This window comes from Esox lucius, chromosome 24 (genome assembly GCF_011004845.1).
Source record: "Esox lucius isolate fEsoLuc1 chromosome 24, fEsoLuc1.pri, whole genome shotgun sequence".
Taxonomy (NCBI): Eukaryota; Metazoa; Chordata; class Actinopteri; order Esociformes; family Esocidae; genus Esox; species Esox lucius.
In genome coordinates, this window is record NC_047592.1 from 18,596,194 (window position 1) to 18,663,186 (window position 66,993).

Consider the following 66,993-nt stretch of genomic DNA (forward strand, 5'->3'; position numbering starts at 1 on the left):
CACTCCCCGCGTTCTCATTGCTGCGACTTGTTGGCATGTTGAGAGTACAGTTTATGTCTACACATTTCACTGATCTTCATAGCAAAAAGCTTTAATTTAATTGTGTACATCAAGGCAGCAATCGATTACCATGTTAGGCTGCGTTTCATTAGATTTTTTAAGCCAGGTTGATCGCATGGGAAGGCTGTCTGCAGTTTTGGGTTGGCTATTTGTTTCAAGTGTATTACTATAAACAAATCATTGGCAAATTCGAGTCAAATTAGGATAAGACTATATTCTTGCCTGCCAAACCTAAAGTAGTGCCATAAAAGTATTTTACTCTAGTCAATTTTAGTTTACAGGATTATCTGTTTTAATATTATTACACATACAGACTAATCAATATTAGCAAAATGTTTTGCCATCTGATGGCAAATAAGCCACCGGTGGCAGAGAAGGAGAAATACAGCTTTAAAAAATCTAATGAGAATGGCAGATACCCCATCTGGCAGAGATATGGGCAAAATAGCTTTACATTTTTCTGTGTTTTTTTTACATAAAAAAATACTGTGAGCTGAAGCATGCATTTCAAGGAGAATTCCTAAAAGGAGCTTCCTGTAAGTTTATAAAGTGCTGCAAAAAAAGTTAAAGTACCTCTGGGTAAAAGTGACATCATCCAATGCTTTTATTGTTAAGCCAAAAAGAAGTAGCTGGGTCACATATTGCCTCCAACACATTCCTGATATATACATGACATTACATTATAATTTCGACTTGATGAAATGATATATGTTAAGATCACCTGTTGGTCAAAGGAGAGACAAGAGTTAGTTGTCTTCTTAGCTATCCTAAAGACATGGACTACTGTTACATGTTGGGTGGTTAAGAGTCAGTGTATGATGTTTCAGTTAGAGGTCTGGATTGAGAGACTGACCATGCAGCAGAGATGTATACCCAGCATCAGGAGACTGAACATGGATAGATCCTTGGTCCTGTTGGGGGTCCTGGTTGGTGCTCTGGGGATGGATGGGCCTACAGAGAGAGAGACACTAATGAAGACACACAGACAACAGGTTACTGTATTAATCAATGTAGGTTAAAGACAGGTGTACTCACCAGAATATTCTGTTACAAATGGAACCTGTGAATATAAATATAAATGTTATATGAGGTCATTCATGCTTTTATCTATTGTTTTTTGATTTTTCAAGTAAATATTACTCAAAAAGGGGAACCTTTTTGGATGACAAAAACAATGGTTAGTAGAAATGCAGCAACAATCAGACCCAAACACACTCCAAAATGCCCTGGTGTAGAGTATCCAGGAACTATCTCAGGAAAGAGAACAGCACAACACAATCAGACTTGATTGCCAAACATTTTCAAATCACAGACTACGACAAATGTAATGGCACTGTGATCATAATACATTGTTAACCTTACATTACAAATCACTGTTTTCCACTGATGTAAAGGCACTGTGATCATAATACCAAGTGAACAATACATTACAAATCACTGACTGCCACTGTTGTAAATGTACTGTGATAAAAATATAATGTTCACATTACATTACAAATCACTGACTATCACTGACAGTATGTGACATCTCTTATACTGCCAGTCATTATGTGACTGGCAGTATAAGAGATGGACAAACTCTCCTGCGAACAACACAGACAACTAACTGAACTGAACATTGGCATGATATTTATTTTGTTAATGTACCCATAGGTCTACACATTACAATAATTCTGTTCATACGAAGCAGCAACTAATTACAACACAACATGCTTGGACTCACCAGTAACCTGAATGTGGACTGGTTCACTATACTGGGTGTAGTAGACAGGGTCTCCTCTCCCAGCTCTACACCTGTACTGTCCTCCATCAGAGACATTGACCTGTCTGAGTGTGTAGGAGGATCCAGAGGTTGTGTTAACTGGTTCAGATTCTTGTCTGTGTCTGTACCAGTAAAATCTCCATCCAGAAGACTCTACAGTGCAGGTCAGTGTCACATTGTCTCCTGTCAATATATCCTTTTGGTCTGAACTCAGGGTGGCCTTTGGCTGATTAGCTGTTTGGAATTTAAATGGTTTGAGCTGAAAGATCTTGTTAACTAACACACACGTCTCAATCTATGATAGCAAACAACAACAAGTTAGTGGTAGATTTTTTTTAATAGTGAACTCACCAGTGACAGTGATGTGGAGGGAAACACTGAGCTGTGATGACTGGGGAAGATCTGTTCTAGTCCCTTGACACTGGTACTGATTCACTTGGTCAGACAGAGCGGTGATGGTTTTAGAAGGTGAACCAGCACTCTGTAATTTTTTTATGTTGTACCATTGGTAGGTCCAGTCTGTGAAGTCTGGTATGTCACACTGCAGAGTAACAGTCTCGCCAGAGTAGAGGAGACCATGAGGAGAGACACTCACTGAGGCCATGGGCAGATCTATAGAAACACACATTTAAATGAGGGAAGAGTCAGAAGACAAATATTTACAAAGTTTGATCATTACTCTGTATAATACTGTTTTAATGACACTTACAACATTAATACTGGCACACAGAGCATGTTTACATGATTGTCTCAAAATGAGTAGTATTTCATAAAAAGAGATACAGATACAAATGTTAGAACCGCCTAAGCGGTCTCTTACTGAGTGAGTGAATGGGTGAGTGATTGACTACCCATTTTTATGTAGTGGTTAGAAACACGGACTGCCACATAGGCGACCGGCGTTCGATCTTCGCCACGGACAAAAAGAAATGATGCATTAGGTTTTGTTCTGGATAGATTAAAACTTCGCTGGCAACAAGCCTCGGTAGCTTCGCTAATGTTAAACAGTTTACAGTTATATTGCAATGGACGAATTGTACCGAAAAGGGACATATAGTTTACGATTTACATAGTGTAGTTCACATGGTGTAATGGATGGCTATTTAACAGTCATTACTTTCTAAAGAAACAAACCAGCTTTAGACTGATTGGAGTCATTGTTTTCATTGGAGGTATTTCATTGGAGGTCTTAATTTCGCAGATTTGATGTACAAATGAAGTCAATCGTTTGAGGTAAGGAAGATGTAAAATTGCTTATTACAATGTTTTTCTAATAAGGTCACTTGATAGATTATTATGTTGTTAAAAAGTATGTTTTCAGCGCAGAATAATTGGCAGCTTGAAGTTAGCTTGACTGAAGTTATTTGGCCTGCCTTAACTAGCTACCCACTTACTCAGTTTCTGAATTAGTATGTGAGTATTTCTCTATATATGACATTGTAAATGAACTAAATGTATTTGTGCACAGCAATGGGTTGATAACAGTTATGTTTTTCACCAGTATTAAGCAAATAAATACACAAAATCTACCTAGTTAGGTACTCCAGCCGCAACCTAAAAACTGAGTCAGAATTGGAGATAATTCACTGTCTGTGCTGGCATGCTTATACCTGTTACATCTAACATTTTGCATATATAATTTATTAAATGAGGTGTATATAATGTGTTCATCTCTATGATGTAAATATTATTTTAGAAAAAGCATGTCTGATTACACCTAACTAGCTACCATCAATGTAAAATAAATCTATAGACTAGGCAAATCTACAAACTAGGTTGTCATCTTCAGTCAGATGTGATTTTCTAACCTGGGATATATATTTCTATGTACTATAGCATGGCTCTCTTACTGTACTTGGATGGTTTATTCATTACTAAATCCAAATTGTGCCTATAAGGATGTCCTATTATGTTTTTATCCACTACTGTATCACTTTCCCTGATGCTTGTGTCCTTGTAATAGACACACCTTTGTAGACACAAGCAACATGTGAAAGATTGTTCAGTAAGCCCTTAGTTTTATATATCCTGTTATGGATGTATTAAACAATGTAACTAACTGCAGTATTTTGTTATATATTGCGTATATGTACAGTATCTCACAAAAGTGAGTACACCCCTCACATTTTTGTAAATATTTGATTACATGTGACAACACTGAAGAAATGACACTTGGCTGGAATGTAAAGTAATGAGTGTACAGCTTGTATAACAGTGTAAATTTGCTGTCCCCGCAAAATAACTCAACACACAGCCATTCATGTCTAAACCGCTGGCAAAAAAAGTGAGTACACCCCTAAGTGAAAATGTCCATATTGGGCCCAATTCTCCCTGGTGTCATTTGACTCCTTAGTGTTTACAAGGTCTCAGGTGTGAATGTGGAGCTAATTACACTAATTAGCATCTGTAAAATCGATTAACGTTTCATAATTTGAAGTGGAGATAGCCTAAACTGGTGAAACAAAGTTGGTTTCCTGTCTGTTGCTGAAATGGTTTCAAAGATACAGCCTAATAGTTTATTAATGCTAACTACACTAATTAGCATGGGCAAAATCGATAACCATTTCATAATATGAGGTGGGGATAGGAGCTATGTTGTCTGGGGCTATATGCCCCTGGTAGGGTCTCCCAAGGCAAACAGGTCTTAGGCGACGGGTCAGACTAAGAGCGGTTCAAACCCCCCTTAATGATGAAAAAAATATTGAGTACCGTGACGTCGCCCGGTATGGTGCAGCCGGGGCCCCACCCTGGAGCCAGGCCCGGGGTTGGGGCTCGTATGCGAGCGCCTGGTGGCCGGGCCTTCCCCCATGGGGCCCGGCCGGGCTCAGCCCGAACGGGCGACGTGGGGCCGCCCTCCCGTGGGCTCACCACCCACAGGAGGGACCATAAGGGGCCGGTGCGAAGAGGATCGGGCGGCAGTCGAAGGCAGGGGCCTAGACAACCCGATCTCTGGACACGGAAACTAGCTCTAGGGACGTGGAATGTCACCTCGCTGGCGGGGAAGGAGCCTGAGCTAGTGCGTGAGGTTGAGAGGTTCCGATTAGAGGTAGTCGGGATCACCTCTACGCACGGCTTGGGCTCTGGAACCACACTCCTTGAGAGAGGATGGACTCTTCACCACTCTGGAGTTGCCCATGGTGAGAGGCGGCGGGCTGGTGTGGGTTTGCTTATAGCTCCCCAGCTCTGCCGCCATGTGTTGGAGTTTACCCCGGTGAACGAGAGGGTCGTTTCCCTGCGCCTACGGGTCGGGGATAGGTCTCTCACTGTTGTTTGTGCCTACGGGCCGAACGGCAGTGCAGAGTACCCGACCTTCTTGGAGTCTCTGGGAGGGGTGCTGGAAAGTGCTCCGACTGGGGACTCTATTGTTCTACTGGGGGACTTCAACGCCCACGTGGGCAACGACAGTGACACCTGGAGGGGCGTGATTGGGAGGAACGGCCCCCCTGATCTGAACCCGAGTGGTGTTCAGTTATTGGACTTCTGTGCTAGTCACAGTTTGTCCATAACGAACACCATGTTCAAGCATAAGGGTGTCCATCAGTGCACGTGGCACCAGGACACCCTAGGCCGCAGGTCGATGATCGACTTTGTTGTCGTCTCATCTGACCTGCGGCCGTATGTCTTGGACACTCGGGTGAAGAGAGGGGCGGAGCTGTCAACTGATCACCACCTGGTGGTGAGTTGGATCCGATGGCGGGGGAGAAAGCTGGACAGACTCGGCAGGCCCAAGCGTACTGTAAGGGTCTGCTGGGAACGTCTGGCCGAGTCTCCTGTCAGAGAGATCTTTAACTCCCACCTCCGGCAGAGCTTCGACTGGATCCCGAGGGAGGTTGGAGATATTGAGTCCGAGTGGACCATGTTCTCCACCGCCATTGTCGAAGCGGCCGCTCGGAGCTGTGGCCGTAAGGTCTCCGGTGCCTGTCGAGGCGGCAATCCCCGAACCCGGTGGTGGACACCGGAAGTAAGGGATGCCGTCAAGCTGAAGAAGGAGTCCTATCAGGCCTGGTTGGCTTGTGGGACTCCTGACGCAGCTGACGGGTACCGACAGGCCAAGCGGGCTGCAGCCCGGGTGGTTGTGGAGGCAAAAACTCGGGCCTGGGAGGAGTTCGGTGAGGCCATGGAGAAGGACTATCGGCTGGCCTCGAAGAGATTCTGGCAAACCATCCGGCGCCTCAGGAGAGGGAAACAGTGCCCTACCAACGCTGTTTACAGTAGAGGTGGGCAGCTGTTGACCTCAACTGAGGATGTCGTCGGGCGGTGGAAGGAATACTTCGAGGATCTCCTCAATCCCGCCGTCACGTCTTCCATTGAGGAAGCAGAGGATGAGGGCTCAGAGGTGGACTCGTCCATCACCCGGGCTGAAGTCACCGAGGTGGTTAAGAAACTCCTCGGTGGCAAGGCACCGGGGGTGGATGAGATCCGCCCTGAGTACCTCAAGTCTCTGGATGTTGTGGGGCTGTCTTGGCTGACACGCCTGTGCAACATCGCGTGGCAGTCGGGGACAGTGCCTCTGGGATGGCAGACCGGGGTGGTGGTCCCTCTTTATAAGAAGGGGGACCGGAGGGTGTGTTCCAACTATAGGGGGATCACACTTCTCAGCCTCCCCGGGAAAGTCTATGCCAGGGTTCTGGAGAGGAGAATACGGCCGATAGTAGAACCTCGGATTCAGGAGGAACAGTGTGGTTTTCGTCCAGGCCGCGGAACACTGGACCAGCTCTATACCCTCTACAGGGTGATGGAGGGTTCATGGGAGTTTGCCCAACCAGTCCACATGTGTTTTGTGGATTTGGAGAAGGCATTCGACTGTGTCCCTCGTGGCATCCTGTGGAGGGTGCTTCGGGAATATGGGGTCCTGGGTCCTTTGCTAAGGGCTGTCAGGTCCCTGTACGACCGAAGCAGGAGCTTGGTCCGCATTGCCGGCAGTAAGTCAGACTTGTTCCCTGTGCATGTTGGACTCCGGCAGGGCTGCCCTTTGTCACCGGTTCTGTTCGTAATTTTTATGGACAGAATTTCTAGGCGCAGCCAGGGGCCGGAGGGTGTCAGGTTTGGGGACCACACGATTTCGTCTCTGCTCTTTGCGGATGATGTTGTCGTGTTGGCCCCTTCAAGCCAGGACCTTCAGCATGCACTTGGACGGTTTGCAGCCGAGTGTGAAGCGGTGGGGATGAAAATCAGTACCTCCAAATCCGAGGCCATGGTCCTCAGTCGGAAAAGGGTGGCTTGCCCACTTCAGGTTGGTGGAGAGTGCCTGCCTCAAGTGGAGGAGTTTAAGTATCTAGGGGTCCTGTTCACGAGTGAGGGAAGGATGGAACGGGAGATTGACAGACGGATCGGTGCAGCTTCTGCAGTAATGCGGTCGATGTATCGGTCTGTCGTGGTGAAGAAAGAGCTGAGCCGCAAGGCGAAGCTCTCGATTTACCGGTCAATCTACGTTCCTACTCTCACCTATGGTCATGAGCTTTGGGTCATGACCGAAAGGACAAGATCCCGGATACAGGCGGCCGAAATGAGCTTTCTCCGCAGGGTGGCTGGGCGATCCCTTAGAGATAGGGTGAGAAGCTCGGTCACCCGGGAGGAGCTCAGAGTAGAGCCGCTGCTCCTCCACATCGAGAGGGGTCAGCTGAGGTGGCTTGGGCATCTGTTTCGGATGCCTCCGGAACGCCTTCCTGGGAAGGTGTTCCGGTCCCGTCCCACCGGGAAGAGACCCCGGGGAAGACCTAGGACACGCTGGAGGGACTATGTCTCCCGGCTGGCCTGGGAACGCCTCGGTGTCCCCCCGGAAGAGCTGGAGGAAGTGTCTGGGGAGAGGGAAGTCTGGGCATCCCTGCTTAGACTGCTGCCCCCGCGACCCGGCCCCGGATTAAGCGGAAGATGATGATGATGATGATGATGATGAGGTGGGGATAGCTTAAATGTGTGACACAATTTTCTTCTCCTGAACCGTACATCGGATTTACTCGCCAGTACATTTCCAGTCCACAGACCATACCTCTGAAGAGGGCGGACAATGAAACTAATTTCTATGTCAAATAAATATTGAACTATGACTTCAGAAAGTTAGCCCTTTATGCTAACTCTAATGACCACTAGCGTTAATTAACTATTTGGTTGTATCTTTAGAACCGTTCGAGCTACAGTTTAAAATGATACAGTTTAAAAAATGTTTTACCAGTTTAAAATGATGAAACGTTTACACATTCCACACATGCAAATTAACGTAATTTGGGTTAATTAACTATTAGGCTGTAGCTTTTGAAGGGTTCGAGCTACAGATATGAAACTAACTTTGTGTCACACGTTTAAGCTATCCCCACATCATATTATTAAATGGTAATCGATTTTGCCCATGCTAATTAGTGTAGTTAGCATTAATAAACTATTAGTCTGTATCTTTGAAACCATTTCAGCAACAGACAGGAAACCAACTTAGCTGTACATACAGTGGGGAGAACAAGTATTTGATACACTGCCGGTTTTGCAGGTTTCCCCACTTTTTTTTATCATATGTACTCTTTAACTGTGAGTGACGGAATCTAAAACAAAAATCCAGAAAATCCCATTGTATGATTTTTAAGTAATTAATTAGCATTTTATTGCATGACACAAGTATTTGATACATCAGAAAAGCAGAACTTAATATTTGGTACAGGAACCTTTGTTTACAATTACAGAGATCATATGTTTCCTGTAGTTCTTGACCAGGTTTGTACACACTGCAGCAGGGATTTTGGCCCACTCCTCCATACAGACCTTCTCCAGATCCTTCAGGTTTCGAGGCTGTTGCTGGGCAATACAGACTTTCAGCTCCCTCCAAAGATTTTCTATTGGGTTCAGGCTTCTTACGGAGTCACTCCTTAGTTGCCCTGGGTGTATGTTTTGGGTTGTTGTCATGCTGGAGGACCCAGCCACAACCCATCTTCAATGCTCTTACTGAGGGAAGGAGGTTGTTGGCCAAGATCTCGTGATACATGGCCCCATCCATCCTCCCCTCAATACGGTGCAGTCGTCCTGTCCCCTTTGCATAAAAGTATCCCCAAAGAATGATGTTTCCACCTCGATGTGTAGATGTATTGATTGTATAAGTTAGTGAACTGTTATAAGCTGTTGTAACCAATGAAGCAGAATATTAATTGTTTGTAATATGAGCTGAAACTGAAGGAGCAAGTAGGAGAATAGGAAACCCTGTTCAAGCAGTTGCCGGGGAGAGAAAGATTTAGTATGTCTGTCTTGTGAGAAACAGGTCACAGGTCAGAGACACACACACATAGTCGGACAGACAAGACAGAAACCAGAAGGGGGGCAAGGGGATACTTGCAGTTATCCTTATAAGGAATAGAACTGGGATTGAGCCAATGGCACACTTGCTTTGTAAGTTAACGCCTCTATCTTTTTGGGCGTAGTAGAAGTATAAAAATGATGTGTTGACTGTTGATCCTTAGACATTGTGCTGCGACACGTGTCTCCAGAAGCTTCTGTAATAAATGGACATATGATACGGTAATTGACCTGACTCCTGGTGTTTTATTCTCCTTTCCTCCTTTCGGGGAAGTGTTAGACTTCAAGAGATGATTCACGGTTAGATGGTGTTCTTGGAGTCTGTTTGATTGAGTGTGTGGACAGGTGTCTTTTATACAGGTAACGAGTTCAAACAGGTGCAGTTAATACAGGTAATGAGTGGAGAACAGGAGGGCTTCTTAAAGAAAAACTAACAGGTCTGTGAGAGCTGGGATTCTTACTGGTTGGTAGGTGATCAAATACTTATGTCATGCAATAAAATGCAAATAAATTATTTAAAAATCATACAATGTGATTTTCTGGAATTTTGTTTTAGATTCAGTCACTCACAGTTGAAGAGTACCTATGATAAAAATGACAGACATGTTTTGTAAGTAGGAAAAACTGCAAAATCGGCAGTGTATCAAATAATTGTTCTCCCCACTGTATTTAGGATATCCCCAGTTCATATGATGAAATATTTCTTGATTTTGCATATGCTATTTAGCGTGAATAGCATTCATTAACTATTGGGCTGTATCTTTTGAACCGGTTTTTAAACCAACTTTTTTCACATGTTTAAGCTATGCACACACATCTTAGCTAGTGGATCTGTTGAGTCAGAGGTCTATATGACTATACAAAGATGTACAGTGTGAGTGTACCGTTCCAGACCATTTTCCTATACCTACCATATTGGAGGACCCTGTCCATTGTTGCTATGCAACTATATTTTATATTGACATTTGGCAATTCATAGGTTGCTGATCGCCACACCTGCATAAATTACAGGTGTATCATATGTAAATAAGGACGGGTGCAGTACGTTCTTGCGTATATCGGAGGACCCTGTCCATTATTACTATGCAACTATATTTTATATTGAAATCTGTCAATTCACAGGTTGCTGATCGCCACACCTGAATAAGTTAGAGGTGTATCACATGTAAATAAGGACAGGTGCAGCACGTTCTCGTGTCCACGGCTAAATCCAATTCATCAATCTGACATCTACGTTCAATTCGACCAATCGCGACAGTTTCATGAACCACACTTAGGGATGATCGTGAGTATCTCCCAACATTTGAATCTGAGATCGTTTCTGAGGTTTCATGAATGAGGGCCAGAGTCTGTCACATAGGAAACCCCGGATTGAATCCAGCCAGGGCAACAGCATTAATCCCTTCTCATTGCAGATCGGCAGAAATAGGCTTGCCTGGTTCCTTTTCTTGTTTAAATGAGTTTGTACCACTGATGGGTTCTATTCATTACTGTAGATTTACAATAGTTGTTATACAGAAGACAACTTATGATATCCTAGATTACGTTATATCCATGTAAAATTATAATAAAACTACTTTAACCTTTTCACCCTTGAGTTTATAATATTCCTTAACGGCCCCCCAGCATGAGTTTTTTTGCGCGTGATTTCAGTACTCACTCAGAGTTCCAGAATTTTTACAGTTACCTTGCCAGGTAAAGAACACCACATACATTGCATTGCAAGCTTCTCTCATTGACTCAATTTCAAAGAGCTGCAAAAGCTGGTTGATGTGTAACTGTAGCTAGCTAGCAAATGTCAGCTAACCGCTAGCAAACAAAGCGTGACCTGTAATTCATGGCAGTGAAAATGAATAAACTATATAAAAAGCATAACGGCGCCCACAACGGGTAACGTAACTTCTAGAAGGTTTTTACAATGGTTTTGATCGGTTGTCAGCTCTTCCAGGAAATGTTAAGATGTTCTATAGAAGTCGCTAATATAATTTGTTTTTGTGTATTAGTGTTGGCTGTTTGTTGGTACGTAAGTAACACTTCTTGTCCCGATTTGAATGCTTTCTACCTGGTTCATATCATAGTGTGGTCTTGAAGCAATAACAATCAGGAAATAAAGTTATAAACACTGTTTGAGCTAAATGTGAGTAAATAACAGTGCGGTCTGACCAACCATTGTTACGTCACTTGTACCTAGGCGTTCTAATGGTGCGTTCTAAACAATATGTTCTAATCACACCGGTGTGATCGTACGTGTCAAAGGATTAAACTCACCAGTAACCTGTATGTAGACTGGTTCACTGTACTGGGTGTAGTAGACAGGGTCTCCTCTCCCAGCTCTACACCTGTACTGTCCTCCATCAGAGACACTGACCTGTCTGAGTGTGTAGGAGGATCCAGAGGTTGTAGCTACTGGTTCAGAGTCTTGTCTGTCTCTGTACCAGTAAAACCTCCATCCAAAAGACTCTACAGTACAGGTCAGTGTAACACTGTCTCCTATAAATACGTCCTGTTGGTCTGAACTCAGTGTGGCCTTTGGCTGATTAGCTGTTGGAATTTAAAGGGTTTGAATTGAAAGATTATTTTAACTTGTACACACTACTGCTAACACTGCTAATCTACAGTATGCTACCAACCAACAACAAGTTAGTGGTAAAGTTTTTATAGTAAACTCACCAGTGACTCTGATGCTGAGGGAAACACTGCGTTGTGACGACTGGGGACGATCTGTTCTAGTCCCTTGACACTGGTACTGACTCACCTGGTCAGACAGAGTGGTGATGGTTTTAGAAGGTGAACCAGCACTCTGTAGTTTTTCATTTTTGTACCACCAGTATGTCCAGTCTGTGTAGTCTGGTATGTCACACTGCAGAGTAACAGTCTCTCCAAAGTAGATGAGACCATGAGGAGAGACCCTCACTGAGGCTGTTGGTGGACCTGTAGAAACACAAATATAAATGAAGACAAAGAGTCAGCAAGCCAGTATTTCAGATGCATGATCTTTCCTCTTTATACTGTAGTACTGTATTAATGACACTTACAACATAAATAGTGGCACACTGATAATGATTACATGATTTCCTCAAATAATAGTGTTCCATGAAAAAGAGACAAGGATATTGTGATAGAATTGCATTTATTTTTAATATAATTTAGTTTACCTGTACCACTGATGGGGTTCTATTCTTGATTAATGATTTACAACAGCTTCATTTGTTGTAATACACATGATATTCAAGAGAATTTACCCAATCCTAGATTCATTTACATCCATGTAAGATAATTAAAACATGTCTTTTATACTCACCAGTAACCTGTATGTGGACTGGTTCACTGTACTGGGTGTAGTAGACAGGGTCTCCTCTCCCAGCTCTACACCTGTACTGTCCTCCATCAGAGACACTGACCTGTCTGAGTGTGTAGGAGGATCCAGAGGTTGTAGCTACTGGTTCAGAGTCTTGTCTGTGTCTGTACCAGTAAAACCTCCATCCAGAAGACTCTACAGTACAGGTCAGTGTCACACTGTCTCCTGTCAATATATCCTTTTGGTCTGAACTCAGTGTGGCCTTTGGCTGATTAGCTGTTTGGATTTAAGTGGTATGAGTTGAAAATCCTCTATACTAACACACAGTACTTCTAACACATCTATGCTACCAACGAACAACAAGTTAGTGATAGAGTTTTTACAGTGAACTCACCAGTGACACGGATTTTGAGGAAAACACTGCGTTGTGACAACTGGGGACGATCTGTTCTTCTCCCCTGACACTGGTACTGACTCACCTGGTCAGACAGAGTGGTGATGGTTTTAGAAGGTGAACCCGGACTCTGTAGTTGTTTATTTTGGTACCACCTGTATGTCCAGTCTGTGTAGCTTGATATGTCACACTGCAGAGTAACAGTCTCTCCAGAGTAGAGGAGACCATGAGGAGAGACACTCACTGAGGCTGTTGGTGGAGCTGTAAAAACACAAATATAAAAGAAGACAAAGAGTCAGCAAGCCAATATTTCAGATGCATGATCTTTCCTCTGTATACTGGAGTACTGTATTAATGACACTTACAACATAAAAAGTGGCACACTGATAATGATTACATGATTTCCTCAAATAATAGTGTTCCATAAAAAAGAAACAAGGATATTGTGATAGAATTGCACTTATTTTTAATATAATTTAGTTTACCTGTACCACTGATGGGGATCTATTCTTGATTAATGATTTACAACAGCTTTATTTGTTGTAATACACATGATATTCAAGAGAATTTACCCAATCTTAGATTCATTTACATCCATGTAAGATAATTAAAACATGCATTTTATACTCACCAGTAACCTGTATGTGGACTGGTTCACTGTACTGGGTGTAGTAGACAGGGTCTCCTCTCCCAGCTCTACATCTGTACTGTCCTCCATCAGAGACACTGACCTGTCTGAGTGTGTAGGAGGATCCAGAGGTTGTAGCTACTGGTTCAGAGTCTTGTCTGTGTCTGTACCAGTAAAACCTCCATCCAGAAGACTCTACAGTACAGGTCAGTGTCACACTGTCTCCTGTCAATATATCCTTTTGGTCTGAACTCAGTGTGGCCTTTGGCTGATTAGCTGTTTGGATTTAAGTGGTATGAGTTGAAAATCCTCTATACTAACACACAGTACTTCTAACACATCTATGCTACCAACGAACAACAAGTTAGTGATAGAGTTTTTACAGTGAACTCACCAGTGACACGGATTTTGAGGAAAACACTGCGTTGTGACAACTGGGGACGATCTGTTCTTCTCCCCTGACACTGGTACTGACTCACCTGGTCAGACAGAGTGGTGATGGTTTTAGAAGGTGAACCCGGACTCTGTAGTTGTTTATTTTGGTACCACCTGTATGTCCAGTCTGTGTAGCTTGATATGTCACACTGCAGAGTAACAGTCTCTCCAGAGTAGAGGAGACCATGAGGAGAGACACTCACTGAGGCTGTTGGTGGAGCTGTAAAAACACAAATATAAAAGAAGACAAAGAGTCAGCAAGCCAATATTTCAGATGCATGATCTTTCCTCTGTATACTGGAGTACTGTATTAATGACACTTACAACATAAAAAGTGGCACACTGATAATGATTACATGATTTCCTCAAATAATAGTGTTCCATAAAAAAGAGACAAGGATATTGTGATAGAATTGCACTTATTTTTAATATAATTTAGTTTACCTGTACCACTGATGGGGATCTATTCTTGATTAATGATTTACAACAGCTTTATTTGTTGTAATACACATGATATTCAAGAGAATTTACCCAATCTTAGATTCATTTACATCCATGTAAGATAATTAAAACATGTATTTTATACTCACCAGTAACCTGTATGTGGACTGGTTCACTGTACTGGGTGTAGTAGACAGGGTCTCCTCTCCCAGCTCTACACCTGTACTGTCCTCCATCAGAGACACTGACCTGTCTGAGTGTGTAGGAGGATCCAGAGGTTGTAGCTACTGGTTCAGAGTCTTGTCTGTGTCTGTACCAGTAAAACCTCCATCCAGAAGACTCTACAGTACAGGTCAGTGTCACACTGTCTCCTGTCAATATATCCTTTTGGTCTGAACTCAGTGTGGCCTTTGGCTGATTAGCTGTTTGGATTTAAGTGGTATGAGTTGAAAATCCTCTATACTAACACACAGTACTTCTAACACATCTATGCTACCAACGAACAACAAGTTAGTGATAGAGTTTTTACAGTGAACTCACCAGTGACACGGATTTTGAGGAAAACACTGCGTTGTGACGACTGGGGACGATCTGTTCTTCTCCCCTGACACTCGTACTGACTCACCTGGTCAGACAGAGTGGTGATGGTTTTAGAAGGTGAACCCGGACTCTGTAGTTGTTTATTTTGGTACCACCTGTATGTCCAGTCTGTGTAGCTTGATATGTCACACTGCAGAGTAACAGTCTCTCCAGAGTAGAGGAGACCATGAGGAGAGACACTCACTGAGGCTGTTGGTGGAGCTGTAAAAACACAAATATAAAAGAAGACAAAGAGTCAGCAAGCCAATATTTCAGAAGCATGATCTTTCCTCTGTATACTGGAGTACTGTATTAATGACACTTACAACATAAATAGTGGCACACTGATAATGATTACATGATTTCCTCAAATAATAGTGTTCCATAAAAAAGAGACAAGGATATTGTGATAGAATTGCACTTATTTTTAATATAATTTAGTTTACCTGTACCACTGATGGGGATCTATTCTTGATTAATGATTTACAACAGCTTAATTTGTTGTAATACACATGATATTCAAGAGAATTTACCCAATCCTAGATTCATTTACATCCATGTAAGATAATTAAAACATGTCTTTTATACTCACCAGTAACCTGTATGTGGACTGGTTCACTGTACTGGGTGTAGTAGACAGGGTCTCCTCTCCCAGCTCTACACCTGTACTGTCCTCCATCAGAGACACTGACCTGGCTGAGTGTGTAGGAGGATCCAGAGGTTGTAGCTACTGGTTCAGAGTCTTGTCTGTGTCTGTACCAGTAAAACCTCCATCCAGAAGACTCTACAGTACAGGTCAGTGTCACACTGTCTCCTGTCAATACTTCATTTTGGTCTGAACTCAGTGTGGCCTTTGGCTTGATATCTGTTGGTTTGAGTAGAATGATCTAGTGTACCAAACAAAACTGCTATTTTCAGCATGATGACAACAAATGAAACAACATTGTCAACACAAACAATGACAAGGTAATAGTATTTTAGTTTAATAGTGAATTTACCAGTGACACTGACATGGAGGGAAACACTTAATGATGTTGACTGGGGACGATCTGTTCTAGTCCCATAACACTGGTACTGATTCACCTGGTCAGCCACAGTGCTGATGGTTTTAGATGGTGAACCAGGACTCTGTTGTTGTCCATCTGGGTACCACCAGTATGTCCAGTCTGTGTAGTCTGATATGTCACACTGCAGAGTAACAGTCTCTCCAGAGTAGAGGAGACCATGAGGAGAGACACTCACTGAGGCACTTGGCAAAGCTGTTGAAACATCAGTATTAATTTACAAAGTATGATTATTCCTCAGCATAATATTGTATTAATGGCACTTACACAATAAATACTGGCACACAGACCATGTTAAGAAGATGGCAACCTGTGAAGTGTCTTCTGTTGCTTCATTTGTTTAATGATTGCAGTGGTACCCAGCACAAGAAACATCGGTACTCTATATACAGTATATAACACAAGTTTTTTTTATTTTGTCTTTTTACCAAAATATATTTAAGTTACAGTTATATAATGAATATGGGCTTAAAGTGCAGTCTCTCAGCTTTTATTTGAGGATATTCACATCCAAACTGGAGGAAAGGTTTAGGAATTACATCTCATTAATATTAAGCCCCCTATTTTTCAAGTGACCAAAAGTATTTGGACAGTTGACCCAAAAGCTGTTTCATGGACAGGATTGGGCTTTTCCTTTGTTATTTTTTCAACAATTAAGCCATTAAAAGATCAGGAGTTGATTCCAGGTGTGGCATTCGCATTTGGAAGCTGTTGCTATGAACCCACAGCATGTGGTCAAAGGAGCTCTCAAAGCAAGTGTAACAGGCCATCCTTAAGCTGCAAAAAAAAGTTATAGAGAGAGATATCAGAAGCATTAGGAGTGGCCGAATCAACAGTTTGGTACATTCTGAGAAAAAAAGAACGCACTAGTAAGCTCTGCAACACAAAAAGGCCCGGACGTCTACAGAAGACAGCCGAGGTGGATGATCGTAGGATCCTTTCCATGGTAAAGAAAAAACCCTTCACCTCATCCAGCCAAGTGAAGAACACTCTCCAGGAGTAAGGCAAATCATTATCCAAGTCTACCATAAAGAGAAGACTTCACGAGAGCAAATACAAATATTCACCACAAGGTCAAAACCATTCATAAGCCTCCTGAATAGAAAGGCAAAATTAGACTTTGCCAAAAAACATCTAAAAAAGCCAGCCCAGTTCTGGAACAGCATTCTTTGGACAGATGAAACTAAGATCAACCTGTACCTGAATGATGCGAAGAAAAAGTAAGGAGAAGGCTTGGAACAGCTCATGACCCGAAGCATACCACATCATCTGTCAAACATGATGATGACACGGCTTCCAGTGGCACTGGGTCACTAGTGTTTATTGATGATGTGACAGAAGACAGAAGCAGCCAGATTCTGAAGTGTATAGGAATATATTGTCTGCTCAGTTTCTGCCAAATTCAGCAAAGTTGATTGGACACTTTATAGATGGACAATGACACAAAACATACTGCAAAAGCAACCCAGTAGTTTTTAAAGGCAAAAAAGTGGAATATTCTGAAATGGCAGAGTCAATCACCGGATCTCAAACTGATCGATAATTTGATGAAGACAAAACTTGAGGCAGAAAGACCCACGAACAAACAACTGAAGACAGCAGCAGTAAAGGCCTGGCAAAACATCACAAAGGAGGAAACCCAGCGTTTGGTGATGCCCATGTGTTCCAGACTTCAAGCACTCATTGCCTGCAAAGGATTCTCAACAAAGTATTAAAAATGAACATTTTATTTATGATGGTTTTAATTTGCCCAATTACATTTGAGCCTCTGAAATAAGAGGACTGTGTATGAAAATGGTTGCAATTCCTAAACGTTTCATGCAATATTTTTGTTCAACCACTTGAATTAAAGCTGAAAGTTTGCATTTCAATTGCATCTCGGTTCTTTCATTTAAAATCCATTGCGGTGGAGTGCAGAGCCAAAATTATGAAAATTGTGTCAATGTCCAAATATTTCTGGACCATCTGTTACTGTAATACTTTTTGGAGTTAAAACGGAAACATTGTCAATGGTAAAGATATGTACCTTCCAAAAACATTATTTTTTGGAGGAAATTTTTTTTGTATATTAATGAACAAATATATTTTTATTTTGGATTGGAGAGGCTCAGTCATTGGCCAAATGGACGGCAAATGTATACCTTCAAAAAAAAAAAAGGAAAACATTTGTTTTATTGTGGAGAATGAAATCAACTATACAACTTCATTATCAGGAGTGGGGAAAACACCTGGGTGCCCCCAGAAGAACAGAATTAAGTGACATTATCAAAAGAATAGGGCATTATATCCAACTTTTTTATTTTTAAATAGAATTGTCTCCATCATGCAGTAATGAAATGAAGACCTCTGAAGCTTTCAAAATTATAGTTGTAAACATAAAAAATTGAATTGTTATATACAATTCTATATAAAAGGTGCAGTGGTCTCTTAATTATTCAGGAGCTGTATGTTGTCTTCCATGAATGGTATATTGGTCGGATTGGAAATGTGAATGACCAGCTACTTTAGGGTAATAACTATACCCCTTTTCCTAATGTATTCTGCAGATCTTTTTCAGGAGGTTATGAAGTGGAGCAATGATTTTTTTGCATGTAGGCAGAAACAATGATTTAGATACTATAAGCACCTCACACCACCTACTGTAATGATTAGACCAAAATTGCACTGTTACAATAGTATTATTGTACAATTATTGTACAATGACTGTAATTGTTTATGTTGAATGTTGTCTTGGTTTGCTTTAGTTTGTTTAAGTATAAAGCATTTAAGTATAAAGCCTCCAACTACTGTCTTTGAGGACCATCAAAGATTCCGAAAAACCAAATAAAAAATGATAAAAATACATTAAAGGTGCATGGTATTGTGGTGTCAAATGGAAAATGGGCACACTCTCTCTCTTCCATTGGCATCATTGCAGTAAGAAATCCTTTGAGAACTGATGGGTCAATTAGTTGTTAAGGTTCGATACAGTTCGCTCAGTTTCTGGCCAAGTTTGTAAAAATGCTCACTATATACAGTCAACTCAAGACATATTGGCACCCTTCATGAAATTGAGCAAAGGTGAATGCAGAAAATAAACAAAACAAAACATTAGCAAATGATTAAAGCCTATGTTGGGCTCAAACATAAAGGGAGAGCTGTAGACTTTAATTTCACACTATAATAAAAAATAGAAATAAATATTGAGTAGCAAAATTTATATTTGAAATGTAACCAAACCAAGTGACATCTGTTATGCTATTCAATGCATTTTAGTTGGTTTCAGTCTCCACCCACACGGAAAACTCATGCAAAGCATATATGCACATATTATGTAGAGGATTTCTTAACATATATTTATGTGACCTGAATATGTTCATGAAATATATAACTTGCCCATAATACAATGCATGTCATATATTTTAATTTTGAATATTATGTGTTAAAATAATAATTAAATATATGAATATGCAGTAGTTTAACAAGATTGTTTCAAAATTAATTGTGTTTCACAAAGGAGATAAAGTGATAATGATAGCATTATGTTGATTATCTTACCATTACCACTGATGAGGAGAGATGAGCTGCAACACTGATAGTACCAACATGTACTCATGCCCTGACACTGGTACTGACCAGCCTGGTCTGGGAGAATGATGGTGATGGTTTCACTGGTCCGACTGGGAAGGCACTGACCGTCTCTATACCAGACATAAGCCTCTGTGTATTCTGGTGTGTAACACTGTAGAGTGACTCTGTCTCCTGTGTACAGTGGCAACTGGGGAGAGACTATTTTCACCCAGGGCAGATCTGTGGAAACAACAAAAATGAATATAACTACATCAGTTCTTGTATATTTATTTCTCAACCCTTCAGAGACAAACATCTGGTATAATTCCCAATCAATAACAATGTTTCAGAAAATTATGATTTAATCAGCTGAATTGCATCTTTAACAAATAGCCATAACCTTATCAATGGCAAGAACTTTCCTTCATTTAAATAACAACTCTTAGACGTTAAGTTTGGAATGTGTGACTGCAAATATTTTTTAGGTGTGTGAAAGTGCCAGTGTTGGGAAGTAGTGAACAACATGTAGCTGATCTTGTTATTTAACTACAATGTGCTGTAACTTAAGTGGTAATGAACTTTCCTGAGTAGTTAACTACTTTTCTGCCATGTAATGGTGTAATTAACTAAAGGAACGACACTACATTTCTAGCATTATTCAAAGTTGTTAAACCTATGCCATTTATTTAAGTGCAATAGGCCAAACAAAATGTGGCTACAGTTGATACAGTATGTCTGTTACTCAGACAAAGAAAAGCAAAACATTATAACAATTCAATGTATTATGTGCTCTTGAGAAACATCTTTCATAGTTGTTGAGCAGTAAAAGCATGAGAAGATGGTTAGACATGACGTTACAATGACAGGAGCAGCTTCAAATGAAGGGGGAATACAGTTATGATCCAGATACAACAATAGCTAACTGTTCAAATGGGAAGTTGAAAGTTACATATTTGTTTCGGATAATTTTATTAAATATTTTTATGTATTATTATACTATTTATTTATTTTTTCTGTTAGAAAATGAAATGGACGAAGACAATTTCAAAATTACTTGCTTCTCACGTGTTCAGTAAAATATACTAATGTAAAAGTAAATAAAAGCTCAGATGTGTTTTGGTAGAATATACTGCCTAAATTGTCAAGTTTTTTTTTAATGAAAATATTATATAATATACATTACAGGGGGGTATAGGCTTATCCGATTATGATTATGGTATGTCAGTTATTTTTCATTTTAAGTACAGTATTCAATTACTGTTATTTACTGTGCAAAAGCCACCTGAGATTCTTTTTAAATTATTGATTTGAACAGTAAGTTATTAATTGTTCAGATGTACTGTAAGAAAAGGGTGTTTTGACTTTTATGACATCATTCCAAGAAGGATTGTAACTGTTCTGAAGACATAGCGTGGTCCTAGTCCATATTATGTCCTTGATATATTGTTAGGTGTTTCCGTTATCTTGTCCACCTCCTGTATGCCACTATGTGTGGAGTTCACAGACATGGCTTTTTCAACCTAGTAGATTTATCAGTGGACATGGTAAACAAATGTATTATCACGGCTGTGCTAAATCATAAAGACTTAGAGGTATTATCAAATGAATGAATGTCTACATTACATTGAGCTTGACCACAGTAGGTGAGGGTACTCAGCACTATAACAAAGATAAAGAAAGTCAGTATAGTACAGTAGCAACACAGTATTGTAAACCATGCAGTAGAAATAGAATAGTAATATTATCCTTAGTGCAGTTTGTGCTTATAATTCACATAAAACACAGATACAATGTCAGTACTCACAGAGTAACTCAAAGTGCCAGGAGTGATCCATTCTTTCTTAGTGAGTAACTCTCTGACCAGCAGTTCTCCTTAAAAAGCCCTCTACTTCTAACATGATGTAATAGAAAAAACTTCATCATGTGACATGGTTAAAAAAATAATTCAGAAGATGCTTTTGACTTAAAGGCAGTCAACGAGAGTCAATGAGAAAGAAAAATATCATACATTTTCAAACATACAATTTTTATCAATTCATTGCAAAGATAAATATCATATAGCAGAATTTCATATCAACAAATTGCAGTCAGGGATAAAAGTTTTTTTTTCAATATATTGTAGTTAGTGGGAAAACATTTCTGTCACAAACTTGACAAGAGTAACAGCTTCAGCCTCTCTCCTTTAGTGGCATAACTAAACGACACAAGCATGTCTCCTCAAGCCCATAGATGAAAATGTCAGATGGGGGGCAAGTCTAGTCCCATGTCTTGATGGGTAAAACTCCGCACAGTTCACTATATTTTCTTTAAATGTAAACAAATATAGATTTTTACAGAGTTTAAACGAGAAACTTGTGTCAGTGTGCTAGAAGGGAATAAATGATTTCAATGTACTCTTGTTGCAGTAATTCAGTTAACCTCCAGAAGGTGGGGGCACATTGGAACATCCCCTTGGAATTGTGATGTGTACATTATAGAATTGTTTTAAGATGGTGTGTTGCAAACACCTCTCTTCCATCAGTGTCGGGCCGATGCCCCAGGAAGAACCGCTGGGCCCAGGTCCAGGTCTTTGAATGCAGCCCAGTTACTAAATGGCTAAAAGGGCCTCTAGGAAGGCTTAAAGCATCCCTATAAAGGCTAAAAGGGACCCTAGGAAGACTTAAAGGTCTCTAGGAAAGCATCTACGGGCAGCTGAGAGTGTCAATGTGTCTGTTCACAAACATAGTAATTTTGTGTTTTGTGTGTTGTAGGGATGCTCAGTTTGCACTGACTTAAATGGAACAGCATGGCAAACATCACATCTTGTTATATATTTCTCCAGAAATCACATGATAACATTTCAAAGGTTATAATGGGCTGCATCTTCCTACATGATGACGTTCTGATTAGATCACAGCTCTTAATTGTCCCACAGACAAAAAGAGAGACATTGCATAGAAATCATTAAAAAACTATGAGTGTTACATCCTCACATCAGTGTTTATTTTCAGACCAACTTCTCCTTTTGATTGGCTACATGGCCACGGAATGGTTGGTTCTGCATTATTTAAAGAATGGAGGATGTAACAAGAATAGAGACCTGAGTCGTGGACATTCCACAGAAGGGGCAAAACAATGTTTATTTAGTAGGTTAGTGTAGTGATTATGAGAAACGCTAGAATGGTCATCATCCATCATCATTCTACCTAGCAAATCGATCGGTACATATTCATGTGCAACGAACAGACAGATCAGAACTTTTCAGAATTGATTTGACCTAGGTTACATCTTGTGCTACAGAGTAATTGGAGGGTAGGCTAATCAATATAGCATCAATTAGGCAAGATCACGTAGCTACAACTGCAGTCCATCCCATAGAAACAACCATGATTTTAATAGGATATTTTCTATCGATTGCTGTGCAACGAGTCATTCTACAGTACATAAAGTGTAGTTGAACAAAATAATAGGAATGAAAAATGTGTTGATTTCCTTCTAGACAAAACTGAACGTGTCATTTAAAAACATTTTACCTTGAATGAGTCAGTTCCCTGTGTCTCTCCCTGTTGGTGTCCACAAGTTTGCTCTTACTGTATTTTGTCAGCTACGGGCAATAAGGGCTGAGAACCTTGTGAAGGGCTTTGGAAATGGTGAGACTTTGGAATAGATTGGTGGATTTAGCCAGAGTAGACAACAATATTTTAATACAGTCTCTCGATCTTGGAGATTTGTGCATCTGAAATGTTTGATAAATTTCAACAGTCTTAATAAGTGCAAAAACCAAACTAAGAGAGACGTAGAGTGGGTATACAATGTCGCCCCCCTTTGAAATTGTTCACCTTTAGTTGCGTTACACAGCCTGATGTGAAAACACATACAATCTGACCGGCTATATGAACACACAGTAAACCAGAATATCCAAGTGAATATAAATATTTTTTAATTCCATCCATGTCTGTGATGGCTCCTTGCACTTCATAACCCTTAAGTTATATAAGGGTCAAATTAAACAGTTTTAAGACTTTGATTTCTCTGAAATACCATAAATTTTTTTACGATATCCTCAGAAATGTGTTAATGAACATATGACCAATTGTTTAACTGTTTAAAAGAACACTAAAAAATGCTTTACATTTGTAATGTTAGGGTCAAAATGACCTGATGGTGGAGAATCGATGAAAATGCTTGTTGAAAATACTGCTGTATATAATAAGTGCAGATATGAAGTGGAATCTGTCTCACTACCCCTCAAAACACACACACACACACATGCACACACATACTGTGAATACAAACTTTGCCTGCCATGGTCAGTGTTTGCTTCAGCACTTCTTTACCAGGTCATATCATGGCAAAGGCTTTGTTGTGTAGTGTGTGGGAAGGGTCAGGAAGTTCTGTTCATATCTTTCCCGGGGTGATATAACTTATCGGGCTTCCTACACCCCCTTTCTATATTTTACTTTGCAGACTACTACTCCAAAAACGAATCAGTGTCTAGCTTGTGGGATACAAAGACAGGATTAGATGTATTCCGAGAATCCATCACTTATTCTCCAGAGAAGTTTGCTTCGATAACTGTGACACAAGACTAGCAAGTTGTGTGAGAGACAAACAGCATATGTAAGAGCCTTCCCAGAAACCTAGCCTCTGAGAACATTATGGCGTATCACGAAGAGATGACCAGCCTTGCTCCATCTGATTCCCTAACTTTTGATCTAGACATATTTCTAAGGAGCACATTGTCTAGAACATTCAAATGTATTGGTTAAATTTGTCAATCATAGCAAATATAGATGCATCTTGCTTTTTGGGATAAAAAAAGTTTATCACAAGGTTAATGTGGTCTAAATGGACTACATAATCAAAAGAAAAAACAGTAAATGTTATAATTTATATGAATAATTGTGACATCTTCACATAGCACAGTGGTTCCCCTTCCTCTCCGGTGCTCCACCTCACCGGTGTACTAACCACATCCACCTCACCGGTGTAGTAACCACATCCACCTCACCGGTGTAGTAACCACATCCACCTCACCGGTGTACTAACCACTTCCACCTCACCGGTGCACTAACCACTTCCACCTCACCGGTGAACTAACCACTTCCACCTCACCGGTGAACTAACCACTTCCACCTCACCGGTGTACTAATCACTTCCACCTCACCGTTGTACCAACCACCGTTAGGAGAGTGATGGCACCAGTACATCCTGAGGACACACCTATTTCCAATCACTGTTTAGTTGTGTTTATATTCTGTTGTTCACTACCTGCACTGCAAGGATTATTTGTCTGTCATGGCCGTGTTTTGTTCAGACTGATTGTTATCGTCCATTTTGTTACTTTTCCCTTTTTGCCTCAGTTTTACGCACGCTCGTTACACTCACGCCATCACAGAATAATCTGTCCACCCAGAGGCACTTTTTTTTGTGTTCTTTTTTGCCACACCACTCATCCCGGGAATAAGCCAGGGCAGGCATTATGGAGAGTACGGGCTCCCTGTGGGGGGCTACGGAGTGAGACGATATACTCCATTCTATGGAGGGACAGATCGCCGGATTGGTAACAGCTCTCGGCGATATGACGTCTCAGCTGGCAACAGGAGAGCCCTGTTGAGCTGGCCAGGGTGGCCGCGCCTCGCCAGATCCACTGTGTGGAGTCTAGTTGCACTCAGGTAAGACAACCCTGGAGAGCTCGGCCTGAGAAATATAACGGCAATCTGGAGGGTTGTGGTGGTTTCCTTCTCCAGTGTGATTTGTATTTCGGTGACAAACCACTCACCGAGAAGGTGACCACGATGAACACTCTCTTAACTGGGCACGCCCTCGAATGGGCAACAGCGCTATGGAACAGTGGGTCTTAGGACTTTCATAGCACAGTTCCGTGCTGTATTTGACCGTCCCGCAGATGGTCGTGATGAGGCGAGCAGCTTATGTGCTTGAGGCAGGGCAATGTGCCCTGTCGTTCTGGACGGTGGCGGTGTCCAGCGGATGAAACCAGCCGGCTCTGAGGACCACCTTCTGCAGGGGCTTGCTGATGGAGGTCCAGAGGGAGCTGGCTTGTGTGAATGGTTCCATGTCGCTGGGTGCCATCATTGCCCGGGCGATTGCCATTGATGGGCAGCTCCGGGACTGTGAATCCACCTCTCCCCATCTCGGATAGAGTTTGGTATTGCCCCTTCATCCTGTCGTCCATACACCTTGTCATCCTGGGTCTTCCATGGCTCCAAAAGCACGACGCCAACATTGCCCAGAGCAAGTGGAAGATCCTGGGATGGTTGACAGGATGCCGGAAGACCTGCCTGAGGGTGACATGTGGAGCCATGTCCGTGGAGAGCCCTGCGGTTGCTCTCCCAGCCAACATCCTGCCAGAGTACACAAATCTGGGCGGGCTGTTCTTCACCGATAAGGCCAGGTGTCTCCCTCCTCACCGCTCCTGGGAGTGACATTGACATCCTGCCAGAGGTCGTGCCCCCCAGGAACAAAAGCTACACAATCTCTGTGGCCAAAATGCACGCAATGGAGACCTACTGTACATCATGGAGACGCTGGAGCAGGGGCACATCGGCCATTCCACCTATGGCCTTGTATATACTACTGGGAACTCAACAACATCAACATTAAATAACTTGAAAACGTCAGGGCAGCACGGTGCCTCTACCCCCGCCAGGCCCGGTGGACCCTCTTCCTCGAGTCTTTCCAGTTCACCCTGACATACCATGCAGGAACCAAGAACGTCAGGGTGGACGCACTCTCCTGTCTACAGGATCGGGGGGACAGAGTTTTCAAAGGACGTACCAATTCTACCACCCTTGTTTGTCCTGGGTCCTGTCTCATGGGACATTGATGAGGACCATTCAATGGGCAGGGAGACGGGACCCACCGTTGGTGACCTGGGTGCACAACACACCAGTTACATTCGAACACTGGAGGCGCTCAGGGTGATGTATTGGTGGTCTGGTATGGGGAGGACTGTGACACTACATCATGTGGTGGGTGATGTATTGGTGGTCTGGTATGGGGAGGACTGTGACACTACATCATGTGGTGGGTGATGTATTGGTGGTCTGGTATGGGGAGGACTGTGACACTACATCATGTGGTGGGTGATGTATTGGTGGTCTGGTATGGGGAGGACTGTGACACTACATCATGTTGTGGGTGATGTATTGGTGGTCTGGTATGGGGAGGACTGTGACACTACATCATGTTGTGGGTGATGTATTGGTGGTCTGGTATGGGGAGGACTGTGACACTACATCATGTTGTGGGTGATGTATTGGTGGTCTGGTATGGGGAGGACTGTGACACTACATCATGTTGTGGGTGATGTATTGGTGGTCTGGTATGGGGAGGACTGTGACACTACATCATGTTGTGGGTGATGTACTGGTGGTCTGGTATGGGGAGGACTGTGACACTACATCATGTCGTGGGTGATGTATTGGTGGTCTGGTATGGGGAGGACTGTGACACTACATCATGTTGTGGGTGATGTATTGGTGGTCTGGTATGGGGAGGACTGTGACACTACATCATGTTGTGGGTGATGTATTGGTGGTCTGGTATGGGGAGGACTGTGACACTACATCATGTTGTGGGTGATGTATTGGTGGTCTGGTATGGGGAGGACTGTGACACTACATCATGTTGTGGGTGATGTATTGGTGGTCTGGTATGGGGAGGACTGTGACACTACATCATGTTGTGGGTGATGTATTGGTGGTCTGGTATGGGGAGGACTGTGACACTACATCATGTTGTGGGTGATGTATTGGTGGTCTGGTATGGGGAGGACTGTGACACTACATCATGTTGTGGGTGATGTATTGGTGGTCTGGTATGGGGAGGACTGTGACACTACATCATGTGGTGGGTGATGTATTGGTGGTCTGGTATGGGGAGGACTGTGACACTACATCATGTGGTGGGTGATGTATTGGTGGTCTGGTATGGGGGGACTGTGACACTACATCATGTGGTGGGTGATGTACTGGTGGTCTGGTATGGGGAGGACTGTGACACTACATCATGTTGTGGGTGATGTATTGGTGGTCTGGTATGGGGAGGACTGTGACACTACATCATGTGGTGGGCGATGTATTGGTGGTCTGGTATGGGGAGGACTGTGACACTACATCATGTGGTGGGTGATGTATTGGTGGTCTGGTATGGGGAGGACTGTGACACTACATCATGTGGTGGGTGATGTATTGGTGGTCTGGTATGGGGAGGACTGTGACACTACATCATGTTGTGGGTGATGTATTGGTGGTCTGGTATGGGGAGGACTGTGACACTACATCATGTCGTGGGTGATGTACTGGTGGTCTGGTATGGGGAGGACTGTGACACTACATCATGTTGTGGGTGATGTATTGGTGGTCTGGTATGGGGAGGACTGTGACACTACATCATGTTGTGGGTGATGTATTGGTGGTCTGGTATGGGGAGGACTGTGACACTACATCATGTGGTGGGTGATGTATTGGTGGTCTGGTATGGGGAGGACTGTGACACTACATCATGGTCTAAGGCACCGTGATGTGTTCAGGTGTGTCTCAGTAATACTGCCCCTGCATATTGAAACAGGTCAATATTGTAGATAAATGCAAAAATAAAATGTTTACAATTACTGAGGTCTTCCAGAAGATTTCCACTTCCCCTCCATTGCCCAGTCCGTCACGACGTCTATCTGTCTAACTGTGAAAAGGCCATTACGTAGGGGACATTATGTGGCTGAGTAATACAACTATTTAAAAATAGGTCACACATCACTCAATGTTTGTACAATGTGTATTTCTATTAACTGAATTATTGTACAATTCCTGGAATATAAGTAAAAGGGACAACTTATAATGAAATACTTATGGAAGTGTGCAGTGACTGGGTTGTAGGCAATTGATTTCTCAATTCTGTCTTGTAATGCTGTTTTATTTAATTTATTTGGAATGTATACATTTACTGATTGATTGTAGACTGTGTTAGGCCCAAACAATGATGCACTAAATGATATTGAATATAATGTGCACTGTGCCTTGGTTTTTGCTTTGTTGATGTGTCAATTAATTCCTTAAGCGATGGGCCACCAAATGGTGATTTGACCAAAAAAATCTGTGTTCATTCATTCAATACCAACATACCCTTCTTCAAAGTGTATTAACAGTTTTTTTTTTTTTAAATGTTGCAGGATCTTGATAACAATCTGTGGGTTAACTTAGTTGTCTTACTTGATTTTCAACTTGATATATCGAAATTCCTCAATTACTTTAATTACTGTCAATCAGGAGTTGAGTTATTTATTTTGTAGATAACTTTAGATGGGTACTGTACAAAGTAAACTATTGGTTTGATTTAGTTTTCAAATCGTAATTTTTGTGTAAATAGAATTTGATGGTATCAGGATCATTTTTAAAGAAATTGTCACGACTCCCTCCCCTGGGGCTCCGGCGGTCGGCGTCACCGGCCTTCTGAAGCCACTGCCCCCCTTCCCTCTGCTACCAGTGCATCTGCTCCTCATTTTGTATCACTTTATGTTAGGTATATGTTTGTCTGACTGTAAGGGGGTTTTGTGGGTTATTGTTTGTTGTAAGAGGCGCTCTGTCAACGGTTACGTTCTTTGGTTTTACTGGACACTATACATTTTGTTCAGTGTATTCCATGCCTGCCTGTTTGGCATCCACTACGCTTGCTTCACAAAAATAAAAGAAAGAAAGCTACCTCCCTGCGCTTGGCTCCTGTTTGACAACAGATCCGTGACATAAATAGATTTTAGAGAAGAGTGTCACTTTAAAAAGTCCCCAGAATTTAGCTTCTGGGGATCTCCATATGCTTTTAAGGAAGTGGCATTTTTTGGTTGGTGTCAGTATACTTATCTTTTTGTTTACGGAGTACAATGTTGCTAGAATTTGTCACAACATCCCTTTAACAAAACAATTATTCCAGTGAGGATGTCTGTCCCATTAAGCAAGTGGACTAGAATTGAGCAAAAGTTCACTTAAGAAAAACCAAATATTAACTGCTTTACTTGGAAATAAGTTTTAGTCAGAGGATATCAGAGTTATAAACCCCTGGGTATACACTGATCAGCCATAACATTATGACCACCCGCCTAATTTTGCATAGGTCCCCATTTTGCAGCCAAAACAGCCCTGACCTGTCGAGGCATGGACTCCACTAGACCTCTGAAGGTGTGCTGTGGTATCTGGCAACAAGAGGTTAGCAGCAGATCCTTTAAGTACTGTAAGTTGCTTGGTGGGGCCTCCATGGATTGGACTTGTTTGTCCAGCACATCACACAGATGCTCAATTTGATTGAGATCTGGGGAATTTGGAAGCATAAGTCAACACCTTGAACTTGTTGTTGTGTTCCTCAAACCATTCCTGAATCATTTTTGCTTTGTGGCAGGGGGCATTATGGTGCTGAAAGAGGCCATGCCATCAGGGAATACCGTTGCCATGAAAGGGTGCACACATGGTCTGTAACAATGCTCAGGTAGGTGGTACGTGTCAAAGTAACATCCACATGAATGGCAGGACCCAAGGTTTCCTATCAGAACATTGCCCAAAGCATCACATCGCCTCCGCTGGCTTGCCTTCTTCCCATAGTGGATCTTGGAGCCATGTGTTCTCCAGGAAAGCAAAGCACACGCACCCAGCCATCCATGTGATGTAAAAATGAGATTCATCAGACCAGGCTACCTTCTTCCATTGCTCCATGGTACAGTTCTGTTTACCGCTTTTCCTTTCTTGGACCACTTTTGATTGGTACTGACCACTGCAGACCGGGAACACCCCACAAGGGCTGCAGTTTTGGAGATGCTCTGACCCAGTCGTCTAGCCATTACAATTTGGCTAGATGACACAGGGTTAAGTGTTAATGATTTTTAATGAGGTTTACGTTTAATTAATGACTGTCTACGTAGAGATCTGTTTGCGGTCTTCCTGTTAACGGTTGTTTTAACAGTTACAATGGTGAAATAGTTTTTTCCTTTTATTAAATACACAAATATATGTGTCAATACTTACACATTATTATATTAATACGAAACACTGTAAATTCATAATTTTTATCGATTCCACTCTGTTAATGATTACAATACAGAAAGCTGTCCAGTCGACTCCACACTGTTAATGAACACAATACAGAAGGTTGTCCAGTCGACTCCACACTGTTAATGAATACAATACAGATGGTTGTCCAGTCGACTCCACTCTGTTAATGAATACAATACAGAAGGTTGTCCAGTCGACTCCACACTGTTAATGAATACAATACAGAAGGTTGTCCAATCGACTCCACTCTGTTAATGAATACAATACAGAAGGTTGTCCAGTCGACTCCACTCTGTTAATGAATACAATACAGAAGGTTGTCCAGTCGACTCCACTCTGTTAATGAATACAATACAGAAGGTTGTCCAGTCGACTCCACACTGTTAATGAATACAATACAGATGGTTGTCCAGTCGACGCCACACTCATAATGAATACAATACAGATGGTTGTACAGTCGACTCCACACTGTTAATGAATACAATACAGATGGTTGTACAGTCGACTCCACACTGTTAATGAATACAATACAGATGGTTGTACTGTCGATTCCACACTGTTAATTAATACAATACAGATGGTTGTACTGTCGATTCCACACTGTTAATGAATACAATACTGATGGTTGTCCAGTCGACTCCACACATCAGGGATGAGCGCTCACTTGTTTATACTTTTTTTGTATTATCCAGGAACATAAACCAATTAATATACCTGAATTAATTCAGAAATGAAATGAATTACACATGATAATTAGTAGGCATAAATTCTATCATGTTATATAAAAAACTAAATAAAGTACATAGATGTCATGGTTTGGAGGCAGGACGCAGGATTCCAAGCAGAAGTATATAGCCTTTCCTTTCATTGTGTACTCACAAAAGTGCAAACCTCAACCATGAACTGAAGACATACAGTATAAATAAGGTGGATCGAAACCTAAAGTTAAATAGAATCCCCAGTTAGAGGTTACACAGTGCAGCTTCCTCTAATTGGGGACAACCAAAACTACAGTGCAGAGATGCCTAAAGGCACCTCTGAGTCAGGCCTTCAATATCACCCCCAGACAGATAGAGATAGAGAATGATGTACTGTAAGTGAAAGCATTTAGACACAAAAACCTGAAAGCAATAACTTAGTCATAAAATTCAGCAGTATGAAAATCCCATTTAATTATATTAACCTCAGTAAATGCTATCATATTCAAAATGTCAAAATCATATTACTGCTTGTTCAGCTTACAGTGATTTAACCCAGTAAGAATCTCAAGGATGATTCAGTCTGTTTGATTATATCATCACATTGTAACGTTTCTTCAGGAGATTTGGCTGTTGAACACAAACTTACAGGAACATAATGGAAGGAGATATGAATTAGAATTAGCCTGACTCCTGGTACCACAATAGTGGGACCAGCTTCTATTTGAAGTTAGGAAGGCAGAGTCATTGCAAATGTTCCCAAAATGTCTAAAACCCTATAATTTTAAGGAAAATCTAAAATGAATATACTAACTGTAAGTCAGTCAGTTGTCTGCTGATTAATGAATAAAATGTAAAAAATAAAAACGTGATGAAAGTTCTCACCTCACGCCCTGCAATATTTAACCATCAGTATGATGGATACCAGTAGAAATGGAGACACCACCAATAGACCACACAGCAGTCTGGACAGAGAGATGGAGACCAGAGAACCTGGAGGGACAATTAAACAAGTTTTACCATCAAGACACACATATTTCCTCTCACCTGTCACAGTAACTAATGTAATATAACATAGTATAACATGATAATATCATAACAGTGTTTCGCAAACCTGTCTTTTTTATACATTGCATTAAACAACATTAAAGTAAAAGTGCACGGAAATAAATCAAAATGATTATGATCATATCTAGGTACCTGTGACTGTACTACACATTACTGTAGTAGAAGCTGATTTCTCACTGACTATGTTGGAGGCCTTGCATGGTAAATTGATGGGTCCTGCTGGTTAGAAATGGAACTGCATCTGCTGGTTGCAGGTATAGTTGAGGATGGAGCTGCCAGATGCGATGCACATCATCTGAACTGAACAGGAGTGGTTGGCCAATAGCTGGACCTTATTAAAAATCACTATGTTGGAGACAGGCTCTGACAGAGATAGGAAGAGACTTCTAAATGAATGATACCATGGCTACACCAACATGAGAAAGAAAACAGAAAACCATTGACATACAGTACATCGGAATTTAATCAATATAGGATCCAAACATGATCATAACCTACCGTGGACCTTCAGAGTGATGGTCTTAGTGGGAATCTGACCTTTGGCCCATTCACCAGTCACAGAAAAGGTCCCTGAGTCTTGCAGTTTGAGATCTTTCACTGTTAAACTGACGTTTTTGGAGTTCATTTCTAGTCTCCCCTCCAATGGGGATCCTGGTAAATATTTAACATCTGAATAGTATTCAGCAACATATCTTTTTCCATATTTCCACACCACTGATGTTACACCAGGCTCTTCTAAGTGTGAAGGACAAGGCAGCTCCACTGAGTCTCCCACTGTCTTGTGGATCAACAGAGACTCACCCACACCTGAAACACACAAAACATGACAGAAAACCATCTATAAAAGGTTACATTTTACACTATAGTGCCCTTGGTACAGTGCAAATATTTCTATAATTTCAGCAAACATGAAGTTATAGATGCTAGAATTATTATTTTTTGTTAGACTTTAATACTTTTTACAATCTACTTCACACATATATCTATACAGTAATAATGCAAAGTGTTATCCAATCAATTAATGTGGGGAAAAAGGAAGATTAACAAGTAATTGAAATGGGATATTTAGGTGATTACTGCTGGTAACCTTTTCCTTCAGTTTCATTGATTAGTTATATTAATGGTGCACCTCCATCACAAACATGCTGTTGTAAAAAGGGGGATTTTAACTTGTCTAAAAGTGGAATTGGGATTAATGATCAGACAGATCTCCAACAATCCCAATTAGAATGAGGTTCAGGTGTGCAGCAGTTGTTTGCTGACAAACTGTTCTCTTTGTTTTAACATGCTAGAAGTAGTTATCGGTTTAAAAACTGGTAAATTTTTGCTGAAAAGAGACATCAGATTAAAGATCATGTGATTGGAGTGCACCTTTAAAAGATACCAGGAAAACCATCCCAATCCCTTATTATCTTTAATTAAATGAATGACATGAACCTAGTAGTCTTTTATCCCACAGGCAATAACCCTTAGGAATCTGTACATGAAAGGAAAGTATCTATATTTATTCAATATCTAAGTTAGTAAACAAGCTTTAAATAGTGTAGGGAATCATACTGTAGGGAAGATTGTAGGGAATCATCTAAAACATTATGGATATTTTTAAATATAAAACGTTTTTACATCTTCTGTAAGCTAGCTGACTTAAAGTGCAAGTTACTAGATCAAGTGTGAAATATTCATTATTAGATTTATAATGGATTTGAAATTTGAACATACAATAAAATAAATGCTATATAATATAGGAGCACAAGAAAAGAATGTGTTGAAATCTTACTGTGGTGGAGGATAAAGAGTAGGAGGACTCCCTGCTTGGAGAAGCAGGAGAAGGGACCAGTAGACATCTCTAAAAGAAGTTTCATGTCATCTGGCTGTCTGTCCACCTCATGTCTCTGTCACTGGTAACTAGCAGTTGAATTTACAACACATACAGTCAGTGGTGTTGTGGTAAAAATGACTAAGGCTTCATTTAGTTAAACAGGAAGTAGCACTCTATTCCCTTTCAGAAACTACCCCTTTGGTCTGCAAAAGAGTAAGACATAGTACCAAGCAAAAGCAACCTGATAAAATATTTACTTTCACACATTTCTGGGCTCTGTATTTAAGCCTAAACAGGCTATTATGATCCCACATGTTTATATACAGCTTAATGTTATAAATATTTTGGCATTAATTATATATTTCTGCTTAACTTTCCACAGAGCCTCATCTTATGGAAATTGACATAATTCACATGTTAGCCAGTTTGTTTAGATGTTTCTAACATTGGCCTCAAAATCCCTTATTCAGATTTGAAACATGATTATGGAATCGAAAGATTGTTGTCTAGTATATAAAATATTAACAATGTTCATTATTTTAAATTTAAATAAAACATCTGGATTTTTATATTGCTTATTTGTCATTATTTCATCAAAATACAATTGTCAGGTCTATTTACCTGACTGTTGCAGTCTAACTTTTATTTATTTGTCAATGCAAATGATTTTAAACATGCCATTTTGAAAACTACACCCTCCATCCATGACTTTTCCTTGTAACATAGATTACATTGTTCCGCTATCAGAATTGTAAACTCTCAACCTGAAAAATATTTAGAGACAAATTACTATTTCTTATATATATATTCAATTGGTTCAACAGTGGCATATTATGCTTCATCAAATACATCTGTTGGAAAAAGTCATTTCTTATGCTGTAGATAAGAACTTTTTAGTGATAGAAACAGATGCAGCCTTCAGGAAATATTTGTGCTGAAAAGTAATGTTTGCTTGGTAATAGTCTGCAAGTAACTTGCATAAATGTTAACTTAATCATTGTAATAAACAACTATATTTACTGTAAAAAATTTTTATTACAGTTTAATTATTACAAACAACGAAAAGGAAGAGATTCATGTATGTAGACCTATAAATATATATTGTCCGAAATAACAGCGCAGCAACATGGTATAATACACAACAACATGGAATCAAACACAGCAACATAGCAATCCAAGAATATTATTATAGTAGACAATATTCCTCCGATTTGAATGTTTTATTCTGGCCATATAAATACAGATGCAGGCTTGAATAACAGCACTTTCATGTGGGTGTCGACGTTCTCACAGACCCCCCCTGGTGGCCATTCCTATTTTTTTCTTTAAGTTTTTGTTCTTGCAGCACGGCACTGCAACCTGCCGCGGTATACCACAGTATAACAAGAACCCTTGTCGCAGCTGATTAGCTGCTGGTGTTAAAATAAATTTGAGTGGATAACTCAATCACCACTATGAATTAAAAAAAAGATTATCAATCTTGGAATAGTGAACTCACCAGTGACACTGATGTGGAGGGAAACACTATGTTGTGACGACTGGGGACGATCTGTTCTACTCCCCTGACACTGGTACTGACTCACCTAGTCAGACAGAGTGCTGATGGTTTTAGAAGGTGAACCAGGAGTCTGCAGTTGTCTATTTTGGTACCACCTGTATGTCCAGTCTGTGTAGTCTGATATGTCACACTGCAGAGTAACAGTCTCTCCAGAGTAGAGGAGACCATGAGGAGAGACACTCACTGAGGCTGTTGGTAGAACTGTAGAAACATTGACATAAATGAAAGGAAATACAGTCACATCAACAATCTTTCCTAACTATGATCTTACCTTTATATAATAATGTAACTGATGCAAAATAAAAATACTGACAATAAATAGACACATTGAGAGATTATGTGGATATTGAATATAAGCTGGCTTCTATGGGGTCTTACCAGTAACACTGATGGGGTGATTAAGACTAATATATGATGACTGGGGCTGATCTGTCCTATTCCCACAACACTGGTCCTGGTATTGACCAGCCTGGTCAGGGAGAAAGATGGTGTTGTTTTTACTGGTCTGACTGGGAAGGTGTTGGTGGTCTCTGTACCAGATATATGTTTTCAAAGAGGTTCCACATATTAATAACAAAAGTTATGTTTGAAATGGCTGAACAGCTTCCTGAAAGACATGTCCACTTTGAAGTCATTATAAAGGCACTGTGATTAAAAATAGAGAGGATCTTACCAAACATGTTCAGTCTGAACAAAAGTACTTGCCATGGAAAACTACCAAAAAGGCTTAGTACAAGGCAAGGAGTGGTTGGAGCACTCAACTAAACAGGCAGGAATCTCTTTGACGATCTTATAATCTATAATAGTGTATGTATAAACAAAAGTTATTGATGTTTTGACGTCTAGGTGGCGTCTTCCTCAGAGTAATGTGGCCATTGTACATGAAGTGCTGTTCATAGCCTAGTGGCCTAATGAGACAACGCATTGAATCAATGTATACATATATATCCATATACATAATATACACACGCATGTAAACAAATACATAACTCTACTGACAAAAAACACAAAAAACATTCAACATTCACACAGTTCAACATTCACACAGAAAAATGTACACAATGAAAAATCATTATTTAGTCCCCTTGGGTTCACAGTGTCTAGAGAGTATTGTCAGAATGCCTCCATCTGTATCAGTTTTCACATCAATGTCAACGCCCCTTTCTGAAATGTGGGCGTGTTCTATACAATAGTTTTGGACACTTTGGTGTCTGCTGATACAATGATATTCATGAATGTGTGATGTGTAGACAACACTGATTCTCTACTTTCCTCTGAATATTGGACTGTTAGGCTTCAGTTTACCTTTTAGGACTGTTAGGCTTCAGGCTTCACCTTTGTGTACTTTGTCCTCATTACAAATATAAAAATAGAAGGTCAGTACTCACAGAGTAGAACACAGAACCAGGAATAAACCATTCTGTCTTGGTGACGAGTAACTTTCTGAACAACGGTTTTCCCTACTAAACTTTCTACTTCCTATATGATGAGAGTCTTGTTTGATCACCATCAGAGACAAAAAGAGAAATTCAATCTAGAGTTGTAAAGACTGTGAGCAAACATTCTGTAGCAGTGGATCCAATGATTATTTTCAAATCAACATCTTATGGTTGGCTAAATGGCCTGACCCTGGTTCCTACCTGATTATTAGAAGAATAAACACAAGGTTCAACACCTATGAGAGTTACAATACACTCCTTACAGAAACATGAATACATGATGAATGAAACCATCAAGATCAAAGTTCAGTTCAAAGTTTAAAGTTTATTCATCAAATGCACTAAAAAACACAGTGTCATCCTGAACAATTAAATTCTTGTGACATGGCACAAAACATCAACATAATAAGAATTAAGGGTAAAACTTTCCGATTAGGGTGCATGAACTACCATTTACGAATACAGTAATTAACATGAACGGATTATGAACAATGACAGGGGCAAACAGTTGATAATGATAACCCTTAAATTATAAATTATTTACAAATGCAATTACTAACAGTGTGTCGTGTTATTTGTTCATGTTGGAACAGGAAATAAACTCATGTCGTTTTTTTGCAGGAACACACAGTTTGTGCTGTAAATGTTTAATGTAGATGCAGGACATGTCACGGTCCCTCCCCAGTGATTGTGTGTGTATAGATGCCTGTTCCCCTTTCTGTCTGTGCCTCTGTTTTGGTCGTCCTGGCAACCTATTAGGGGGCGTGTCAGCTCCAGGGTGATGCCAGTGCCGGCTGTTTCCACTTGATGATCACGCACCTGTTCCCTATTCCACCACTCACTGGCAGCATTTAAGCGGCGCTTTGACGTCTCGTCCCTGCCGGATCGTTAGTCGTATCTCGTACGTCCTGCTCAGGCTGAAGTTCTGCCTAGTCCCACTTACCTGTTTGCTTCGTGTTCTGACTCTCCCTGTTCTCTGTTCCGGCACAGGATTCCGTATCTTCGTTCACCTGCCTGGATTCTGCCTCGACGACTGGAGATACATTACCTATTTTATATTAAAGGACACTTACTATTGTTGGCCAGTAGGGGGCAGAGAGACGTGGTCGCATTGCATTGGGACTGAATACACTTCTACTGAAAATACATTACTCATCTCATCATGATGTCCATGTTTCCAGAGTAGTTGTCTTTACAGCATTCACTTAGATAATCATGTCATTCTTGAAGGGAGGATTATCTGCTATCACTTGTATTCTAACAGCAAACCATTAGTTCATACTCTTTTGGCCCACTGAGTCTCTGGAGAGACTGTTACAGTGTGACACATGAGACTACAAAGACTGGACATGCTGGTGGTACAGAAAGGATCAACAATAGAGTCCTGGTTCACCTTCTAAAACCATCAGCACTCTGTCTGACCAGGTGAGTCAGTACCAGTGTCAAGGGAGAAGAGCAGATCGTCCCAAGTCGTCACAACAATGTGTTTACTTCCACATCACTGTCACAGATGGGTTCAATATTATTACGCCATCATTAACTGGTTCTTGTTATCATAATGGTGTTAGTAGTATGTGTGTTGAAGTTCCACTCAAACCTATTTAATACCACCAGCTAATCAGCCAAAGGTCACAATGAGTTCAGACCAAAAGGACATATTGACAGGAGACAGTGTGACACTGACCTGTACTGTAGAGTCTTCTGGATGGAGATTTTACTGGTACAGACACAGACAAGACTCTGAACCAGTTAACACAACCTCTGGATCCTCCTACACACTCAGCCAGGTCAGTGTCTCTGATGGAGGATAGTACAGGTGTAGAGCTGGGAGAGGAGACCCTGTCTACTACACCCAGTACAGTGAACCAGTCCACATACAGGTTACTGGTGAGTATAACATAGTCTTGTTATAATTGTTTCCTGACCAACGTTTTTAACATAATTAGGATGTTAATTTCTTTTACTGAATGATTGCATCTCGAAAAATATGAGCTCTTAAGAGGTTGATATTCAGAAAAGGAGTGAGGATTCTTCAGAAACCCATTCTGACTAATAACAAGTCAACCACCAAACCTCTTCAACAAGCTGACTGTGGTTTTGACACCTACATCCCTTAAGCAGTAAATTGTGTCTGTGTGTTTGTCCGTGTGAGAGTGGGGACAAACACACACTGCCTGAGGCTCAGAGATACCTCCCTTTTTCAACAGTCTACTAACTTCTCTATGCAGACATCTTAAATGTTATAACATTAACCTGGTTTGATTAAAACATTTTGCCCAATATCATTTTTACCAATTCAAAACCTATGATGAAATTACTTGTTTTTAAATGTGTTTTTGTAGATTTGTAAAATAATTACTTAAAAAAAAACACTTTCCATTTTAATTCATCAGTAACACATTTTATTTGGAGTTGGTTGTAAATTAATTCCACGTGTCTTTCTTTCTGTATTTGTTTTGTTCTAGGCCTGTTCCTACCTTAATACATGGTGGAAGTAGCCTGGCTGATAAATAAAATGCAGATTCTGAGTCTCCTCACAAAGTACTGTGGTATTTACATTGTGAGATGTCTGTAATGTTCCATCAGCATGCTTATTGTTAGGGTCAATGTGGTCTTGAGAATTTCCCTTGATGGATATATAGCCTTGATGTGACGGGTGACTTATTTTGAATAACTTCCCTGTGTGGGTGAAAAACCTCATGTTATCTGGTGGATGGTGGTCTATACATTCCTATTTCTTTCTTCCTAGATGAAACCAAATTGGATTCATTTTACATTAGATTATTTTCAACTTTATTGTCATGGAACAGTACAAGTACAGCACAATGAAATGCAGTTAACATCTAAACAAAAGTACTAATACAAGTATTATTAAGAGACAGGGGGCCAAAAGATGATTTGATAAGAAAAATCAGTGTTCATTCATCCAATTCCAACATATTCTTCTTCAGAGTATTAATTGTTTTTCAAAATGTTGCAGTATCCTGATAACAATCTGTGTTGACATTGGAGTCTTACATACTTACAACTTGATATATCAAATTCGACTCCACACTGTTAAGGAATACAATACAGATGGTTGTCCAGTCGACTCCACACTGTTAATGAATACAATACAGATGGTTGTCCAGTCGACTCCACACTGTTAATGAATACAATACAGATGGTTGTACAGTCGATTCCACACGGTTAATGAATACAATACAGATGGTTGTCCATTCGACTCCACACTGTTAATGAATACAGTACAGATGGTTGTACAGTCGATTCCACACTGTTAATGAATACAATACAGATGGTTGTCCAGTCGACTCCACACTGTTTTATGAATACAATACAGATGGTTGTACAGTCGACTCCACACTGTTAATTAATACAATACAGATGGTTGTCCAGTCAATGTCATACATCAGGGATGAGCGCTCACCTGTTCATATTTTTTTTAAATATAATCCAGGAACATAAACAAGTTAATATACCTGAATTAATTCAGAAATGAACTGCATTTCACAGGCGTGTCAACCAAGACAGCCCCACAACATCTAGAGACTTAAGGTACTGAGGGCGGATCTCATCCACCCCCGGTGCCTTGCCACCGAGGAGTTTCTTGACCACCTCTGTGACTTCAGCCCGGGTGATGGACAATTCCACCTCTGAGCCCTCATCCTCTGCTTCCTCAATGGAAGACGTGACAGCGGGATTGAGGAGATCCTCGAAGTACTCCTTCCACCGCCCGATGACATCCTCAGTTGAGGTCAACACCTGCCCACCACTACTGTAAACAGCGTTGGTAGGGCACTGTTTCCCTCTCCTGAGGCGCCGGAAGGTTTGCCAGAATCTCTTCGAGGCCAGCTGATAGTCCTTCTCCATGGCCTCACCGAACTCCTCCCAGGCCCGAGTTTTTGCCTCCGCAACCACCCGGGCTGCAGCCCGCTTGGCCCGTCGGTACCCGTCAGCTGCGTCAGGAGTCCCACAAGCCAACCAGGCCTGATAGGACTCCTTCTTCAGCTTGACGGCATCCCTTACTTCCGGTGTCCACCACCGGGTTCGGGGATTGCCGCCTCGACAGGCACCGGAGACCTTATGGCCACAGGTCCGAGCGGCCGCTTCGACAATGCCGGTGGAGAACATGGTCCACTCGGACTCAATATCTCCAACCTCCCTCGGGATCCAGTCGAAGCTCTGCCGGAGGTGGGAGTTAAAGATCTCTCTGACAGGAGACTCGGCCAGACGTTCCCAGCAGACCCTTACAGTACGCTTGGGCCTGCCGAGTCTGTCCAGCTTCCTCCCCCGCCATCGGATTCAACTCACCACCAGGTGGTGATCAGTTGACAGCTCCGCCCCTCTCTTCACCCGAGTGTCCAAGACATACGGCCGCAGGTCAGATGAAACGACAACAAAGTCGATCATGGACCTGCGGCCTAGGGTGTCCTGGTGCCACGTGCACTGATGGACACCCTTATGCTTGAACATGGTGTTCGTTATGGACAAACTGTGACTAGCACAGAAGTCCAATAACTGAACACCGCTCGGGTTCAGATCAGGGGGGTCATTCCTCCCAATCACACCCCTCCAGGTGTCACTGTCGTTGCCCACGTGGGCGTTGAAGTCCCCCAGTAGAACGATGTGCAAAATCGCGTGGCGGTCGGGGACAGTGCCTCTGGGATGGCAGACCGGGGTGGTGGTCCCTCTTTTTAAGAAGGGGGACCGGAGGGTGTGTTCCAACTATAGGGGGATCACACTTCTCAGCCTCCCCGGGAAAGTCTATGCCAGGGTTCTGGAGAGGAGAATACGGCCGATAGTAGAACCTCGGATTCAGGAGGAACAGTGTGGTTTTCGTCCGGGCTGTGGAACACTGGACCAGCTTTATACCCTCTACGGGGTGTTGGAGGTCTCCCCTTGTCTAATGCACACTGGTTTTTATAATAACCAATATTTACTTAAGGCATTCACAAATGTAACACCTTTGGACAATCACAAACATCATGATCTAAAGTAAGATAAAAGGTGAAATATTTTGGTGGGTGCTCTTAAATACATGAGATGTATATTTAAGATTGTAAATACATGAGATGTATATTTAAGATTGTAAATACATGAGATGTATATTTAAGATTGCAAATACATGGGATGTATATTTAAGATTGTAAATACATGGGATGTATATTTAAGATTGTAAATACATGAGATGTATATTTAAGATTGTAAATACATGGGATGTATATTTAAGATTGTAAATACATGGGATGTATATTTAAGATTGTAAATTCATGAGATGTATATTTAAGATTGTAAATACATGAGATGTATATTTAAGATTGTAAATACATGGGATGTATATTTAAGATTGTAAATACATGGAATGTATATTTAAGATTGTAAATACATGGAATGTATATTTAAGATTGTAAATACATGAGATGTATATTTAAGATTGTAAATACATGGGATGTATATTTAAGATTGTAAATACATGGAATGTATATTTAAGATTGTAAATACATGGAATGTATATTTAAGATTGTAAATATGTAGGATGATTTTATAGTGCACAAAAAGGCTGATTCATTTGTATGTGTCAAAATATTCCTACTGTATCATCATATATATGTGGATATTAGTTAAAGTTAAAGTCCTGTGTACTGGATTATATGGGATGAAGATATATTGTTGTTCATGATGCCTAGTTAGTTAGTGAGAGGAGACACACTAAATTACCCAAATGATTGGCATCTTGACAAATTAATAAAAGCATCACTAGCAAAAACTGTAAAGAAATTATGCTTTTATTTTATGAAGATAAGAAACTAAACTCAGAAAAGCATATAGATACCATAACCGGAAAACAATAACTGAATCATATAATTTAGCTGTATGAAAATCCCATTACATTATATTAAACTCAGTAAATGCTATCATATTCAAAAGGTTCAATATCATAATACTGCTTGTTCATCTCACATGGATTTAACCCAGTAAGAATCACAAGGAGGATTCAGTCTGCTTGATTTCATCATCACATTGTAACTTTTCTTCAGGAGATTTGGTTGTTGAACACAAACCTACAGGAACATAATGGAATGAGATTTGAATTAGAATTAGCCTGACTCCTGGTAAAACAATAGTGGGACCAGCTTCTATTTGAAGTTATGAAGGCAGAGTCATTGCATGTTCCCAAAATGTCTAAAACCCGATAATTTTTATCTAAAATTAATACATTAACTGTAAGTCAGTCAGTTGTCTGCAGACATGAATAAAATGTAAAAAAAAAAAAACGTGATGAAAGTTTTCACCTCCAGCCCTGCAGTATTTCACCATCAGTATGGATACCAGTAGAAATGGAGACACCACCGGTAGACCACACAGCAGTCTGGACAGAGAGATGGAGACCAGAGAACCTGGAGGGACTATTAATATATACAGATTTTACTATCAATACACACAAACATAATGTAGAAAATACATGTATTGGCATTCTTATTTATTCATTATCTTATAGAAGGGTTTTGTACTCTGTATGTTTGATCAATTACACATATGCTGAAAAACTAGTCTCTCTCACTGTCTCCAACATATAAGGCCAGTGTCTTGTGTTCAGGGGCAGTGATGAATGGAATGTTGGCTGAGCAGGACCTTGGCTCCTTTTAGTAGTAAGAGAAACAGGCCTCTGCCTGTGTCATAAAACCACCATAAGATACTGTTCTCTAGGAGGAAGCTCTTGAACAGCAGGGGGTTATTTTTACTTACATCCTACAGGTGAACAGAGCTCTATTCCTTATTGGAAAGAGCATAGTTAACTATATAGTAACTGTCCAGATTGTTATATCTCCACCTTTGACCAGGCTGTCTGGGCAACCGACATTCTATGATTTTCTGTCTCCTGGAGCTATTAGTGTAACCTTGCATTTTTAGACTACACCGTAGTGGCTACTGCACCTTGTATGTACATTCTGCAAATGCTAATGATGTCATCTGTACTGTTGGAAGAGAAAATAAGCTTGAAACTTGAAATGCATAGTCAGAACAACCTGTCATGTCGCTACGCTAGTCTCTGTATTGTTTCTCTGTCAGTGTTGTGACGGTTGTTCCCGTGGATCCACGTAATTAAACTTGAAAGAATCAACTCTTATACCAGACTCTGAGATGTTCTTATTTGTATAAATCGCGAACATTTTCATTTTCCACATTACACACACTGACACATACACATTTGCTCACCTCTCACTGTCACCCAGCATTCAGGAGATTCTATCTGATCTGATTTACATTTATAGAAACCTTCATCTGACTTAGATACTGTAGGGATGGTCATCTCTCCTGTGGTCTCATTACTGATGAGTACTCCATCTTTGTAGAAATCAGCCTTGGGGTTAGTGTGTGGTTGATTTCTATGTGTACAGAGAAGAGTCACAGAGTCTCCTTCAGTCACAGGATGGACAGGGCTCTCCAGGATCACATCACCACCTGTGTAACATAATATAGAAAAAAAAATGTAAATCTAGAATCAACACTTGGCTTCAGAGCTTCCATCATTCAGTTACAGAATAATACATAAATCTAATATTATAATAATAAAATGACTGCCTCATGGACCTACCAGACACTGTGATGTTGACAGCATTACTGTACTGTCCTGATCCAGACTCACACCAGTACACTCCACTGTCCCCTGTGTATGTGGAGGTGATGGTACATGTGGACCCTGTTATTGATCCCCAGTTAGGGGAACACCCTGACTTCACTCCTGTCTCTGTGTATCTCATCAGTCTCCATCCAGTAGAGTTTCCCTTCAGATCACAGGTCAGTGAGAGAGACTTTGATGTAAAGTGTTGAGTTCTGTTGGGACCTATTCTGAGAGACACTGAAGACTGCAGATCTGAACAAAGACAAACCTGAGTCAAACCTTTCATCGCTCATTTTGATCGCTCAACCTAAATATAATTCAATGAACTTACCTCCTGACCAGAGACACTGAGGTTCACTGTAGTTTGTGTAATAGACTGGGTCTCCTCTCCCAGCTCTACACACATATCCTCCTGTGTCAGTAGGACCAGCAGGACTCAGAGTGTAAGACTCTTCAGTAGTCCCATATCCAGATAGGGGCTCTACAGAGTAGGACTTGTCCAATAGAGAGGGTAACCCAGCTCTGTAGGGAACAGTCTTGTACCAGGAGAACCTCCAGCCTTTATCTTTAACTTCACAGTTCAGAGTCACTGAGTCTCCAGGGTTCATCCACTGATGAGAGATACTCAGGACAGCCTTGGGTCGATCTGTGATGAGACAGAGGATAAGATTCAAACTGTCAATCTTACAAAGTATTTAAATTTGCTCGTTAGATGTTAACATTATTAACCCCTACAGTACAATAAAGCATATCAGCCTTCACTTAATGTTTGTTTATCCCAAAACCGTATATGCTTGTGTTGATAAAATTACCATAGATAAGACCAGACTGAACACTCTAATTTAACCCTTAGTAATAGGCTACTCTGATGTAATGGGAAAGGTAGAGGTCATCCCAATGGATCTGCCACCCTTCCTGAAGCTCTGAGCTCCACCCATTTATGGTGAGCCATTAAAAAGGACAAATGTTTGTTTATGGTCCTCAGACTATCCTACCAATTTAGCCGACATTCTTTATTAACTGGAGATATTGATTCAGTGTCCAACCCATCTAATATTTTTGCAGTTTGTAAAAGTGTGCTTATCATTATCTACACAACAACTCAACTTTAGGGTGGAAATTAAGAAAACTCTTAAGAATGGCAATGTAGACAGAAAACAGATGTATGATGTCACTAAAATCAAGGTACAATAAGTAATCCAAAGGACACTCAATGTAGCCTTAAACACTGTTACATCTATACCCTATTTGTTCATTAGTCAATTGACCATTTTAGAATTTAAACTCCTTTAACGAGTATCAGGCATTGGTTTTAAAACACAAGTATTATACCAGTAATCATTGGTAACTATAAATCAATTATTTAACCAAACTCAATTCAGCATTTAAAATACATCTAATTGTTATGGTGGGGAGTGAACTTGCTTTAGCTGTATTACCCTTTTTTTAAGGCTATGACTATTGGATTCAAATTCAGTCCTCATGGGACACAGCGTCTCTTTAACATTCAAGTCTATCACCATGTGGATTCTTCATTCTACCATTTATACAATATATAAGGGAGAGCGAAAACACAATACGTTAAACTTTTGTAAGACAACCATGAGATTATTTGACCAGATTAGAAAATCATTGTACCAAATTCTATTTCATCATAGGTTTCAGACGTACCCACTTTTGCTAGCGAACAGCTCAGCACGCAGCAGACGTGTAACACGTGGTGGGCCTTAGAGAAGGCCTACCTACATTGTCGTGAGACCCCCCTTGAGGCCTTACGGTTTTAAACATTATCATCAACGCAATAAATTCTTTTGACTCAAAATGACATACGTACACATGACAAAGCACAAAAGAATAACAAAACAGGTTATTTTTTGAATACCTATTAAAACATGTTCAAGCATGACAGAACAAAACAGGCTATTTTGAATGCATATTAAAACATGCTATATAACATTCCAGTGCTTCTCAAACTACATGTAATATTTAATTCAATAAGCTTGGCTATTACCGAGGAAGGTGATCAAGTTTCCTTGATAAGTTCCTGCTTCATTCAATGGTTAGGTACGATACATTTTAGGAAATAAACATTTAAGAACTCTGAATCAATGACTATGAAAGCTCACGTCAGTTTCTAGTATCGTCCATGATTCCAGGGTCCCATAAGAGAGACTCCATCTTGAGACTACTGTCGGTCAGCCAAGTGGTCAAATGAATCTTCGTCCATTATGATTGTCTCCTTTCGCACCTTTCGACTGTTGTCTTTTCTAGGCCATCTTAACTTTCCTTTGTCTTCTCTCTTCGTCTGTACCACCATAGACATCATATATAAAGGCTAGACGTCTCGAGGCGCAGTCACTTCCGGCATCACCGGCGGCCATCTTGTCACAGGCAGGCTTTCTGGCGGGCTCTGTGGTACCTAATATAAGGTGAGTGATCAGCACTAACACAAATACTCTTATCTCGCTGAAACCTTGACGGATTTACAAACATTATTAACGTGGCTATAATTCTGAATGCTTGAAAATTTTGAAACTGCAGCTTTTCTAAAAACGTCTTTTCCAATAAATCGTGCAGCATAGTTGTATCACGGCTTCTTGCGCAAGTTATCAAGGCAGATATCACAAACGAGCTGTTCGATTATAAAGGTTTTACTGACACCAATAACGATTTTATGACAACTAATCTTATGTCTAAATTACAATATTTGTGGATGTGGTTGTAGTTATTTGCTGGCTAATAACAATAAGCTTTGAGTGAGACCTATGGCAGCTAACGTTACAGTTTAGCTGCTAACCTGCAAAGTTGCACATGATTTTCAATCAGGTTGGTTCCTGTGCTGCTTGAAGGACAGCAATATGTCCTGACCTACAGGTTCAGCCAGGACGACTTGGAGCTTCTCTTCAACTCCATCAGAGCATCTGGTAGGGTTCATAATTTATATTTACCAGCCGCAACACTAAGTGACACAGTGTCAGCAAATGCTTGTATTGTTTTCAGTTTGTCGGTCCATATGTTTTTTTACTTTTGGTAAAATGTGTTTTCTGAAGACATACACCCTAAGACACACAATACCTGGAAGTGTCACAAACCATTTTGAGTATTTAGAAAATGCCCGTGTTTGACTATTTGTTTGCAGAACTTATCATCACTGATACAGTCTGAATTGTATGATAATGTCATTCAACCTATTTTATGTGGAAAGATCATTCAGGGGTGGCTACTTCTAATTAGTCTTTTGTAAAAATGTTTTAAGCATAAAACATTTGAAAGCATGTATTGAATATCTGTGTGTATATATATATATATATATATATATATATATATATATATATATATATATATATATATATTATTTTAATTTTATTTTTTTAATGATGGCTGGAATAACAACCCTAATGCCAGCCAGTTCAAGAACATCTTTAGGATGTAAAGCTTATGGCCCGGTGTGGGGTTGTTAAACCATGCAATGTGACGGCACAGGATGACACAGAGTCCCTACCAGCTGTCACCGACACCTCTACAAGCCTGTCAGCTGTAGATATGTCCTCTGCAGCAGGAGATCTTCCATCCCCGTTTGCTGACATTCCTGCCCTAGTACCTGATCACAGCTACCTTCCCGTCCACTTCGATGGTCTTGTGGACAACGCTCATGTACATTTCAGGTGAAGGCTAACTGAAAGTCGATTTCCCCTATAACCAAAAATGCCAATAGTCACAATCTGGGGAAAAACAATCTCACAATTGTCCAAAAAGAGAAGTGTTCCCTTAATTTCCCCATGCTTATTAATGATTATTGTTATAAGTTATGATATTACTAACTCAAATATCAGGATATGTTGTGCGACAGGCATCTGCCCTCAAGGACCAGAGCTACCACCTGCTGACTTAAAAAAAACAATGGAGGTCTGGTGATTCCATCAGAGGGAACCGTGGGGGTCGTCAGGGCGGCAGAATGGGTCATTTGGCAGTCATCAGGCAGTACCAGACAATTACAGCCCATCAAACTGCTTGAGGTTGTTTACATTGTCTGAAAAAGGATCGGTTCACAGGATGTTTGTGTTGGGATAGAGAGTATGGGATAGACAGCCACCACCATAGGCTGTAAAAATAATTCTGTCCCTGTTTTTTAAGTTAAGGCTGCACCACATCGCCAGAATTACAAACCTCAGCTTACAGAGCAACAACATGCGACAGAATCTTAATAAAACTGTCCTTTTCAAAGGGCATTAGCCCAAGGTATGTGTTTTCAAGGTACTGTCCTCTTTTACTTCAACAGTAGTGTAATTCTCTCTACAGCATTTCTTTTTTGGATATATGTAAAGGGGAATCATGTGCCTATTTATATTTTTTTTTGTGTGCAAATAAATGTCAATTTTATAATTGTTTAAAAATAGAGACTTGTGTAATTATTCCATATTTCTTGTAGTCATTCTATATCAGAACCCCTGACATACAGCATTTTGTCTGACCAAAAGTCCTATGGGGAGTTTCCATTGGGCATTTTATAATAAGCATGACCATACCTTGGCAAATAATGGTCTAAAGTACTCAATTTCATTCTATATTGATCTGCTTTTGCACACAGATTCACAAGACCTGGTGCTAGGGCTCAGTTGTGTTTCTAAAGTCATATCAAGTGACCTAGAGGGCTGAAATGTGGTCAGTTCAGAGATGCTTGTTATCCGGCAGAAAGAAAAAACATGTAATATTTTATTATAATAGTACAAAAGTGTATATGCCATGTTGCCATTCTGTACACTGAGTTTTAGTAGCCTATTTATTGATTTAACATAAATACCTTATTTGTATATTCATTACACCTATCTGGTTCTGTTCAAGGATATTTTCATATGGAAGTCCATGGTTTTAATGGTTCATATATATGCAGTGTCATAACTTAATCTCTGACATTTAAAACAAACCAAACTGTTTAAAAATCGGTAGAAAATTTAGCAAGTTATGGTTATTTAAAAAGTACATGCACCATAAAACACAATGTTACGAGTGAGCGAGCGGCCTGCGGCAAGATGGCCGCCATGTGCGGACGTCGACCTCCATTGGCCAACAGCGCGGACAAGGTATCTAGCCTTTATATATGATGTCTATGGGTACAACAGCGTGGATTCCAAATGGCGACTGTCTTACCCATAGACATATGGTCTTGCCTTAAACATGTGCAATTCGCTACTATAGCGCCATCTACGGACACGGCGGTGTTTAAACACAGTAAACAACTATCCCCCATGAAGCATTAAAGTCGAGGCTATAGACGAGTTGAGCCGGTACCATGTAGTGAAAAATGGCCATTAGTTCGTGAAAATATGATGGTAAGCAATGGTGAGAGGTGTTTACTGTACATGTCTACACAAAGGTCCTTTACACAAGCAATAGTGCAATAATCAAAGTCTATTTTATTTATAAACTACCAAAGTTGACCGGCGCGCCAGCGATTGCTCACTGGGTATTAGCATGTTATTTAAAAAGAAATATGAATTCACTCATCAGCTTTATAATTAATCGCAGTCAATATTATTGTTGTCTATTTTTGTTATGCTATGTTCTTGTTAATATAGACTTGTTTAAAAAAGAAGCCATGTCACGTTATTTTTTCCTCCATCCTTGCCATGACGCCATATCGTTAATCTCCCTCTCTCGACCGCCTTCATCTGTACTAGGCTCTGCTTTACATTCTTAGTGACTTAAATATGTTAATTGTATATTTTTTTCACTGTATATTGCATATATAGAACAAAGTTTTTGGTGAAAGTTAACAGGTGGTGACACCCTAATCTTATTATATTTTCACCAGTCATCTTAATTTGTCTCGCGATCTCTCTTTAAATACATCTGTAATTGCCCAGTGAGCAATCGCTGACGCGCCGCCAGCGGTTATAATGTCGTACAGCCAGCGGGCCACCAGCATTTGCTGCTTTTCTCCTGATCTCAATTTGCATAAGCTAATTTGCATCTCAGGCGGCTTTCCACCAGCGGCCCGACTGCGTTACGCTGGCGGCTAGCTACCGAAAAGAGGGCATGCGCTGTGATCTGCTATATCTGCTTGTGTTGCCATTTTTTCCTGCAGAAATGCTATTGTACCCCTTTTATTCTTGTACAGATTATTTGATATATTTTAATATTGTCAAATCTTAGTGTACAGAATTTTGGTCAACAATTGTAGTTTAAGTAAACAAAAATTCAAAGTAAATTAGACTTTGACTTTGTGTAGTGTAGATGTATTGATTGTATAAGTTAGTGAACTGTTGTAAGCTGTTGTAACTAATGAAACAAAATATTAATTGTTTGTAATATGAGCTGAAACTGAAGGAGCAAGTAGGAGAATAGGAAACCCTGTTCAAGCGGTTGCCGGGGAGAGAAAGATTTAGTATGTCTGTCTTGTGAGAAACAGGTCACAGGTCAGAGACACACACACATAGTCGGACAGACAACACAGAAACCACAAGGGGGGCAAGGGGATACTTGCATTTATCCTTATAAGGAATATAACTGGAACTGGATCAATAGCACACTTGCTTTGTAACTTAACGCCTCTATCTTTTGGGCGTAGTGGAAGTATAAAATGATCTGTTGAATGTTGATCCTTAGACATTGTGCGGCGACACTTGTCTCCAAAAGCTTTTGTAATAAACGGAATATGCGGTACGGTAATTGACCTGACTCCTGGTGTTTTATTCTCCTTTCCAACAAACCAACTCGGGGAAGTGTTAGACTTCAACAGTAGACATGTACAGTAAACACATCTCGCCATTGCTTACCATAATATTTTCACAAACTAATGGCCATTTTTCACGACATGGTACCGGCTCAATTCGTCTATAGCCTCAACTTGAATGCTTCATGGGGGATAGTTCTTTACTGAGTTTAAACACTGCCGTGTTCAAAGTTTAAAGTGTACAAGGTATATGCTCTGAATTGGACAATACAACATGTGGATTATCACATTGTATTACTACAATTTGATGAACTCCCGAAACAAACGAAGATCAAGGATTTTTTTGGACATCAGACAATTCAAAATTGTTTAACGCCGAGTTCTGTCTCTGCGCTATTATAAATAACTAGCGTTGGTGTTGTTAGGTTACTGAGTAAGAACGTAATGACTGTTGTGTATTAAACAATGACTGTTTGCAATATTCTATTAACATTCAAATTCTTTAGTCAAGTTACTGGTATCTCTTCGAGGCCAGCCGATAGTCCTTCTCCATGATAGTCCTCACCGAACTCAAAGAGATTCTGGCAAACCACCCGGTGCCTCAGGAGAGGGAAACAGTGCCCTACCAATGTTGTTTACAGTGGAGGTGGGCAGCTGTTGACCTCAACTGGGGATGTCGTCGGGCGGTGGAAGGAGTACTTGGAGGATCTCCTCAATCCCACTGTCACGTCTTCCATTGAGGAAGCAGAGGATGAGGGCTCAGAGGATGACTCGTCCATCACCCGGGCTGAAGTCACAGAGGTGGTCAAGAAACTCCTCGGTGGCAAGGCACCGGGGGTGGATGAGATCCGCCCTGAGTACCTCAAGTCTCTGGATGTTGTGGGGCTGTCTTGGCTGACACGCCTGTGCAACATCACGTGGCAGTCGGGGTCAGTGCCTCTGGGATGGCAGACCGGGGTGGTGGTCCCTCTTTTTAAGAAGGGGGACCGGAGGGTGTGTTCCAACTATAGGGGGATCACACTTCTCAGCCTCCCCGGGAAAGTCTATGCCAGGGTTCTGGAGAGGAGAATACGGCCGATAGTAGAACCTCAGATTCAGGAGGAACAGTGTGGTTTTCGTCCAGGCTGTGGAACACTGGACCAGCTCTATACCCTCTACAGGGTGATGGAGGGTTCATGGGAGTTTGCCCAACTAATCCACATGTGTTTTGTGGATTTGGAGAAGTCATTCGACTGAGTCCATCGTGGCATCCTGTGGAGGGCGCTTCGGGAATATGGGGTCCTGGGTCCTTTGCTAAGGGCTGTCAGGTCCCTGTACGATCGAAGCAGGAGCTTGGTCCGCATTGCCGGCAGTAAGTCAGACTTGTTCCCTGTGCATGTTGGACTCCGGCAGGGCTGCCCTTTGTCGCCGGTTCTGTTCATAATTTTTATGGACAGAATTTCTAGGTGCAGCCAGGGGCCGGAGGGTGTCAGGTTTGGGGACCACACGATTTCATCTCTGCTCTTTGCAGATTATGTTGTCGTGTTGGCCCCTTCAAGCCAGGACCTTCAGCATGCACTTGGACAGTTTGCAGCCGAGTGTGAAGCGGTGGGGATGAAAATCAGTACCTTCAAATCCGAGGCCATGGTCCTCAGTCGGAAAAGGGTGGCTTGCCCACTTCAGGTTGGTGGAGAGTGCCTGCCTCAAGTGGAGGAGTTTAAGTATCTAGGGGTCTTGTTCACGAGTGAGGGAAGGATGGAACGGGAGATTGACAAGCGGATCGGTGCAGCTTCTGCAGTAATGCGGTCGATGTATCGGTCTGTCTTTCTCCGCAGGGTGGCTGGGCGATCCCTTAGAGATAGGGTGAAAAGCTCGGTCACCCGGGAGGAGCTCAGAGTAGAGCCGCTGATCCTCCACATCAAGAGGGGTCAGCTGAGGTGGCTTGGGCATCTGTTCCGGATGCCTCCTGAACGCCTTCCCGGGAAGGTGTTCCGGGCCCGTCCCACCGGGAGGAGACCCCGGGGAATACCTAGGACACATTGGAGGGACTATGTCTCCCGGCTGGCCTGGGAACACCTCGGTGTCCCCCTGGAAGAGCTGGAGGAAGTGTCTGGGGAGAGGGAAGTCTGGGCATCTCTGCTTAGACTGCTGCCCCCGCGACCCGGCCCCGTATAAGCGGAAGAAGATGGATGGATGGACTGACGTTATGGCACTAGATATGTTGGTATAGAATGTAATCGCGGTTTTTACAATAGTTACCAGGGAACATAATTCTTGAGATATACAGTAGAGAAATAGACACAGTGAGAGTTGTGTGGTTATTTTAATATTGAAAAGGAGTATGCTTCGAAATGATCTTACCAGTAGCACTGATGGGATGATTAGGACTAAGAAATGATGATTCGGGCCATTTTGTTCTCTTCCCACGACATTGGTACTGACCAGCCTGGTCTGGGAGAGTGATGGTGGTGGTTTTCCTGGTCTGACTGGAAAGGAGTTGGTTGTCTCTGTACCAGAAATAAGTCCAGTCTGTGTATTCTGGTATGTAACACTGAAGAATGACTCTTTCTCCTGTGTACAGTGGCTCCTGGGGAGAGACTATATTAACTGAGGCCTCGGGCACACCTGTAGAAACAACAAACATGAATGTAACTACATCAGCTCTTGTATGTTTCTGTCTCAACCATTCATAGAGAAACATCCAGTGACACTGGACAGCATATTGGACACAATCCATAGTTAGTGTGTGACTTCAGGGGAAGCTGTCAGGATTGCTGCACTCGCCTGCACTTTTTGTTTACCGGTTACTTTATTGGAGCTTGACTTATCCTCAGCACTTCACAGGTGTGTTGTTCTACATATCAAAGGAGAGTAGGCATTCCTGTTGTAAAGGCTCTATCACCCAGCTCTAGGCCTAGTTCATAAATCAACATGTTAGTGGGCTACACATCCGTTCGTTCGGTGGATGCCTGGAAATTGGAATACCTCTCCTTTGCGTCCTGCAAATAAATCTCCCTCCAAAAACCCATCGAAACCCATCAAATCCATCGTAGATGAATATCTCCATTAACCTTGTCTAATGTATGCCATTGCCAATTCAAGTAGCCCAATACTATGCATTTGGTTTAACAGAGAACCAAATAAAGGTCATATTTACTGGCCCCACCTGAACCCCATTCAACATTTCAGCCTAAACATCAAAGTACAATACCTTGAAAAGCTTAGGTGTGATTCAATGTTGGATCAAATGCATGCACACCTGCCAGCTGACCAGACAAGACGAGCTAAATAATTCTTTTTTAAAGGAGCCTAACATAGCAGTAGTTGTACAGTTGTGCTCAAAAGTTTGCATACCCTGGTAGAAATTGGGAAATTTTTGCTTTGATTTTGATTATTATTTTTTTTTAAATCTAAAATAGCACAATACGACAATACTTGAACAAAAATGAGCTGCATGGTGCTGCTCATAGACAATTATTACAAAACACTGTACGCTGTCATTGATGCTAAAGTTGGCAATACACAGTTTTAAGAACTAAGTGTGTGCAGACTTTTGAACAGGGGTCTTTTTTACTTACAATAATACCCAGTATGTATTCAATATTATGCATTGATTTTGATTGAGTATTGAAGGCAAAATCTGAAGGAATTCTGAAATTGTAATTATTGGCAATTAACTAGAGAAAAGTTTGTGAATAATCAAGATTATTTTAAACATTTCACAGCACTACATTATGTGCAATTTCATGTTCTTGTTATTTGAAATGTCTGTGCTATCTATGTCAGTCGGTTAAACAAGCATGGAGACACAGGAATCAAGGGTTGTTCTGAGCAAAACCAAGTGAGAGATATTGAGCATAAAAGTAATTGAATTAAGCTTGACACATGAGAGTACTAACTATCTCTGTATGAAGGACACTAGGTAGAAAATGTGATGTCCCATTACTGATGGGTCCTACACACCCTGTTCATAAACCACCTGATAGGAACTGTGTATGTGACTGTCATAGAACTCTCTGAATAGACCCTTCGGTCATAGGCTGGAATACACCATACAAGGGTATTTTGTAGGATAAATATTTCTTATAATAGTCTGTGTAATGGTTGGCTATGAACACTGACCACCTCCTATGTGTCCTGGTATAAAAGACTGTGTATACATTGTAATCATTTGGAGAGAGAAAAATGAAAGAAGGAAGGTTAACATCGTAAACCTCATGCTGAATAAAGATAGCTCTCCCCTGACTTCTGGTTGCATTAATTTTGTTCATGGACAGAATCTAACACAAGCATACAATACGATACAAACACAAAACAACAAACACAAGCAAAACCTAGACTACACAGACACAGATCTGACATCAAGTGATACAGGGCCAAGTGTGTGCAATAAGGGTGAGGGATCTGATCTGTGAATGTGCTGAGGGCCAATAAGAGCTGGTGTTCTAGAAGACAGGCCAATCAGAGCATTGCAGAGGGAGAGGAGATGGGGTAGGGGTGACACTATATCTATATGTGTTATTAATGGGTCAAAAAGAGCATGCAGTTTTCATTAGTACATCATGTCGTCACCCCCCTTTCCAGCTTGCCCCTTTCCTCCTAAAGCACAATGCAACTCCAAGGCTCTAACTGAGTCTAGATTAGTTAAGGAACAAGAGAACATCTGTGTTCAGATTATCTCTCAGGAAGTAACACTCTGTCAAACCTCAGGAATGTGTTATCGATCATTGGGTGTTGTCGTGGATGAATAGCTTCTGGGTACAAGATGGAAACAACAAACAAAACAGAATGCAATGATGTGGAAGTTTCAAATTTCAATATTTTATTCAGAATACAACATAGATGACATATCAAATGTTTAAACTGAGAAAATGTCTCACTTTAAGGGAAAAATAAGTTAATTTAAAATTTCATGGCATCAACACATCTCAAAAAAGTTGGGACAAGGCCATGTTTACCACAGTGTGGCATCCCCTCTTCTTTTTATAACAGACTGCAAACGTCTGGGGACTGAGGAAACAAGTTGCTCAAGTTTATGAATAGGAATGTTGTCCCATTCTTGTCTAATACAGGCTTCTAGTTGCTCAACTGTCTTAGGTCTTCTTTGTCGCACCTTCCTCTTTATGATGCACCAAATGTTTTCTATGGGTGAAAGATCTGGACTGCAGGCTGGCCATTTCAGTACCCGGATCCTTCTTCTATGCAGCCATGACATTGTACTTGATGCAGTATGTGGTCTGGCATTGTCATGTTGGAAAATGCAAAGTCTGCCCTGAAAGAGACGACGTCTGGATGGGATCATATGTTGTTCTAGAACTTGGATATAACTGTCAGCATTGATGGTGCCTTTCCAGATGTGTAGGCTGCCCATGCCACACACACTCATGCAACCCCATACCATCAGAGATGCAGGCTTCTGAACTGAGCACTGGGTTGTCCTTGTCCTCTTTAGTCCGGATGACATGGCCTCCCAGTTTTCCAAAATTAATTTCAAATTATGATTTGTCTGACATTTCAATGCATTAGGCCTGTCTGTACAATTCTAACAAGAGTTTTTATCTGCTAGAATTGAAAGACTGCCACATGCCGGTGGAAGGAGAGGTAAGTTCTCACAACAGCAGGAGACCATTACTGTCAATATGGTCCTTCAAAATAATCTCATTCGTCTGCGTGAAATACAACAGCGAGTTGAGGAAGACCACGTGAATTTTGAAGGAATCAACAGTGTGAGTCTCTCCACAATTGACAGTGGCCTGAAACGCAACCTGAAAAGTCTCAAACAAGCCTACAGAGTACCATTTGAGAGAAATTCTGAAAGGGTAAAAGAGCTACGATATAATTATGTACAAGTAAGTAATCATGTCCAGAGATTATACAGCACTATTGAGTTACTGTACATCTTTACTGTGTTGAATGTAATGCAGCACATGTATACAGAGGCATGAAGCCTGGAATGCTGTGTCATTAAGTTACTTCAAAAATGTATTTTTGTTCATTTCTATAGAGAATGTTTCAACTGGATTTCATGGAGAGGCCTCATGAGTGCATCTTCTTGGATGAAGCTGGCTTCACTCTCACCAAGAGGAGAAGGAGAGGCCGCAACATTATTGGTCAACGTGCCATTGTAGAGTTGCCAGGGCAGCGTGGTGGCAACGTAACTAAATGTGCTGCCATCAGCAGCTATGGGGTTGTTCACCGCCATGTGACTGTAGGGCCTTACAACACTGCCCATCTTATGACGTTTCTGTATGCTCTACAGGAAGCACTACTGAGACGTGAACAGAGAGGTGATGAGTAGGCAGAGCATCCCATGTATGTGGTAATCTGGGACAATGTGAACTTTCACAGTGGTCCTGAAATTTGTGAGTGGTTTGAAAATAACCCACGTTTTATAAATGAGTACCTCCCACCATACTCACCCTTCCTTAATCCCACTGAAAACTTTTTTTCTGCATGGAGATGGAAGGTCTATGACAGAAATCCTTTTGCACAGGAAAATCGCATCCAGTCAATGGATGCAGCATGTAACAACATTGGAGTGGAAGCGATTCAAGGTTGGATTCAGCATGCTAAAGGATTCTTTCCCCATTGTTTAGCAAGGGACAGGATTGCCTGTGACTTTGATGAGGTCCTGTGGCCTGACCACGCCCAGAGGCATGATGCTGAGGCAGAATGATTCCAAGACATTGCTTGCTATCGATCTGCTGCATATTTTGTTTGTGACTACATTCATATGTGTGCAGGATTGTGCAAGTACTTCATAATAAATATATGTTTTCCCCTGCTCTGCCCTGAGTGCAGTGTTTTGCATTTATCTCTGTAGTGTGTAATATTATGCATTAGCTGGATGTGTGTGTTATCTGAAACATTGTTTGGTTTTGGGTAAAGATAACATAGTTCTGAAGCAATAGTTTGATATAGCAAGACAAGTCAAAAGTTTTGACAGTGTAGCTTAAGTTTGGTGATTTGTGTTTAAGGTTTTGAGATAGCGAGAGAAACATTCAAAAAATTAGTTTTAGCAATTCAGAAATACTGTAACAAACACTGACAATTTGACTGCATCACTCCACTCTACTGTGTCGGCTGGTTCAACACTGTTCACCACTGGGAGACTTGGGAATAGAACTGAATTCTCTTCCCTGTTTTACACATCTGAGAATGACAGTCTGTCCAGTGAATATTGGACTGTTGGGCTTGTCACTACAGGATTTAGTTTACCTACACACAAAAAACATCATAGCACAATTACCTACAGTACAAGACATATAATGAAACACAAATTATACAAACTTTGCTTAAACACATACACAACTAAATCACCAAGCACAGAGAGATTGAGGTCTGATCAAATGAATGAATATCTAGCATTACCTTGAGAGTGACCACAGTAGATGAGGGTATTCAGTACTACAACAAAGACATAAAAAAAGACATTATAAAGCAGTTGTAATAGACTAATCTATTTCTGTGTTGTTGTAATAGAGTAGAAGTATTAACCTTAGTGTACTTTGCTAATAAGACTCATACAAACACAAATAAAAAGTCAGTACTCACAGAGTAGAACACAGAGCCAGGTATGATTCATTCTATATTGATGATGAATAACAGTTCTACTTAAAAACCACACTCCTTCCTGTATGATGCCTTAGATCGAGCCTCTTCACCATCATACAAAAAAGAAAGGACATTTAGAGACCTGAAGAAAAAACATTCTGTAACATCACCCATTCTGTTGATGCAATGTTAATTTTCAGACCAACATCTTTTGGTTGGCTAAAAGGCTTGACACTGTTCCTTCCTCATTATTAGAATAATAAAGTGTGCCAGCTATATAGATTTACGTTGGCTAGTAGCAGTGAGCCCTAGACAGCTAACCATACATATTCCACAGCCCACAAAGGAAATAGATGTGTTCTGACACCCCTTCCTTCACACATTGAACATAGTTCACACAATTCACAGATTTGAAATATGCAAATCATATTTAGAGGTTATCAACACACATAAACACATTGCTTTAAAAAAGCACCTGCTCTGCCACACACTCTGTTCTCAACATAGACATACCGCCAGGCTGTTCTTAACATTGCCATACAACCAGGCTGTTCTTATTAACATTTCCATACAACCAGGCTGTTCTTAACATTACCATACAACCAGGCTGTTCTTAACATTACCATACAACCAGGCTGTTCTAAACATTGCCATACAACCAGGCTGTTCTTAACATTGCCATACAACCAGGCTGTTCTTAACATTGCCATACAACCAGGCTGTTCTTAACATTGCCATACAACCAGGCTGTTCTTAACATAGCCATAAAACCAGGCTGTTCTTATTAGCATTTCCATACAGCCAGGCTGTTCATAACGCATGAAACGCAATATTATCTAGACCACTGCCTTGTTCTACTCACAGACAGTTCTGCAATCACATTTCTAAGCAGGTGGAGGTAATGAAACTGACAAATATCAATGCCCCCAGCCTGCACCCATCTCCCAGGCACTACATGAGTCATATTATCTTCAAAAGCCTGTTCCATATATTAGTGGAATGAGCAGCCATCATTTAATATCAGCACCTCCCCCCAAACTCAACTTCAAACTAGCTTCCTGTGACAACAGAACTTTTTCATGGTCATTACTGTCTAAGCTCAGAAGGGACTTGGTCAACCAGGTGGTTATATTGTATATTGTATATTGTAGTCCTTCAATAACTGCACAAATCACCAACATTCATTAAATAAAGTTGAGTGTAAAATATTCAACTGATCCTGGTTTGTAGGTTACCAGACTGCTAGACAGTAACGTGTTGGTGGAAGCTGTTAGCTTAACATAAGTGTAAAGGTGTGATTTTCCTTCATCTAAGCCTCATCCCAGCCCGATTAACCTGCATTTTGAATTAATGAACCTAAGCTCTAGGCCTAGTTTATGAATCAACATGTTAGTGGGCTACACATCCGTTCGTTCGGTGGATGCCTGGAAATTGGAATACCTCTCCTTTGCGTCCTGCAAATAAATCTCCCTCCAAAAACCCATCGAAACCCATCAAATCCATCGTAGATTACAGTTTTTTTCAGTCGCTAACAAGCGTTTGTCCAAACAGTAGTCACATTTTCAAAACTCTAAACACAATTAGCACAGCATCGGTCTTTTGTGGCCATACCATTCACACATTTAATGTCGTTTTCACACAATATGCAGTCAGTGAACACATTTCCACAATGCTTACATTTTCTTAACAGACAAGCTATACCTCCCAACAAAATTATGGATTGTTTTTGTAGTATTTACAAATGTTAACACACAACATCCCACAATAGCAAAAACAATATTCCAAACCTTAAATACAGTATAAAAACCTCTGCTTCTGAAATGATATCAGTTCAAAAACAAAATATATCAAAAATATATCTCAGCTGATAATAAACAAACAATTGAATAATTGACACAGCTGATTTATGTTTGGTGAATTGGGCCAACCACAGCTGATTCCAGTCTGGCTTAGACTCAGTGGCAGGGGCTTATTTTTTCTATTACTATAAAAGGAGGACTTTAAGGAGTGATGTTTTTGGAAACAGTAACAGAAAAAGACAAACATTGTAATGTCTGGACGAGGAAGAGGAAGAGCAAGGGGCCCAGGGAGAAGACCAGGTCCAGTGAGAGATGCAGAAGGAGGTGCAGTGAGAGGTGGAGGTGCAGTAAGAGGTGCAGTGAGAGGAGCAGTAAGAGGTGCAGTGAGAGGAGCAGTAAGAGGTGCAGTGAGAGGAGCAGTAAGAGGTGCAGTGAGAGGTGGAGGTGCAGTGAGAGGAGCAGTAAGAGGTGCAGTGAGAGGTGGAGGTACAGTGAGAGGAGCAGTAAGAGGTGCAGTGAGAGGAGCAGTGAGAGGAGCAGTGAGAGGTGCAGGTGCAGGCCCAAGGAGAGGGCAAGGTAGAGGTGTAAGAATGCGTGGTGGTGGCATTCCAAGGGCTGCAAGAACAGTAGTCAGTGATGAAATTCGTGCCACTATCATTGACCATGTAATCAACCACGGTCTCTCACTAAGAGAGGCTGGTGAAAGAGTCCAACCCAATTTGAGTCGGTCAACGGTTGCCTCCATTATTCGCATCTTTCAACAAACCAACAGGTAAGTATTGCATTTTACATGGTTTGTTTCTATTCTCATTTGACATGTCAATAAGGTCATACAGTAATGCATATGTTGATATTTTTATTTTTCTCTACAGAATGCAACGTCTTCCACCCTCTGGGGGAAGAGGAAAGCTCCTCAATAATGATCAAGAGCTTGCCATTGTAGAAATGGTTGTTGCAAATAATGCAATTAAACTGCATGAAATCAAAACTAGAATTGTGGAGGACCATGAGATATTTGCCAATATAGAAAGCATCAGCCTCACAACCATTACGCGGACATTGTCCAAACACCGAGTGCGGATGAAGCAGCTCTACACTGTTCCCTTTGAAAGGAACAGTGAGAGAGTCAAGGAGCTACGACGACAATATGTCCAGGTATAGTGTATATTCAATTCAATGTCCAGTTATATAAACTTTGCACTTTGCAAGTAGGTTACCTACACAGTAATAGGTTACAGTACAGTATGGTAGACACAGTAATGACATGACTTAAACTTTGTTTCAGAGAGTTATGGAATTGGAAGCTGTTAGAAATCGGCCGTTTCGTATAGTGGTTGTAATAATTAGCATACCCGTTTGTCAAGGGAGAGAGAAAGTATATTATTTATTGCAGCATTAGAAAGTCTTGTTCATGAGGTTACGGACCTGGTCTTCCTTACACAACCTCAATCTCATCTCAGTCAATCTCTTCTCACTGTAATGTTGGTTACCAGCTAGCCTATACATTAAGGGCGTTTCTAACTTTTTAGGAGTCAACCCCCATGCCATATGGCCATCGTAAACATTCCTGTCATTAGAGCACTACCTACTGAGAGAATCTAAACAGAGAGGTTTCTGTTGTTCTCATTATCTAGGCACATTCACTTCCAATGAAACGTACATTCATATTGTAATTGTTAATGCTCAGATTCTACAGTCCCCCCTATCAAACATTTAAAGAAAAACATTACATGTTTGATAAAACATTACAATTCAATTCCTAATGAAAAGAAAAGGCCCATACGCATATGTTACAAATGACTAAAATGAAAGAACAAAATGAGTATCTGACCAATCAGGTCTTATTGTTCCTCAAATGAAAGTAAACAAGACAAGTGACACACCACACTCCGACACATAACTCAACGTATGACAGTCATCAATCCTGTCCCCACCTCAGATTATAAAGGTCAAGAAACATTGACATCAACAGGTTATTACCAGTGTTAACAGTGTTCAGCAGAAAACCAGACTCAACATGACATCATGATTAAAACATTTCCCCCAAAGTCCATTGAACAATCAAAACCCCCCTTGTCCGTATCATGATCCATGCGACAAAATCATACAAAAGACTTATGCATATCCTGTTGTACCTGTGACAGATTTCTACCTGTAAAATAGGGAAAACATCTACCTTTGTCAGGGACCATCTATAATAGGGAACAATTCACTGTCCAAACAAACCATGATAGCCATCATAATGTAGATAATTAAGCATCATCACAAATACGCCGAAGTCCAATACTGGGATTGTCATCGTATAGAGTTTCCCACCTGTCTTGCGAGAAACAAACCTTCATACATATGAAATCACCATATCAGTTTATTTAGGAAAATCTTAGATTGTAAGGAAAGAAGTAAGTTTCCAATCAAGTGTCCTTCAGTTCTCGTCTTCAGTGTCTTTGTCTTGCATCAGTGATGAAAGATCCAAAATCAGTTATTGCAGTCAGTGTGATGTGGACCCAGCAATTTGCCTGGTTGTCCTAACAAGTCAGTGTAGGTGTATAATGGATAAGTGAGTTTCCAACACTTCACTTAATCAAGATTAACACCACAACAGTGTCTTCCACTGTGTTGGGACCCTGTGACCTTTCCAGTCAACTGGCCCGTGGTACTCTGACCTGTAGTATTTGGAGTCCTTCAGGACTCAGGTGGATTCTCCTCATCTCGCTGTCAACGATTCATCTATAAATGGAGTGTGAAGCCAAGTGATCTGACCCTGGCATCGTTCTGCCATGTGAGTGGTCAGGAAAATATGAAACAGATTCAACCAATGTGGTTGTAGAAGTCCTTCTTGGACATGTTGCTGGTACTCACACACTCAGTTGTCTGTGTCCAGTCAGTGACATGATGTATCATCAGAAAAGGGGTTGTGATGTCCTGATCTGTTGAAAGTATAACTGCAAAACAACGATTAGTGTGGTTCAACAGTCCATCGGACTTTCATCCACTGGGTATGGTTCCGTCAACTCCCAACAATGAAGACAATAGATCAGTCCTGAAAACTTGTGGATCTCAGAAGTTCCATCATAAGAGTGAAGTGTACACTCTATTCAGACAAGTTTCCATAAAAGTCTATGTCAAAGTTCCTTTCCCATCCAGAACTGGCTTGGTTGTTTTATGACTCCTTGTGCTATATTAATGCCCGATAGCAGCTAGCAGTGGAATAAAATTGTCAGACTTGACTTTGCTTAGCCAAATCAGAAATGGTTAGATCTATACTATTCAACCATTAAAATGTTAGACCTTACATCAACCAAAACAATTTCCAAATAAACCAATTAAAAACATCCTGTAAATGGAAAATGTAAAACATAACAGATGCCAATGCTCCGTTATAACTATGCAAACAGGAAAAACTAATTTTTTCACAAAACTCCTTATAAATACCAATTTGATTTGCCTTGAGCCCTAAGCTCAACTCTTTCCAATCATAATCAATTATCATATCATACATCCCCCCTGCCTTCACTTCATTAAGTCAATGGAAAATAACACCATGAGTGAATGCAGAACAATGACAAATAAGGCTACAGGAGGCGCCATCCTGAACCCACACTGGCCATCTTTTCAGGACAGACATGAAAAATAGAGAATTGGTAGTAGGGATGGATCTATAATCCATTCGATAAGAAGTTGCATCCTGTATATTCATCAAAACAAAGTGAACAAGTTAAAAAACACAAACATTCACTAATACAAAGACATCAATGTGCAACACGGTCGCTTGTGCGAAGGAATTATAAACCATATAACCCATTAACAAATTTTACCACATAGCTAAACAGCTCTCAAATTTGTCTTTGCCACAGTACCATCACACAGGTCTGTGAAATTGGCTATCATGCATTTATAATATCCTGTAGTTTCTTGGCACATGCCTAACTAAATTGTTTGGCCCCCAGGGGATAAACTGTGCAACTAAATTGTAGGAGTGAAAAACTCCAGCCCATGTGCAGTGGTTTACCTGTTGCAACCACCAGGGCAATTGTATTAGCATAGCGACAGCATACAACTTTAGAATTTTTACAGGCAACGGCCAAACTACCTCATGAAAAACAGTGTCTTGAGTAACCTCCTAAATTTTAGGGAATTCGCAAAGTTAGATTCATTTTTATTCCAAATAGTGGCGGTCAGCTAAACCTTAAATCACAACTTTATGCTTTTTCTTTGTTCTATCATCAACAATGGGGGATGACTTTTGGTCTCTACCCTCACTTCAGTTGGTTTCAAAATCATACATTTCAACATTAAAGCTAATGAGAGGAAAATATATTTAGCTTTCACTTAATGTTTGTTTATCCCAAAACTGTATATGCTTTTGTTGATAAAATTACCATAGATGAGACCAGACTGAACACTCAAATTTAACCCTTAGTAATAGGCTACTCTGATGTAATGGGAAAGGTTGCTACTATGAGCTCCACCCATTTATGGTAATCCATTAAAAAGGCCAAATGTTAGTTTATGGTCCTCAGACTATCCTATCAATTTAGCCGACATCCTTGGTTAACTGGAGATTTTGATTTAGTGTCCAACCCATCTAATATTTTCGCAGTTTGTAGAAATGTGCTCATCATTATCTATACAACAACTCAACATTAGGGTGGAAATTAAGAAACTCTTAAGAATGGCAATCCAGACAGAAAACAGATGTATGACGTCACTAAAATCAAGGTACAATAAGTAATCCAAAGGATACTCAATGTAGGCCTTAAACACGGTTACATCAATACTCTATTTGTTCATTAGTCAATTTACCATTTTAGAATTTGAACTCCATTAACGAGTATCAGGTGTTGGTTTTGAAAACAAGCATTATCCCAGTTATCGTTGGTAAATACAAATAAGAGAAACTATATTATTTAACCAAACTCAATTCAGCATTTAAAATACATCTAATTGTTATGTTGGGGAATAAACTCGCTTCAGCTGTATTACCCTTTTTTTTTTTTAAGGCTATGACTATATTGGATTCAAATTCAGTCCTCATGGGACACTGCATGTCTCCTTAACGTACAAGTATATCACCATGTGGATTCTTCATCCTACCACTTATACAATATATAAGGAGAGCGAAAACACAATACGTTAACCTTTTTGTAAGACAACCTTGAGACTATTTTACCAGATTAGAAAATCATTGTATCAAATTCTAATTCATCATAGGTTTCAGATGTACCCACTTGTGCTAGCGAACAACTCAGCAAGCAACAAACAAGTACCACGTGGTGGGCCTTGATTAAGGCCTACCTACATTGTGAGACCCCCCTTGAGGCCTTACGTTTTAAACATTATCATCAACGCAATAAATACGTTTGACTCAAAATTACATAAGTACACATGACAAAACAGGTTATTTCTTGAATACCTATTAAAACATGTTCAAGCATGACAGAACAAAACAGGCTATTTCGAATGCCTATTAAAACATGCTATATAACATTCAATTGCTTCTCAAACTACATGTAATATTTAATTAAATAAGCTTGGCTATTACCGAGGAAGGTGATCAGGTTTCCTTGATAAGTTCCAGCTTCATTTAATGATTAGGTACGATACATTTTTAGGAAATAAACATTTAAGAACTCTGAATCAATGATTATGAAAGCTCACGTCAGTTCCTAGTATTGTCCATGATTCCAGGATCCCATAAGAGAGACTCCATCTTGAGACTACTGTCGGTCAGCCAGGTGGTCAAACAGAATGAATTTTCGTCCATTTCGATTGTCTCCTTTTGCGCCTTTCGACTGTTGTCCTTTCTCGGCCATCTTAACTTTCCTCTGTCTTCTCTCTTCGTCTGTACCACACTCTCCATCTGTCCATATACAACTTCCTCGGAATCCATCTTGTTTAGCCGGAAAACGTTCTTTTTCTTTCTGTCCATTTCGAGTCCAGGCATCGTTGTTAATGATCCTTTTCGTTCTTGATGGTATCCTATTCGCGCCTTGCTTTTTAAACATGAACGCATCATGCGCGTCAGAGGCTGCAGTCCTCTTGTTGTATTTGTACAACTGGACGGCATTATATTTTTACTTGTACAAGTCACTGTATAATTGCCGAAAAATACAATATCACACACTAATCCCGAAAAGGAAAATGGAGTGTCATCATACTATGGCGACATGGAATACAGTTCAGCACTGAAGCACACCGGTCAACGCCCCAACAAATTGAGACGGACTGTCCGCACCCGCAGACAGATTCCACGCAATAAAAATC

At 40.8% G+C, this 66,993-nt stretch overlaps 1 protein-coding gene, 2 long non-coding RNA genes and 1 pseudogene across 4 annotated transcripts; all 4 read right to left on the minus strand.

Annotated features, from left to right (window-relative positions):
* Nucleotides 1-702: 702 nt before the first annotated feature.
* On the minus strand, nt 703-1,237 carry LOC117593929. The gene is made up of 3 exons (XR_004575390.1): nt 1,096-1,237; nt 914-1,011; nt 703-781 (listed from the first exon to the last, which is right to left on the minus strand). It is a non-coding gene; the product is annotated as an uncharacterized LOC117593929 (long non-coding RNA).
* A 12,278-nt stretch (nt 1,238-13,515) lies between these two features.
* Nucleotides 13,516-14,483, minus strand: LOC114830273. The gene is made up of 3 exons (XR_004575388.1): nt 14,443-14,483; nt 13,812-14,072; nt 13,516-13,693 (listed from the first exon to the last, which is right to left on the minus strand). It is a non-coding gene; the product is annotated as an uncharacterized LOC114830273 (long non-coding RNA).
* Nucleotides 14,484-32,054: 17,571 nt separating this feature from the next.
* Nucleotides 32,055-35,675, minus strand: LOC117593921 (annotated as a pseudogene).
* A 7,270-nt stretch (nt 35,676-42,945) lies between these two features.
* Nucleotides 42,946-59,183, minus strand: LOC114830394 (basement membrane-specific heparan sulfate proteoglycan core protein-like). Of its 2 annotated transcripts, XM_034290647.1 has the most exons (8): nt 58,931-59,183; nt 58,748-58,783; nt 53,738-54,001; nt 45,056-45,370; nt 44,698-44,976; nt 44,319-44,564; nt 43,394-43,507; nt 42,946-43,162 (listed from the first exon to the last, which is right to left on the minus strand). In XM_034290647.1, the coding sequence occupies exons 1-8, from the start codon at nt 58,959-58,961 to the stop codon at nt 43,083-43,085; spliced, it is 1,365 nt and encodes a 454-aa protein (XP_034146538.1). In that variant the 5' UTR covers nt 58,962-59,183; the 3' UTR covers nt 42,946-43,082. The 2 variants fall into 2 exon arrangements, with proteins under 2 accessions (XP_034146538.1, XP_034146537.1); XM_034290646.1 differs by lacking the exons at nt 58,748-58,783; nt 58,931-59,183 and having other exon boundaries at nt 53,738-54,621.
* Between the last annotated feature and the right edge of the window lie 7,810 nt (nt 59,184-66,993).

Excerpts from the sequence above, each read along its gene's own strand:
- LOC114830394 (XM_034290646.1), bottom strand. The coding sequence starts at position 54,113 with ATGGATTGTGTCCAATATGCTGTCCAGTGTCACTGGATGTTTCTCTAT. Across the intron at positions 44,565-44,697 it reads TGTCAACATCACAGTGTCTG|GTGGTGATGTGATCCTGGAG; the intron begins GTAGGTCCATGA and ends TATGTTACACAG. Across the intron at positions 43,508-44,318 it reads ATGCTGGGTGACAGTGAGAG|TCCCTCCAGGTTCTCTGGTC; the intron begins GTGAGCAAATGT and ends ATATATTAATAG.